Genomic DNA, 60,948 nt, shown 5'->3' on the forward strand with positions numbered 1-60,948 from the left:
TTCGGTTGGTGACAAATCTCTTTAATGATCTCATATGGGCCTCTGAAGCCTCTTGTACACACTCTTCATCATCCCCTTCAGTTAACTGTCTCCAGACTGAGGTTTAGAAGTAAAAATACGATCTTGCTTCCTGCCCTGCAAAGTTCATGTTTGGGTAATTATAGATTAGATGCAAGAAGGTTTTGGGGTTTGTTTTTTTTTTTAGATCAAAATGAAGCTCTAAAATGGCAACCAGGAGCTGAAACCTCACCCAAGCTCCCCGACTGCAGGACAGGGCACTTCCATCAGCCGAACTGTCGGAGTCTCAGGCGGAGACATTCTCCCACCAACTGTATCTGAGAGGAAGACCTATTTCACACTGTCCCACATAAATCCCCTTCAGACTGACCGCAGCCAATGTGCCATTTTGTTTTTATTACAAACGAATGATTCAAAGATATATTGTAATACATTATGAAACATCTCAAACTCTGTTCAAATTATTACGAAATTTTAATCCGGCCTGAGTCTGGGTGGGGGCCCGCTATGTTTATCTCTCTGGGAACAAAGTCTTTGTAGAACTTAATCATCTACAAACAGCTGAGGCTCTAATGAAAGAACTTTTACGGTCTTTTCTTTGTTTGGAAGGTGTCTGGTTCCTACCAAATGCTGCACTGGCATGACCCCAAGCTCCTTTGGCCAAGATTAAGCTAGAAAGTTCTAGAGATAAGAAACCAAAATGTGGAGGTGCAGACAGTTTTGAACTCACCAGGTGGTGGACTTGGCCTGGGGCAGGGGCAGCCGGGCACATTGGGAGGATAAAACAGAAGAAGAACTGTGGGGTTCAGCTTGCTTCTCCTTGTCGTTGTCTCAAGATAGTGTCTGCTCCCAAAACTGGGGCAACGCAGATCTCTGGTCCAGATGGTCACACGAGGAACTTCAGGGAGGTCCAGACACTCTGAGGCTGGAGGAGCTGAGAAAGATAGCGGGGGCTGATGAGCCTCAGCCAGTAGCTTGCACGTGTTCCCCGGGGCTGGGGAATGCAGTCTAAGGGTGCCTCCCCATGGGAGTAGTAGGTGATGCCCTGAGCTCAGGTGGGGTCTTGTGAGGCACCAGGGTGACCGTTTTCTGGTGCCAGGCTCTCGTTCACAAGGTTCATCCACCCCCATGCCTTCAGCCCCCTGGGGCTGAGGTAGAGTTGGGCCTTCCTCCCCGTGCTGGGCTGGTGCCCCCCCAGGATAGGAACTGCGGGACAAAAAGGGAAAAGTGTTGGCCACACTCCCTGCATGACTTGTAGGCATACTCTCTGAACCATCTGGCCCAGAGCCCCTCCCAGGAAGAGCCCAGAGGACAGTGAAGCCCTCATGCTGTAGGGAACTGGCCTGTGACTCCACACCCAGCACCTGCGGCCCATGCGCAGAGCCCCATGTCCTCCACTGCTCCCTCAGAAGGACGGTCCTTAATCGCCTGCCACCCCAGCTGCTGTGCTCTGTCGTCTCCCTGTGGCCAACGGCAGTGATCACGGAGGTGACCCAGAGATTGCAATAATTCCATGAAACGGGGGACAAAGGGAAATAAACACTAGTCATTTTAAAACATTCTACAAACCAGGATGTTTATTTATTTACTAAGTATAACAAGTCTGAATTTCTGCGTTTCACATCATAAAATAAAAAAATCAAAGATCCAAGTGATTTTATCTTAGCCTGATTTTGTCCTGAACTTTTTTTTTCTTTATCTGTTAAGTCAGATAAGTTCGCCTTTTCTGTCAGTGTGGGGGGTGGGGGGATAGTTGGCAAAAGATTAAAAGTGCACATAGCTTTTGTAAGCTCTCCCTCCAAAAAATAATTAAATCACGATAATTAAAGTTGGCTTTCTTGTGTGTGTGTGTGTGTGTGTGTGTGTTTTAATCCTCCAGAACAATTTCATTGGCTCCAAAAATAGCTCTTCTTGGGATAAAAAATAATAAATAAATTCTAGCATATAAAGAGGCCTTGTATCTTACAAATATTTTGTAAACATTTGCCAGTGTATTTGTTTTACTTAAGTACTTTTTAATGATTGTTTGTTTGTGTGGAAAGTCCTGAGCCACGAGTATATCGTGTCCTGAGACTGCGAGACGGACGACTTCTCTCCTCCAATCATGTTGTTCTCCACAAGCTGGCGTATCTGCCTGTGGAAACTCAACTCCCTGGCACGCGGGCAGCTGTCCTGCAGCTGGCTCTGCATCCGGGCAGAGCTGTAAGGGTCGTGCTCACAGCCAGGCTCTGCCATCTGGCCCGACACTGCCACCACCCACAGGTTTCTGCCTGAGACCACCCTCAATCAAGGGCAAGCAACAGGCGAGCCTTGCTTGGGTTTGCAGTAGTCAGGGAAGGGCCGACTCCTAGCAGCCCTTCCTCTTCAAGCCACTGAATTCAGTTATTCGGCAAAAACATTTTGAGCATCAGTGATGGGTCCCCTGGAAAGTGAAACAGGAAGCTGGGTTTCCTCCACTTACCAGCCTCAGAGGGCGGTTCACGCACAGGGCATCATGGCAGTGGCACTGAGTTTCCAGTTCCCATCTGTGTCCCACTGTGACTGCCAGCTCCCTGCCCTCCCTTTCCTCCTCAGGGTTCCCTTCCATGGGCATCAGAGTTCTTGCATAAGGAAACCCCCCAAAAACAGGCTAACAGGTGAGCACATGCACCCCAGTAACCCTCAGCCCTGGACGCTCACGATTTATGATTAAGATCCCAGTAGTTCTGGAAGCCCAACCAGAAATCACAAAGTCCCCTTGGATATTTTTTCCTGGGGACCTGGAGGCTGTTCCACTAAAAATGCTCTCAGCGACCCCCCTACCACCCCGCTGGGGTGCCTGTCACTGCAGGTAAGATGTAATCTCTATCACCAAATAGCTGACAATCAAGCAAGAAAAAAATAATGTATATTTAAAGGATATTGCTATGTATGCATTAATTAAAGTAGTAAAAATAGCAGCCGGTATTTTTGAGTACTCAGTATACTCTGAATGCTTTGGCTATATTAATTAATTTACATGTATAGACTTAATACTTATACGGTAAACGGAGGCAGTCTAGCTCCCCCGCACAGATGCCTGGGGAACTAAGATAAGCGGTGTTCTCACAGCCTTGAGACTGGGTCCGATAAACTGTATTAGCATAACACGGAGTGGGCCCGCATGCGCAGAATCACTCTGTGTCACACAGTATTTTGGCTCCCTGCAGACTTTGTTTGCACATAGTATAAAAAGAAGTTGGGACTTCCTGCTGTGTGATATGCGGTGACACGCAAGAACATGCTGGGGCACACATGGCTTGCAGCATGCGTGGCTCACCCCATCCCAGAATAAAGGCATGTCAAGCATCCCGACGGCTCCGTGACATTTCTTCCGTCTGTCCAAATCCCGTGTGAACCTCTCTGGCCTTGAACGGTGGCAACACAGTACTCAAAAACTCTGAGTTGTTACCAAGATCTGGCACGTTTTACAGATGGGAAGGTTAGCTGGCCCTTTGTATAGCTAATGAGAGCAGATGCAGGAATTTGTAGCAGGAAATCTGCATCCAGAACCTGCTCCCATAACAACTGGAACACACCGCCCTCCTGAAGCTGCACCGTGACACAGAGAGAGAAGACTGCTGTGAGTACAGTAACAAGTAGTGGGATCCATAAATGGTGGCCATGTGCTTCAGGAGCAAAAAAGTGGGAGTGATCCCCTCCAGCTGAGATAATCAGCAGATTATAAGATGCAGCGTCAGTTGTACCAAGCCGGGTGTGACAGATGGAAGTGGAAGAATCATTTCCACCCAACAGGGTAATATACAGAGGGACGGAGACAGCAATGTTCTCACCCGGGGCACCTGCAGCTTCCTGCTCCTGCCCTCCAGTGCAGGGAGCATGGAGTCTACAGGCATGATGCTGGCCTCCTCCTTCCCTTCTCTCGGGAGAACAGGTGCACCCAGTGGCGGGTGATGGAGGCAGTGAGAAGCTTGGGTTGTATAGTGAGACGCGGCTCCTTTCTTGCATCTGACGAGGTTCCCACATACTTCCTGCATTAAATAAGTGACTGAGGATGGGAGTCAAGGCCAGTCCACTTTCCCCAGTGCAGCCATAGACACAGAGAAATTTTAGAAAATGCGGTCATTAGCCATAACTGGTTTTCTAAAATGCTCTGTAAACACTGAGCAGGGAGCACAATTCAGAGTGTGGGGGGTTGCCCTTCTTTGCTGTGGGACACGCATCCATGATGCCTGTGAGTTCCAGCAATGAAATTTATCCTCTGCTTCCACCCCATCTTACCTGTCACTTTCAGCCCCATTGCGTCCACCTCCAGGACAGGAGGATTGGGAATGAGGGGCGGTAATGCCAGTTCCTGCTGCCCGGGACAAACTCCATCTGTCGGTTTTTTAGGTAGTGCAGCAGTGGCTACATATATCTTTAAAACCACACAGCTTAATTAAATCTGAATGCAGTGATCATGATTCATTGTTCACATTGCATCAAAACCAAACAGATTTCCTGTGGGCCCGTTTCCTGTACAATATTCCTCCTGAGTGCCTAGACCAGCATTTCAAAGTTCTGATGAAATAAATCCAAATTAAGACTGTTTGCTAAAAATTAGAGATAAATACAAGAATCTTCCTAGCAACTTTAAAATACCCCTAAAGTAGAAACAACTCAAGTGTACATCCAGAGAAAGGATAAACCTATTCTGGTTATATTCACATAATGGAATGTGAAATAGTATCTTAGGTTGGGCTGCTATGATGGAATTGCACAGACTGTGTGGCCTAAACATTTATTTCTCACAGTTCCTGAGGCTTGAAGTTCAAGATGAAGGCTCCAGCAGCTGCACTGTCTGGTGAGGACCCACTTCCAGGTTTGCAGATGGCTGGCTGACTTCTCACGTGTCCTGACAGGGAAGAGAATGAGGAAAGCTCAGGTCCCTTCATCCCTTCACCAGGGCACAAATCCCATTCATGGGGGCTCCACCCTCATGACCCACTGCACTTTGCCATTTATAATGCACAGATTTTTGCCCAAACTTCTGAGGAAAAATAAGGATGCACATTATACATGGGTAGTACTAATTCCATACCTATATAAATGTTTTTAATTCTTTTATTTGTGCCTATGTATTAAAAGTATAACTCTAGAAAGCAATAATGATATCTGTATGAAAAATAATACCCTGGAATATGATCATCAGTTTTGTTTCTAAATATAAATAAATTAAAAATTGAATTACAAAATTAAAATGAAAGATGTTTTTTCCCTGAAAGTTTGGGCCAAAAACATGAATGTGTATCATACACAGGAGTGCATGACACACAGCAAAATATGGTGATCACCTTCCACAGGCCCCACCTCCTGACACCATCACATTGGAGATTTAGGGTTCAACATATGAATGTTAGGGGACCCAAACACTCAGTCCACAGCACCCAGTGATGAAAAAGAATGCACTGCTGATGTCTGTACAAACACAAATAAATTTCAAAGTCATGGTAAGTTAAAGGAGCCATAAAGGAAAAAAAAAAAGGTCCTGTGTGATGCCACTTGGGTCAAGTTCAAGACCAAGCAAAGCCAATCTATGGTAATAAAGGTCGAAATAGATGTTATTCTTGGAGAATAGGAGTAGTGACCTAAAGGAAATATAGCAGTTCCTCAAATAACATCATTTTTTGTTCAATGTCATTTTGTTTTAACACTGATGAGATGCCATAGGAACTTAACTCTGGTTTATGTCAATTAGCGTAGGCGAAAGTTGGTTTCATTATCTGTTGATTCACTACAGTTCCAAGAACCATCTATGATGCTGAGGACTTACCGTACAAGGAGGAATTTCAGAGACCTGACAAAGCTCTGTGTCTTGTTCTGGCTAAGTGGTTAGTAACAGGGATGTGTTCAGTGTGTGAAAATTCATGGGGCTGCATGATGATCAGGAAAACAAGAAGCGATGTATAAATGAGCTCAGCAGGAATTCAGAAATCTCCCTGTTGGCATATTGGTGGATGCAGGTATAACACAACCAAAATCAAAATGCCATTTAGGGCAGCTTTTGTGGCCTCAAGCACTGTTAAGCATCCCACAACATTCATAAGACATTGAGACTAGCAGATCGAGGAGATCTTAGAAACCAAACTCCTTGGTTTATAGACTCAAGAAGTGAAGAGCTCCTTGGTTTATGGACTCAAGAACTGAAGGCTCCAAGGCTTCTGCAGGACAAACGTTACCTGGGAAAGTAATGTCTTCAATCAGTGGATCTCAGCCCTGGCTGCACAGCAAAAATGCCAAGAGAGTTTTAAAACACTGGCATCTAGGCTGGACCCTAACTCAACTAAATCCTGATCTCTGGGAATGGGGCCAAGCAGCAATGGTTGAGGAGTGTCTCATGTGAGTGTAAAGAAAGCCAGGGTGGGGCACTGACCCCTTGGCTTTCTCCCAGGGCTTACACCTTAACTGAAATTCATCTGGATCAATCTGCCGACTCATTGCAGAGGGACAAATGGGGCGGATGGGGATGCGGGAATAGGGCCCTGCCTCAAAAGATGCGGCGGTGGGGGGAGGGGGACCCCACTTGCTCCCCACCTTGCTGCAGCTGCAGATACCAGCTGTCCTGGCACAGGAAGAAAGCTCTTCCGTCCTGTGCACAAGATCTCCTGTCACTGCCTTCACCTCACACCCAGTGCGGCGCAGTTACATAACCCAAGGAGATGTGTTCTTAAAGGTCAAAGTCGAGATGGATCTGGCACAGCAGGAAATTCAGGATAAATTTAGTTAAGATCACAGCTCTCCCGGCAAAGGCACGACTCTGACCTGCTGGTGCTGTGCATCCGAACACACAGATTCCAGGACTGTAGGTTCACACCCAAATATCCTACTGCAGCCAAAAACAAATTAGGCAGCGTCTGAGCCATTTCCACTGCTCCTAGAAAGGGAAGGGCTAGAGTTGTCACCACACACCGTCTTTGGGTTTTCTCTGCTTCTAGAGATCCCCAGGGCTGGGGCAGCTCCTTGGGAGGGGCCAGCAGGCTGGACAAGGGGCATCTCTCAGCAGCTTCAGCGTTCTCACCCAGATGGCGTTGGGGACTCTGCTATGGTACCCCTGCAGTCTGGTCTCTGGGCTGGGCCAAAGACCCCTTGCGACCCTCCCCTCCACACACACACGCACAAAGCCTCCCTGCCTCTAGGGTCCTGAGAGCACCCTTTCTGGTCCAGGGAATTCAGGACTGGCAGGGGGCCCAACATTCTCACAAGGCTCTTCAGCAGGGACAGGAGGGAGCAGAGCCTGAAGGAGCTGCCCAGCACCATCCTGCTCCTCTTCGGTCCCTGGGAGCCCAGGGTAGAGTGGGAGGATGGGGCAGCATGTCACTGAAACCATACCCTATAGTGTTCTCTCTCCCTCTTTCTCTCTCTCTCTCTTGATTTTTTAGTGTTTTTCAGGAGATGACACCAGACTTCCTCACAACACTCAAGAGACCACCAGATCAAGCTGGGTCCAGAGGCTTGCGAGGGCCCAATTACAGCCACTTGACTCAAAAGTGACCTAGAGAGCACAGTGGAATCAAGACTCATGGAACTAAAGTAACAGAGGCGACTCTGCTTCCCATCCAGAGCCCATTAAGAAGACAGAGCCCTGTCAGAGGGGAAGATCCGGTGCCCAGCCCCACGTGGACACACACAGGCCTGACCCATCTGACTCCGCCACACTGGAACTCCTTCGTTCCCGCCTGGCATCCCCCCCAGTCCTTACCTTAGGTGGCTAAGTTCCAAAGCTACCCAGTCAGACCCCCTGCATTAGAATTAGTCATCATGTGTAGCCCCTCCTCAGCTTATTCTTTAAATTTGCTTCAAGTCTTTATTGGAGAGACTCATTTGAGCTCCCTCTCTGGCCTCCTCATCTGGTTGCCTTATGAATAAAACCAGTTTTTCTCTGAAGAAAAAAATATACCTGTTGCCTCAACATTCTCTGTATGTGACGGACAAAGGACCCACCAACTTTGGCTGGAGACACAGCCAGCCCCCTGCAGACCTGCCTTTTTGACGGCATCGGGAAAGGACGGTGCTGGGTGGTTCTATGAGCTCTCTCCTTGCACCCGTTCCTCAGCCCGCATGGCTGCCTTCCCCACTGCCCCAGGCCATGCGGCAGAACCCTGACTGCCCGCTGGCATGGCTTCTACCTCACAAACCAGCCCTCAGAGTGGACTGCTTCACTACCAACTGCATAGTGGCTTGCTGCTTCCCCTCTCAGACCTCAAGGCCACATCCCCTGACCTCGTGGCTCCTTCTTCATGGCTGCCCTCCTCACGGCTTCCTGCTTTTCGCTCAGCTCGCCCTCATTTTGAACGCTGACCTGGAGCTCCCTGGTACCTCATATCCAGCCCCTCCTACCATGTGCTACTTTTGCCAGTTCCCCTATATCTTTACCTTCTTCAAGCTGCCATTCTTAGTCACGGCAGGAGTCCCCATGACACACAGACATCCTGGCTGGGCCACCTCCCCTGGCTATGTCACGAGTCACTGAATACTTTGAAAGTCACTGAATGCTCTGAAAGTCACATAGACCTTTTGCCTGGGACAGCAGCACAGCTATCAACTAGCTATCAACTTGCCATAGTTATGCAAAATATCTTAAACACCGTATCATTCTCTTCCCCCATCCCCCAACCATGGGTGGTGGGGATTTCTCCTATATTCTGCGGACCCCCATTTTGCAATCCATTTCAATTATGCTTGCTCCCTGGGACAACAACAGTTTCGCCTCTTCCACTCTGTCCTCATCACAGGTTAAGTGTACAGGAATGTTACCCTCGGTGTCTTGAATGTTTGTGGATGCTTTGTACTACAGAAGGATATGAATCATCTTTAGGTTACCCTGGGCTGCTGCCCAGTGCATTGCTATAGCCTCATAATGGTCCTTAGCATCTGGATGAGCCCTGCCTTCCAGTAACACAACAGTGATCTTGTGCCTGTTTTTGGAACCTGTATAATGTAGGGGACTACAGCCATTTTGACTGACAGCATTCACCTGAGCACCTCTCCCCAGAAGGGCTTTCACAATCTCATCCGGGCCAGCAGCAGCAGCAATCTGAAGAGACCAAACCAGCACCATTTCTGTCATTCGCTGGCACTCCAAGTTGCAGCAAGAATTCCAGTTTCTCTATGTCCACTTGAGCAAGCCCAGTGCAGCGCAGTTCTGCTGCCCTGGTCAGTTCTAGTAGCCAGGGATTTTTCAGCCACAATCTCCTCCTTTCACTCATGCAGCTTTCTGCTGTAGGCCAGACTGCAGATCACTGGGTTAGACACACACCGCTCCATTGCACTTTCCCAGGATCTCCGTGCAGCAGGACCCTTACCCACTTACTTTATGCACCAGAATGAATGGGGGAGACGTAAGGGAAGGTTATATGAAATCCTTTGGTGATAAATTAGGGAGGTGGGAGAAAGCAAAGCAGGGAAATCTCTGGCATTAGGTAAAAAGTAAAATGGAGAGACATGTAACTTCTTTTACATTGGTGAGCAGAGGAGAGTAATCAACATTTACAGCACACAGAGATGATATACCCGGAACAGGATAACAATGAGGGGTTCTCTGTTCTCCGCTCTGGTGGGAGATTGTGCCCTGAGGGGTGTGGAAAATGAGTACTCTGACGTTCCAAAGATGGTGTTATCATAGATGCAAAAAGACAACAGGCAGGCTATTAAGGTAAAGAGTGACTTTTGTCAAGGTAGATACTGCCCTAGGACATAACTACCTGTCATGATTCACCTTTAGTTAGGTAATTTCAGACCATCCTATGTGGCTACTTTCAGTCTCTGAGTTTGTAAGACCTGCCATACAGGCCTCCCCTGAGCTGGTCAGGTTCAGTATGTGGCCCCTTTTTCATCCATACCCAGCAAACTCCATCCTATGTGGGGGTCAATGAGAAAAATTGGAGCCTACTGAGTGACTGCATAAAAAACAGGAAAAGTGAACTCACTGGTGAAATAACATGTGGCCATCTTCTCAGGGTCTTCTTCAGAATCTCTCCCATCTCCCACCCATCACCGTGTCCCTTCCCCCTCCCCCATTCCATCTCACCTGCCCCTCCCCATCTCCCATCTCCCACAAGGCTCTTTCCACAAGTAGAGGCATCTGACCCCTCACATACACCCCTCTTCCCTCAGAGTCACCCCTGGGACCACTGTACCTGGCTGGGTGGGGTTGAGCATGATTAATAAGAAAACGACTATTCCTGTAACACCCAATCTAAGAAAACTGACGGGATAGTTAAAAAGCACACAGCTGCCTGACCAGGTGATCCTAAATCACAAGATATCTGAAATATTGGCAGCCAGTTCTAGTTCAGTGTGGATGGGAAACTGTTTCATTACGTTCTAAATTAAGTTCTTTTCTATGCCTTTTAAAAAGTAAGCATTTACTACCTAAACTTTAAGATGCTTAATATATGCATCTCTTCAAGCCAGTTGACATGCTAAAATGCAGCAGATTCACACAAAATTGGGTTGCAGTTATTGGCTTTGTAAAATGATTCAGATGATAATTTCTCTCCCTAGGGTTTGTGACTCGTTATGGCAATTAAAAATATAGATTTTGTTTATATGCACAGTGAGGCAACATAACACATACATAAATTTATGGACAATACCATATTAAAATTTCTTACACACATGGAGCAACATCTTTATTCAAAAAGATCTATAAACCACAGACAAGATTTTACTTGGATCTATATTAAAATAACGGGAAAAAAGGGCTTTCCACTAACGAATTTTGCACATGTGTACAAAATTTTCAGGGCACTTTTTATTCCAGGAAACACCTATTATCTTCCTGAGCACAGCCAGCCTCCCCACCCAGCACCCCCACCACCATTTCCCCACCCATTCGCCCTCTGCCCACCCCTTTCTGAGCTGTGTTCTCTGCCTGGGCATGTGGGATTACACAACTCACTAACCACCTGCCAACTTTCCAATCCAGTGGCCCCTTCACAGTCCTCAGCTTGGTCACCTTCTCTGCAGCATCTGTCACTGCTAGTGAAACTCTCTTCCCAGGGATGTGGGACCCTCCTATTTTTTCTCCCTAGTCCTCCCCTTCCCACACAAGAACAGCTCATCACATCATGTTCCCCACAGCCCATCTCTGGCCTTTCCTTTCTCTCTGAACTTTAGTCATTACTCATGCCCATATCTTGCAAGTTTACCAAGACCCTCCTCCATCAAGACCACCCTCCTCACCACCAGCTCTCTCCCAGCTACCTCACACTCAGCATGGCCAAACTAAGCTCCTCAGGTCACCAGAAACTTTGGAACTGGTTCTTCTTAGCATCCCCTTGCTAAGACACACTGAACAGGTCTGCCATAGGCATGCACGCTCATGGGCACGCACGTGCACACACACACACATATACATACACACACACACTCACACTCGCACAATAAAAACTGCCCCCAAACCAGCTTTCCACACTGTTTGCATATATAAAGGAGCAAATAGTAAATATCTTAAGCTTTGCAAGCCTTGAAGTATCTGTCCTGACTCAACTCTACCACTGAAGCTGAAGAATGGCCCTAGATGATATTTAAACAAATCAATGTGGACACGTTCTAGCAGAACTTCACAGAACTCATAAAACCAGGTGGCAGGCCAGATTTGACCAAGGGGCCATCATTTACTGAGCCATGCCCCAAAACACAGCAATAGGTCACAGTGGTTATCTATGCCTGTGGAACTCTGGTGGTTCTGATGCTCTTCACATTGTTCTATATTTCCCAAGTGTGCTAATATGAGCATGCACACCCTATTCTCGATCAGAACATGGATTTAAGCCAACGTCAGTCATTAGTGGCTGATGCCTTGAATGGATCTGCTGGTTGAGGTTTATCCCCAGTCTTGAGAAAGACCCTTGTGGAACCAAGCACTGTTTACAAGGAGCCTGGAATCACATGGCGATTACTGGGCTTGTTTGAGGCTCCAACAGAAAGATCTTCATGCACTTTACTTCTTGTCCTTAATCTGTGCAGGCTCCTGGGTGTGTGCTCACACACGCAGTGATTTCCTTCAGGGTATGGGTGGAATTCTCTTTTCCAGTACATTTTCCTCATATGACCTCCTCATCTCATTGGCAGTGTAGAAGTCAAAGAAAATATTTTTATTTCTTACACTAGGAACTCAATAGGAATGAAAAAATGAGGCAAACTGAAATATGCCTTCTCCTCTCCATGTCTGCTCCAGTGCACACAGTACTGGTTAAAGCACTGGTTTATTTAATGCCCCTAAGGCCCCAGGAGAGGGACTCTGGCATGATCAGTAGTGGTGGGTGAGCACAGGTCATGGCAGATGGGCAGGAACTCCCCAAGACCCCCACCAGCAGGGCAATGTGGGGTCCCAACCCAGGCCTGCCTCCATGGGACCTTCTGAAATGCCCTGTTCCTTCAGCACAGCACTGCTGGCAGGAGAGGGGCACTGCCCGCCCAAGCTGGCAGTCCATCAGCTTGAAGACGGAGCCAGCAGATGGCCCAGATGAACAAGGCCATCTCACTGTGGCTGTGCTAGTGTCCCAGGGTCACCCTAACAAAGCACCACATACACGCCAAGTGTTCAGGGCGGGGCCTGGCACACAATGAGTCGGCATAAAGACTCACCTGGCCCTAACAGTGGTCATGAGGAGGCCGAGTCAGCACTGTCCCTCCGGAGCCAAGAATAAGGCTGTGCTTTTGGCTGAATACCTCTTCCCAGAGGCCTGAGCCCCCAAATACAGAGCATCTTTCAGCTGCCAAGAAGGGCTAAACTCCCCTAAATTCTCCAAAGCTGTGCCTCTAATCTCCTCAAATCATAACAGTCAAGAACCCTCATTTCTTTGCTCATGTCAGAAGAGAAAGGTTAAGTCAGGATGAAAAGGGTAAGTTGGAAGGATTAAACGTGTTTCTGTCATTTTCTAGGTCTGATGCGTTTCACTTGGTACCTTGCCAAACAGAAATTTAACTGAAAAATTGTTTCAGGGGAAAATGTAATTATAAGTAGGTAAAATCAACAAGCCCTATCACAACGCCCCGAGGGGGGTTGTTTGACAGCTTGAGTCTAACCACGTGTTCTCTTCTGTGTGCACGTAAATAAATGCACAGGTGACGAGCAGCTCCCAGAAGCAGAGACTTGTCCGGGGCGTCAGAGCCAGGCAGCTAGAAAGGGGGCCACAGGGAAGGGAGAGGGTTAGAGAAGGATGCGAAGGTCAGGAATCCTGCATCCAGATGGCCTTGGGTCAGAGGAGAAGGTCTCTGTGAGTGAGCTTTGCAGAGCAGCTGCAGTTTACAAAGTGCTTTTGCACAGAAGTGGACACGTGGGTGAGGGGCTGAGACTGATAGTCACTTGCCTTGCTCACAATGAGGGAGAGATGGGACAGGACAGAGTCCTCAGCCCACAAGCAGCTCCTGTCCCCTTCCCACCCTGAGTGAGTCCTTCCTTCAAAGAAGGGCATCCTGGAGACAGGTCCTGCAGGTCCCTGGGACACAGCCTCTCTAAACATCAAGCTCAGGTTCCCTCCCAGCACATGGGGACCCTGGTGACAGAGTCTGACCTGCAGATTCTGTAAGTAGAATTTCAGCAACACCTGGAACAACAGTAGTGGCCCGGACCCCCACCTTGCAGCCTCACCCTCATTGTCACCATGGGGATTTGACAGATCTTACTTTTTGTCAGTAGAAGGAAAAAGTGCAGCCTCGTTTTCTTGTGTTACGTTTTAAACCTGAGCACAAGGTTTTTCAAATACTAACTTAGTTCGCAGCCAACCTTAAGGGGCTAGCCATCCTCTCACGAGGAAGGCACCCTCCTTCCCCTAAGTGACGCCTAAGCCTTCGACCCCTGCGGGAGGGAGGGATCTACACGTGTTGGAGGTTCTCAGAGCAAGAGAATCTGTTTGTAAGGCAAGAGCGCCCCCTGTCTTCTCTCGGTGAGACTCCAAGCAGCCTGCACTTCCCGCAGGGCCAGCAGAGGAGGGCGGGACAAGGAGGGAGGGAGCCCTTAGCGCCAAAGCAGACCCCGGATCGGAGCGCAGAGATCTCCTGCGCAGTCAGCAGCAGGAACTGGCGGGGGCCTGGTGCACCTGGGAACTTGAAATGAAGCAAAATGAAACAAAGCAAAAAAAACAAAGCAAAATGTTGGCAATCATCAGGCTTCCTTGTGGCTCCGACTTTTCTTCCTCCCATGCTCATTGACTAGCCTGCACTCTGTCAAAAAACAGCAAACAAAACCCTCCAGTGTGGGGGACATCCGAATGGGCTTCATTTCAGCTACAAGAAGGACAAAACACTTTTAAGTTTTTTAGCACATATCTAGATCCCAATATTCCTAAAAAATGAACCTGGAGTCTTGACTCCATTTCCTGCTGCTTTTCTCCATGTAATTTTTTTTTAACTCACTGAAGCTTTGCAGTTTATTTGCTCCAGACTTTACCTGGCGTGGGATGCCAGCAGCAAGGGAAGCAGGATGCCTCCCATAAACCCGTTGTGTCCAGCAACTTCTGGGTGTCCAGCACGGTGCTGAGCTGGTGAGGGACCCACGCACGTACAAACATACACGCATGCACACATACACACACGCCTCGGAAAACTCAGTCTATCCAATAAAGACGGTAAATATGAAAAGTTAAATAACACAGAATAAATATTACTTTCTTACAGCGATACATTGAAAATAGATGATTATTTGGCCACTGAAGATTCTGGGCCCAATACCAAAAAAGGGGAAAACCACCATCTAGTCCCCTCCAGATGGCTCTGAGGGGAGGAGGGACTGCACAGACATGGGCAAAGGAGCTGGCCCAAGGAAGGTGGACAGGAAAAAGAGGGGTTATCCCCCATACCTGCCAACCCTCACCCTGTGCCCAGAGGGAGACATGGGTCACACAGGTGGAGACTCCCACACTGAGGCAGACCCCCTTCCCTGCACCAGACCTACCCCGGGGCTTCCCAACCCCGGGGTAGGGGTTGGAGATGGAGAGAGCAGACCAACCACAAACATGTCCAGCTAGCTGCCCTTTGCTCTGCGCCCAGGACGGAGTGCAGCGACATTTAGACCTGACCACACAGTACCACCTCCAACCAGTGAGATGCTTCTCATGAAAGGGCCACATTGGGCACCCCACCCCTCAGAGTGGGTCTCTTGGCAAGAAGCAGAGGATGATGGCCAGGCTGGAGACCCCGAAGGGAGGAGGCAGGCTCTGTCCATCTCTAATGTCTCTCTGAGGCAACTCCCCCCCAGCCCCATCCCCTCTCATCAGCATTTGGTGGTGGTTGTTGCTGCATGAGATGGAAGAGAACAGAATAGGCACCATATGTAAGAGTGGCACAGTTTTATATGTGCACATGGTGGCAAATAAAATATACCACTTTGATGAGGCATCAGAGAAATATGAAAAACGGTGCTTTAGAGCGACAGCTCTCAGACCTGGCCACCCGGGTCTCAGAATCACAGGGGCTTAGTTTCCCAGGTGCAGATCTGTCCACACTGAGGACTTCACATCTCTGGGGGTGGGGGCCCAGCAGCCATGCCTCCTAGGAGACACGCACACAGGTCTTAGCCTGGACTCCCACTGGCCACCCACAGAGAGGAATCGGCACAAATGGTATGGTGGTTAGGGGCCGTCCTGGGGCCATGAGGTCCACTGGCCATTAGTTCCAAGGCCACAGAAGGAGAGCTCTCAGGGAGGGCAGGCCTGGGGAGGCCTGGGGAGTATGTAGGAGCTGCTGTCCAGAGCATGGGGTCAGGTGGGCCCCAGAAACCCAGCCATGGCCACCCAGGAACGTGGGCACTGACCAGAATCACAGAGACCTGCAACTCTTGATAACGTGGCTCTGTCCAACCCAGTGGCCTTTTATTTTGTGTATCTCATTTTCTTTGTTTCACTTTCATTTTATTGTATTGTACACAACAAATTGGTACCTGACCAACGGGGTATTGAAAAATAAACAAGTCTTTCAGTGCAGACCATTTGAGAGGTGAGCGTTCAGAGGCCAAGGGAAACCATGGCCTTCTCCTCAGGACCCGTGGCCCACCTGCAGGAGCCGTGGCTAGTCTCCACCACCTGGCCACAGCTGTGCAGGGGCTGAAGATGCAGAGGGCTGTGATGAAGGCTGCACCCCCTCACCCCAGCCAGCGCTGCCCTGAGGTGAGGACAGAAGGTTGCTTGGGTGGTTGTGTGGTGTCTTGGAGAGAGGTGAGAAGGGTTGGCTGGGACGAGCCCAGGGCTATGTGGATGGAGGATGGTTTGGCCTCATTCATGAGGGGTTCGGAGATCTAGGCCTGATGGAGGAAGCAGGTGGGGGAGCTTCCTTCCTAACAAGGGAGGCAAGGTCAATGGCCAAGAGGGAGTGAGGGGGACAGGGGATGGGAAAGGAGTTTGGACTAAGTGGGGGTTAGAAGCCATCACTGGGAAAGGGCAAGGAGCGCCCGAGTGCTGAGGGCATGGGGAGACATGTCTCATCTCCACTGCGACACTTACTAAAGAGCCTTGACCCAGTTACTCAACGCCCCCGTGCCTCAGTTACTCACCTAGAAATGGGAACCATACCTGTGCCACAGGGCAGGCACCCACTAAGCACTTACCAGTATCAGGCTCACCTCAGTGGCGCCACCTACAGGGTCTTGGCTAAAGCCCCCAGTACTCCTTACCCGGCACACAGGGCCAGCAAGGGTGAGAGCGAAGGACTGGGGTCTTGCCAGAAGCAAGTGAGGGAGTGCATGAGGGGCTGCAGGTGTGTGAAGCACGGACCATGCAGCTGGAGGAGGAGGCGGCAGCAGGGGGCAGGGAGGCCAGAACAGGAGGCCCAACAGCCTTAAGTGGGGTAAGGGAGAAAGGAGCTAAAATGACCGGATGTGGAGGGTAGTGCATGTTTAAAACAATCCCAGCACACTTCGAGACCCGTCTAGATGAGGGCCAGCGTCTCCCAAACACCGACGGCGAAAACCCAGTCCAGCAGGAAATCGTCCCATTTCCTGGGCCAAGCAGTCAGTATCCCCATAACTGTTTAAACACACCAGCACAGGTCACTCTGCATCCGGCCACTGCACTTTCTCAGGAGCAAGATTTCTGGCAACCTCGTGGAACGCAGTGCTGTGAGGGGGGCCTCCCTGGTCTCCAGCAGCACCTGTGCGGAGGACCCTCGGAAACCTGTTGTGGAAAAGGGCTGGCCAAGTGTGTGGTAGTGCCCACGACACCTGCCTTCACCATGTTGTCAACTGTTCTGAAACACACACTCTAAGGGGCCGCAGCCCGAGACGTGTTCTGTGCCTCAGTCACTGGTTTCTAAGAATTTTTATAAACTTCCTTTTAAAGACTACACATAAGTTACATTTCAAGATACATGATGATTATTCGATAGCTTAAAATGTGTCTTTTTAAAGTGGTATCAGTATAAATGTGGACCTAAGAGGGATACAGAGGAAACACGTCTGGCTGGGAAGTACATACCATCCTAGTGTCAGTTTGTAGACAACCGCAGACATAGCATCATTTAAATGGTTTTATCGAAACCTCATCAGCACCACAACAGAGCAAATACTATGTTTCAATTCCCATTCTCTCCTACACAACCTGGAGGCTCCAGTAGGTTGTGAGTTTACTGAACCAAGGGATGAAATCACTTTTCAATGCCCTAATTTAGAAAACTCAAGAATGCTGAACTATAGAAGCCGCCCTTCCCCTTGAAAGGAAAGATCACACTCAAACACTTCTTGGTTTCCAAAGTTTATTAAAAATCAAAGAATAGAAAAACTTTACATAAAAATATGTCAATTTAGCTTCCACATTGTTGTCCACACACAAAAAAAATCGAAACATGATTTCTTCTCGTTAAACCTGTAGCGCGTGACCACAGTGGTAGCCAGGCCAATTCATTCCGCTCACCATGACGCGGGTGGGGCGCGGCGCCTGTGCCTGCAAATCGAGCTTGGAAACGGGCACCCGCGGGACACTCGCCGCCGTCCCCGCAGTGGTGTCCTTGATGTAGTGTAACAGTCAATATTGCTAATGCGTAAAGATTAGTACAGGCCTACATATCAATTTTTATAAATATTTCTTTATCAATAGGTTCACAATTTAAATATCTTTAAATATTTTTGATAGCTTTCAGTCATTAAGAACTGCAGACAAAATGTGCTACTCTATTCTGGAATGCCTCCTAGAGAACCTGCAGTCGCAGCTGGCAGCTCTCAATGATAATGTGGGCCAGTCCTGCTAAAAAAAATAAAACAAAATAAAAAATAAACAGACCATAGACAGTTTAAAGCTTGCCCTTGCTGGGTGTCCATCACATTCAGATATCCTCTACACATCTATCTAGTGTCATGGTAACGAGTGTCTCCTCTCGGCGTTCTCCACTAGTGGACTTCGAAGGCCGACCTCCCTGTAGTGCTCAGCAGGGCCGACGCCCCATCTTACAAATGGGAAGTCAGATGACCTGTGAGGTGCAGTTCACTCCCAGGACAACTGTAGTGCTCCAAAAACTCAGGGTTAGACAGGATGGATATATTCTCGTCAAAAAAAGGTAACAAAGACAGTGGTTGTCATGGCAGAATACACTTGCATAGTATACCTGTATGCTTCTCAGGCTGGACGCCAGCAGCTCCCTGGCCCCAGCGCTGGGCTGTGCTCTCCTGCAATACATTAGGAATACTCCCTACGGCGCACCGAGCAGCTCGAGTACTTCTCGTGTATTTGCTCTTAACAGAACGAATGCATACTGCTACAGAGATTCCTCAATGGAATCAACATAATTCCTTTCTCCACATTCCTAAAACTGGGCACCATTGTCCGCAATGATATTCACCAGACCCATCATTACAGGCTATGTTACTAAAACTGACTGAAGCATGTAGAAGTTCACATTTTTTTTTTAAGATTTTATAATGTGACAACCTCCTCTCCCCTTAGAAAGTTAGACTTCTGGCACTTTAAATGCTGGATTTGTTGTCTAGTTTAAAAGAACCAAAAACCAAAACATTAAAACTCCATGGTCAGAGCGAGACGACAGACAGGCCGGACGGCGGAGTCGGCAGGCAGCTGGTCAGAAGACTTGGGGGCCACGCCCCTTCAGAAAACTGTGGGGGCAACCTGGCTCCTTCACGCACTGAGGGGCTCCCCTCCCACCCAAGAGCAAACATGAAAATGAACCCGAGCCCCTCACTCGCGGCGTTGGCAGCAGTGCTCGTCAGACAACCGGCCGACTCGATGAACCCAACTTAGAAAATGCAACTTGGGAAAGGACCTAAGCTTGTTTAAAAAAATTCCCTCCTCCCTTAAATATAACTTACATGAAAATATGAAATTAAATAAAAAATATTTGAGTTATTGCACAAATCATAAGTTTTCAATATTTACATAGAAAAACAGTTCTGAAGTCTGAAACAAAATGTGAGGGCAGTAAAACAATGGCGACCTCCCATCCTGTCCACCAAGGAAGAACCGAGTACGGGGTTGATCTCTGTGGCTCTGACAAACGCAAAATGAAAACACCCAACCTCAAAGGAACAGACACGGCTACTGAGAAACAAACGCCAAAGCCGACTTCACCCCCTGCAGCTCCAGGTCCAGACCAGCCTCTGGAAGGATCCTGGGAAGGCAGAAAACAGCGTCCACGTTGAATAAGGCTTCACAGATGAGCACAAGGAGCTGTTCTTTAAGATGGACGTGACCACCACACAAGGAACATGCAGAGTGATCAGCGGCGGGCGTTCGAGGGGCCCGGCTGATGTGCTAGATGCTGGTCTCAGTTCCTGCCGGGCGGGCGCCGAGGCCACCCGGATCAGTCTCGGAAGGGTGGGGGCCAGGAGGTGCCGCCAGGAGCTATTATCTGCTGAGACTGACGGGCAGGCTGTCCCTCGTGTGAGTGTGTTTTTTCCTCCTCCAGCCGGTACGGTTATACTGGTGGTGTCCCCGGTTGCCCACAGGGGGCCGCACACCTCCACTGCCCACGGAGCTGTAGCTGCCACCTTGGCTGTGGTTGTGAGAGCCCTTCATGGCCAGCTTCATGCCACTGTGCTGCTAAAGAGATAAAGAGAGACAGCAATGATGGACAGTGTTATTTCAGAGGGTGTCCAAAATAATTTTCAGAGTTACATGTATAAATGTAACTACTCCTTAACTGTTAAGGAGTTGAAATTACATTCAGCCCTTTGAAGGCAACCACAAGGCTAATGTGGCCCGGGTGAAAATGAATTTGACGCCCCTGCCTAATGTGTGGGATCTGGGCTTAGATTAGCCACAAGAAAATGGGAAAACACATTTGCAGGCACCCCAGGACCTAGAAAGCACACGAACTTCAGGCCCTGCCAGCCCACCGGGCCCTCTGCAGGGAGCCCGGGCAAAGCCCCAGGGAGGGAGTGAGACTGTGGGGATGCAAACACTGCAAGGGGCCGCACCAAAATTTTTCCTGATTGTTTGCTTCTTGAAAACCAAAGTTGTTAGCACATAAATTAAGAGGTAAACAGAAAAATAAAATAATCATTACTCCAAACCTTATTGCAAACTTCAGTATTATGCTAACAAGTTCAACAAAGAAATTAAGAGGAATATATAATGAGAGGAATTAAACTGTATCAAATTTTGAAATAATTTCTTACCTCTTTTAAAGTTTTGCAAGGGAAAGCATGAAGCTGAACCACCAGAAAACAAATTCCATTTTTGAAAGCCCGTGGAAGGCTCTCTTTGGAGAAGAAAGCACTGCCGATCACGAACCTGCTTTGGTAGGTGCCGGGGACCTAAGCTGGACGGGGGACCTACCTTATGATAGAGGTGAGGGCTGGAGAGCGGGTTGGGAGACGCGGACGGAATCGCCGGGGAAGACATGTGGTGCACAGCCTTCAGTGCTGGGGTTCCTTCAACACCAACTTGTCTACAAGGAACAGGGGCCACCCCCAGGGTCGGCGGAGGTATAGTAAACCTGGTCTGGGGACAGAACACCAGAGACGTCCATAAGGTACATATCCAGCACAGGCCAACCACCCCACTTCCAGGGCTGAGCGCCAGAAGGCTGCCATTTGCAAAAAGGCTCATGAATCCGGTCTGTGTTTCACCAGAGCCTCCCAAGATTTTGTTACAAATCAGAAACATTTTATGTTCTAAAACAGCAATCACAATAGGAACCAAAGTCAGAAAGTTTCAATATTGATTAAGGCCAAACAAGACCAAACAATTAAAAACAAAAACTGAAGTCATCAGAGTAACTGTCCCTTGAATATCTGGACAGAGCCCACAGCAGTGACAGCCTGCAGATGGACACCGAGGCAAGGCGGTCCCTGCCTCCCCCGCAGTTTGCCTGCACACCATCCCGACACAGCACAGGACATGGGGTGAACCCCCTCTTCAGACCTTCGGAAACCACACTGTTCACACCTGCAGCCCTTTGCCCCACAGACCTCTGGAGAGCAATGGTGGCCCTCCTTGCACATCATCTACGTTGTTTTACAAATTGTAACCATGTTGTAGAGACTGGCTTTCCTTTTAAAATGAATTAATGTGATGGTTTTATACATATACATGAGGTCTGTCTAGAAGAAGTCCAGCCATTGATAATACAATGAGAATGTTTTGCACCACATCAATGTAACCTGGCAGCAAAGAGAGTGGAGTGGAGAGTACGCATGTGTGAACAATGATGACTTCACTGCACTAATCAGTGGGGGCAGTAGATGCCATTGAGTGAGCATGTGTGCTGTGTGGCAATAGTATTAAAAATGAATGAATGAGTAGAACAATATATCTGCATTAAATTCTGCATTAAGCTTGAACATTCCTCTGTGGAAACAATTCTTATGGTTCAGAAGGCCACAGCTATGGGCAATTGGTGATTGGCAGCTTCATCATGACAATGTGCCCACTCATGCATCACATCTCATGCAGAATTTTTTGGCAAAACATCAAATTATCCAGGTGACTCAGCCCCACAGCCCAGATTTGGTGCCCTGTGACTTTTGGCTTTTCCCAGAACTAAAATCACCTTTGAAAAGGCAGAGGTTTCAGACTGCCAATGAGACTCAGCAAAATACGATGGGGCAGCTGATAGAGACTGGGAGAACTGTGTGAGGTCCCAAGGTGCCTACTTTGAAGGGGACTGAGGCTTCATTGTTCTGTGTACACTGTTTCTTGTATCTTCATTTCTATTTTTCGTAGTGTGTGGCTGGATACTTTCTGGACAGGCCTTTTATATTCAATTGATATATAATTGGGAAGTAGGTACAAAATTTATTATTTTTGAAATGGTCTTTTAGACTTACAGTTTTGTCTAAATTTTTTTTAAAAAGTAGGCATTCTAATGGAAAAAGCCCTATAAATATTGCCTATGTGAAATAATATAATCAACTTGAAAAATCAAAGTTTATATTAGACCACACAAGCAGGTAAACACTGTGATTTGGAGGAGAAACAGGAACACAAGCCCACTTCAGCCGGGGGACAGCATCACAACCCCTCTCTCCAACACAGCCCCAGGATGACGGTCTCACACTGTGTAGCAGTGTGATCTGCAGAATGACAGTCAATCGGACCTTCTCGAAAGCCACTGCAGCGTTTAAGAACCGAGTCTCCTCACTGGCAGCACTGCACGTGGTGGACCTGGACAACACTGTCTTTTAAAGAATGACAGGAATTACCCACTACCATATCCACAAAAGATGAGAATTTCCTAAAAGACAGAAATGTATCTTCCGAAGGCTTTTCATGCTCTTTTCCTACATCAAAGGTGTCAGCCACTCCTACACGGTTCCTGACGGCCCTTCACAGGATGGGCACCAGCGGCCACGTACCTGAGTGTTAGTTGTCATGACCAATGTTCTGGAAGTAGTGGACTGAGGTTTGCCACTCGGGATGGGCAAGGCGGTGGGCAAGCTGGCCAGCAGAGGAGTGGGCGCTTGCAGACTGAACTGGTAAACGCTGGGTGTCGTGCAGGGTGGCGTGTCGGAATCCTGCGAGAGGGAGGAACAGGGAGGGCTGTACGAGGAGATGCGTGGCTTCTTAAAGTCAGGAAAGAAAGGCCTGCAGCACACTCACTGTGCAAAGCTGCTAGAATCCATCCACCACTGCTGCTCAACTACAGGCAGCCCAAAGCTGCTCATACATCCTTCATTTCAAACGGAAGAAAAACATAAAGGAAGCACAGAAGGGACACCTAGACTTAAATGTTTTATTCCAAATAAGTTTTTTAGAAACTATTCAAGAGGTACTGCAATTTTATTGTCAGTGACATCAGTGTCCACAAGAGGCCACGTGGGCCACTGAGACTGGCACTCACAGCAGAGTGGGGGCCATGTGCACACTTGGGTGGCGTCACACACACACAGAGAGTGAGGAAAAGTCCCTGCTGTGGACGTTTTCCACAAACACAGACACACTCACAATGTCACTTCCAGAAAGCGAAGACACGGAAGACGCAGAGGAGCCCGAGGAGAGAAGCTGGGGGCTGGGCAGAGACAAGGTCAGGCGCTGGCTGTAGGGCGGCTCCGGGTCTCGGCACTGCGGCTGCTCCCCGTCACATGTGCTTATTCGCTCTTTTATCTTAATTCTGTTGTCTGCGGAGAGAAAAACACAGCCCAGGTGAGTCCCCTTCAAGGAGCGCAGATGTAAGGGTCCTCTGAGACAGCCACCAGCCCCAGGTATGACTGAGCCTTGAAATGATGTTAATGAGACAGACAAATTGAATTTTTAATTTTATTTAATTTTAAAAATTATTTTGTTTCAGCTATTGGAAAACATTTAAATATATTTGAAACAACTTGTGTATGTAAATAGTTTTCAACTGCACATCTTATGAAATCTAATTTACAGATCAAGTGTTTCTGGTGGAAATTTATCATCCTAACTGCAATGTGCTGCAAGTATAAATACACACTGGATTTCAGATCTCATACAAATGGCAGCTGCAAAATATGACACCTGTCCAGAAAGTATCCAGCCACCCGATATGAAAAAAGAGAGACATTTATTGAAGATGACACAGGAAACACTGGACTTATAGGACTATGACACCTCGGTCCCCTTCAAAGTAGGCACCTTGGGACCTCACACAGTTCTCCCAGTTGCTATCAGCTGCCCTATCGTATTCTGCTAAGTCTCATTGACAGTCTGAAACCTCTGCTTTTTCAAAGGTGATTTTAGTTCTGGGAAAAGCCAAAAGTTACAGAGTACCAAGTCTGGGATATAGGGGGGCTGAGTCACCTGGGTGATTTGATGTTTTACCAAAAACTCTGCATGAGATGTGATGCATGAGTGGGTGCATTGTTGTGATGAAGCGGCCAATCACCAGTTGCCCCTAGCTGTGGCCTTCTGAACCATAAGAATCGTTTCCACGGAGGAATGTTCAAGCTAAATGCAGATATATTGCTCTGCTCAGTCATTCTGAATGTGACACCACACAGCACACATGCTCACTCAATGGCATCTACGGCCCCCACTGACTAGTACAGTGAGGTCGTTACTGTTCACACATGTGCATTCCCATCCACTCTCCTTGGCTGCCAGGTCATATGAATGTCGAGTAAACCATTCTCATTACATTAACAATGGCTGGACTTTTTCTGGACAGACCTCATATCTCAATGACTTTTTACACTGATTACATCTTAAAATGTTAATATTTTGTACACTAAATTGAATAAATCATATTATCAAAATTAATTTCACCTGTTTATTTTCACATTTTTAAGGCGGTTACTAGAAACTTTAAAATTCCATGAAGCACACTTTATATTTCTACTAGATAGTGATGGCCTAAGTCTCATAGAAATACTAGAAATTTCTCTTAATTTAAACAATTTTCCATGAAGGGACAAAGAGATACTCCTGTGTGAGTGGTCAGGAGGTGAAGGATAACGCAAGGGAATAATCTCTCACCAAGGTCGGGTGCTGGGTGGACCTTGCTGCCCCACTTCTCCTTGATCCACCGCCGGTAGTCAATCACTTCCTGAGTTACTTTGACGATTCTTCCTAAAGTACTATAAAAGGACGAGGAGGGAAATCAACACAGTACAGCAGGACTGTGAAGCCCATAAACCCTCCCCAGTAGCTACTTTGTACTTTTAACAATATATTGTTTGCTAAGTGAAATACAGGAAAAAGTTAAAATAATTTTACAAAACATGTATGACTTCTGATGTTCAAACCCAAATGTACTTTGAGATTGCAGTATAGTAAAAGCAGATTCTTATGCAGAAGTCCTTGAACCTAAACTGATCTACAAAAACTGTTTAAATCAAGTGCCTACGTAGAGAAGTCCACCCTCCCAACCAACATGATCATGGAGATCTGACATTCCCACTTCCCACTGCACATCAGGGACAGAGAGACAGAGCACCTACTGTGGGGCCCACAGTGCTGCCTGCAAACAGTGAGTGGATGGAGGCTGCAAAGCCATGGCAGCTCCACCGCCACCCTGCCGGGCCTCCTAACCAACCTACTTGTTCTGCATCCTGCCCAGGAGCAGAGACGACAGCACTGTTTCGAGCACCACTCACGGCGATCGCACCATTCTTCAGCCACTCTGCCCTCGCCGCCTCTCTCCGTCCCTTAGTCCCACCACTTCCACCGCAACTGCATGAAGGCAGTCACTAGAAACTCTGAAATTCCATTTGGCACACACTATATTTCTTTTGGATAGCACTGGCCTAACTCACAATTTTAAATTAAACTCTAATGGAAAAACTAGGTATTTTTCTTAGTTTGAATAATTTCCCATGAAGGAGCAAAGAGATACTCTTGCATGAGTGGTCAGGATAATGCAAGTGAAGGAACCTCTCACTAAAGTCAGGCACCAGGTAGACTGTGCCACCCCATTTCTGGGGTTAGAAATAAATACTTCTCACTAGCAAGGAAAGTGTACACTGTAAGTGTCCCAGGACGCAGAATGATGGACCGCTGTGCCTAAGAGAAAAGGGATGGGGCCTGCAGACTCGAACACACATCCACGTAGAGCTGACTATTCACATGTTGAAGACTGCCTTAAGAAAAAGCGTCCCATTCCAAAGTTTTATATTTATTTTTTCATCCTCACCCAAGGATATTTTTTCATTGCTTTTAGAGAGAGAGGAAGGGAGAGAGGAAGTGGGGAGAGGGAGAGAAAGAGAGAAACACTGATGTGAGAGAGAAACATCAATTGGTTGCCTCCTGTACGCATCCCAACCAGGGATCAAAGCCGCAACCTACGTATGTGCCCTGACCGGGGAACAAACCCTCAACCTTTTGGCGTCCGGGATGACGCTGCAACCACCTCAGCCACACTGGTCAGGGCACGCTCCGTAAAGTTTTAAAAGCCAGGAATCACCTCCCTTAAACAAAATATTCTGAAAAAAGAAATGCTAACTCCTCAAATAAGAAATTCTCAACTCTTAACCTTGGAATATATCAAATACGGTCATCCTGAATTCCTAAAAGGTCTTCCTTTACTGATATTTTCAAGTTTTACTAAAATCTGATGGCCCATCCATTAAACTTCATGACAGCCAATGACAGAGGCAAAGGGTGCCAGCTTTGCAGAGGTTAATGAGGGTACAAGTACCATGCCTCTGGAGCCCAGCAGAGGTGTTGATTGACTTCTGTTACCTTTCAGAATCTCTGTTTGGATAGGACCTCGCAAGTGGTGACACGGCATGACTCAGAACAATGTAGGCGTAGTCAAAAACCTGCTTCACCTGCATGGCCCCGTAGGAGCTTCGGCCAACATCGTTTCCTGAAACAGAAAGGCAGCTGTAAAACTCTACCGAACATCTAACCATCAAATGTTTCTGATCTTCTCGTGTAAGTTATTCTGAAGTGGGCCCTCACCACTCAAACATGTCCAGACCCCAGCAGCAAAGCCGAATCGGGCACCTGCAAACACATCTTAGCTAATCGTCACACGCCTCTTACAGTATTCACAGGCCAAGGGCCCTGATCTGCATCACCAGACCAGGGTCCACCCCCATGAAGAGAGATGTCATTCACCGAGATGGAGTGAGTTTCCGAGACTCAAGTAACTCCCCAGGTGGCAAAAAAAACTCAAGGAAGTCAAGGCAGCACCCTGATCAGGCTGCCATGGTGCTGACTGGGAGCTCACTGCCACAGGCGGTGAACCTGAGCACACCACAGTTCAGTCAGCACCCATGGGACCTGCAGAGCAAACCCTCTACCCAGAACATTCCAGGTCTGAGCTCCAGGTTTGGGTAGCAAATCAAATGAAGCCGCCACTGAAGTCACAAACCAAGCCACAGTTAAGGAGCTTAACTTTAATTTTAATTTACATGAAACTTCACAAGTTAAATTTTTTTTAGAAGCTGTGTTCTAAGTACTGGAATGTTCTTTTCCAGATTTATTTATAATATAACCTAGTGATAGGGTGGGGTTTTGTTTATCAAGTACATTCCAGCAAACACTGAAGACAACAGAAATGCCCCCAATTTAGCTTATTACCACAGACGACAGATGATGAAAACCTGTCATACTATGCTGCTGGGAAAACTGCTGCTGGAAAGGCATGGTATAAATCATGTCACTTACAAACAACAACAGAAAACAAGAGTCAGTATGTTGTCTTTGGGACAAAAATTAAGAAATATAGTTCATACCCCAAAAGCCATAAAACAAAAATCATTAAATGAGGATATTAAATATAGAAAGAAGTAAAAATCCAGATGCAAATGACACACTGAGGAGAAAAGTAGTACAGTACGTACAACACAAAAGGTTTCCCTGACACACACAGGTGTCACAGCACAGCAGACGAATGGACAAAGTACATGACCCAGACAAAAAGAAACGCAAAGGGGCAGTGTACCTGGAGCTGATATCTCCACCACCTTTTCTGTCACCTGTCTGTCACTGACTTTATCACCAACAGTTAAGAACAGTGTCTCACCTAATAGATGCTCAATAAACATTTGTGGAATTGACAACAATGTGTTTAACCTCACTATCATTAAAGAAATGTAAATTATGCAAATTAAATTAAATTTATATTGCATGGTTTTATCAGCTTGGTAAAGACTTAAAAGACTGTCACCAAAGGTTGGGAATATGAGCACCCTGAAGTAGGCTAAAAGGAGTAAAACCGGAAAACTGGAGACCTGCCCGGGGCTCTTCAGGGTGGCAATCCTGTTACGGAGCAGGCCCTACACACATAAAACAGTGGTCTCAGATATACTTTTAAGTAAAAAACAAGCTGCCAATCTGTTTATTATCTGATGCCACTTATGAATTAATAAGGCTACAATAATGAATGTTAACTTAATACTGATTTAGAAAAAAATGGGAGAATACACACCAAAATGGGAGGGGATTATGGCATACTTCACTTTTCTGTTACATACTCCTGGAAGTTAAATGGTTTATGATGCATATGTAATAGTTTTATAATTAAAAAGTAAACTTTTTTCCTTTATTCTTACCATCTCCATTTTTCTGAGTGACTATAGAATATAAACAAAATTGCAACTCTGCAATAAGTAATTAGAAGCATTAAATAAGGAATTGCCAACTGTCACTATTAACTGTTGGGACAGCAGGAATCTGCATCAGATCCAATGAACTGCCTTGGCTCACAGGGCCCAAGGACACACCACCACCACCACACCAGCACACCAGGGAAGGGATGCTCCCGCATCGCTCAGGGCAAGTGCAGGGTGAGGTGCCCTTACCAGGCAGCAGGGGGTCCTCAATGCACAGCATCGATGGTCTGTACCCGCTGGTCATGGCTTTCATGATCTCTTCTTTGGCAATATAGGCACCTCCTTCTTTTATTCTAATACCAGTTTTCAAGTAATTAAAATTTCTTCCATAGAGTTCAAAAAATTCTACAAGAAGCATTCCAAGGTTTTCATCAGCTCTCCGCGCATCAATTCTTGGATGCAACTGTAAAAGCAATGGACTGAAGTCATTTCTAAAGAAGACTGCGTGCGATGAAGTCTACTATCCAGCAGTCTCCTCCAGCACTCACTCATGCCCCGTCACACAACGCTCAGAGCAGCTTCGGGGAGGCACTACCAGAGCTTGGCGAGTCGTACTCAACAAAGAGAGTTCAAAAGAAATAAACCTTTTATCTGAATGTTTGTACTACACTTCAGTTCTCTGAAATTTGTAATCCATACAGCAACTTCCAATAAAGAGACATCTGCTTAACCACAAGTTCTCAACTACTGATAAGAAAGTGTGCCATCACCCAACTATTTAGTAAGGGGCACTGACCTCTTTTCCTTAGAATGTCAAAAAAATGACAACAGCCAACACAACAGTAGCCATCTGGTGTGAATGAATCAAAATTATACCTTTTTTTTTTTTGTAAAATTGACCAAAACTATATTTCCTGCAGTGCTGCAGAGTTTTAGGAATTAGTTAATATTTGCCAAGAGATGGGAAAGCCTGAAAATCTTTGATCTAGATGGCAGAAGTAATTTTAAAGATTCTAATCTTAATTCCATTGTTCCAAAATACAATCAATAGGGGGCAGTATTAGATTGACAATATCACAGAAAACCAGAATGTGAAAGGATTTTAACCATGTATAAGAAATTAGTACTGTATCATCATATTTATAGCAAACTGACATCCCTGCTTGTCACAGAGATTGGCATCAGCCTCACAGAGACTGGTATCAGCCTGACTTGAGCATCACAATTTCTTTAAGTAGGCAATGGACTTCTTCCAAACCTAAATGTCTGTCTACTGATACCCTCCTGAGTCGCTGATTTAAGAGGCTCATATGTGAGCAACGCAGACCTGTGCTGCCCGTGAGGATAGCCATGAGTCACATGTGGTTATATATTTTTAATAAATTAAGACAATTAATTAAAAACTCTGTCAGTCTTGCTAGCCACATTACAAGGGCTCAACAGGCATCTGTGGCCCTCTGGCCCATGGCTACCTTGCTGGACTGGACAGAGAACAGTGCCAGCTGCACTGAGTTACACCGGGCAGCACATGGAGGTCAAAGTCCTGATAGAAGTACAATTTACAGCGCAGAGCTCCATAAGGAAGTCCTAGAAGTATTTTTAGGGCTCAGGGCTTTGACTTCTAGGGATTTGCATGTTCCAAAAGCACAAATGTAGCATTCTTAGTTTTGTTTTATCTTACTCCCTTCCTTATTCCTTGCCTTTTAGACAAAATCAAACACCTGAGAAATACCCAGGGCAAGGTTGGGTCTTATCTCAATTAGCCATGAAGTGAACTCAGGTGCTACAACAGTCACAGCTCTGAGGCAGAAGGGGCAAAGCACGAAGGGATGTGGACATGACGACGGCAATCCCACCCCTGCTAGGCAAGGCTCCGGGGGTGACGGGGCGCTGCGAGGATCCCATGGGGAAGTAGTTCAGCAGGAGGCACTTAGCCCAGAGCAGTAACAGTGAATGGTAAATAGTTCACATCAGGAGTGAGTGAGGAAGTAAGTGAAGAGAAGGTTGTGTTCAATTCAAAATCATGTCCAAAAACCAGGGAAGAAGGGCTATAAGGGCAGCATCATGGAGGGGAGAGTAGAAAACAAGGCAACAAGATTAAAATGGAAACAAAAGGCATGGAAGGCCATCTTCACCATTCTTAAAGCATCTCTGCAAAGGCAGGCCAAGGAAGTCAAAATACTGAAAGCAGTGTACCAGGAGTTATGCTGGCTACTAACAGTATTCCTGATAAAGAGAAAATGACCAAATTCTGGACATAAAACCCTGACTAAGCCCAATCCCAAACACAAAATTAATAATAAACCTGGAGGGAAAGTGTTGTGCAGCTAAAATATAGAGGGAAGATCTTGTAAAGAACAGAACCCTTCATTCAAAATAATATAAATAATATTTCAATTTACTTAAAGACTTTTATATTATGAGTATAGTTTATCAGTGTATCACAGTATTTAACTTAAGTAGGTTTTCTATTGACAAATTTTTCCCTGGTAATCAACAAAATAAGGGCAATATATAATTCAAGACAAAATACTGAAGTTCCGTCAATCTGGAAAAAAAAAGGCTCTTTTAAGGACTTTTTACCATATATGGTCTCAAACTTTTCTCTCTTTTTTTTAGATTTTATTTATTTTTAGAGGGAAAGGGAGGGAGAAAGAGAGGGGGAGAGACATCAATGTTTTCAAGAAATGTATCAATCAATTGCTTCTCACATGCCCCCAAATGGGGACCTGGCCCACAACCTAGGCATGTTCCCTGACTGGGAATCGAACTGGTGACCTTTCAGTTCACAGGCTGGCACCCAATCCACTGCACCACACTATCCAGGGCTCAGACTTTTTTCTGAGACAGATGTTTCAGTATAGTTAAGCACCAAGAAAAATGGTTTCTTACTGTCTATTGAGGTATGAAGGGTTTGTCTCTCAAGATATTAAAGTTTAGATTAATTAAGAGCTAGAAATCAATCTCTCCTAAACCAAAACAGAATAGTGAAGGGAGAGGAGGACTGCCAGGATCCACACAGCAACTGGTCAGAACACTGAGGAAGAAGCTACTCCTACATGAGTCTCACTGGAAGTGTTTTGGAGAGAAAGCACACTCACCTGTAGAAAGCTAATGGCCATTAAAATTAGGCTGTATGAGCTAATTCCACCAGTAAAAACTTCATTCAGGTCCCTCTGCAGGAGGAACTGTTTCAGTACTAAAATCAAGTAAGGCAGCAATGAATACTTCTGTAAATTCCAAAAGAAAAACATTTACTGGTTAGTTCATGTACCTTTGAAAACTTCTTACAGAGCAATTTTACATGGTAGAAAAGAAAGTCTCCATCCTCCTGCCCCTTAGAAACCTCTAGGCTAATCATCCTCAAACCAAAGGGCCTAAGAGTACGTTATATGAGGGACTCATTAAGATCCAACTGGGGAGCCCCTCCCTGGGTTATGAGGTGGGCTACTGTGCATGAAGAGAAACTCAGAGAATGAATGAACACATTCCTTCACACACATTCCCACAGCCTGCTGCATGCCAGGTGGAGGTCCCTGCAGGCGAAGGGGTCGGGGGTGGTGGTGCAGCAGTGAGTGAAGGGAGGTACCAGGACTAGCACAAAAACCTTCAGCACTCAGAGGCACTCAGAGAAAAGCAAGAAGGGGTAGAGGGGGGACAGCTCACGAGGTAGGGGACAATAGTAGGGTGAGTGGCCAGTCCTCCTGTAGGGAGAGCAGGGTGAGGATAACAAGGAAATGCAGACACTGGAGAAGGGGTGGGGGACAGCGGAAACGTCTGTTGTTTTCAAGTCTGCTGAAGTAGAAATGAGCCTTCAAACAGGACATGATGCAGAAAAAAGGGAAATGAAAGGAGCAATGTCCCTGAAACTGTGGGAAGAGGCAGTACCCAGACTACAGGTGCTGGGTGGCCTCTATCAAGGATGTCACCATTTCCACTGTAACAGGAGGAAAGACCATCTGTTTAACTGGTCAGTGTCCAAAATCGGTCCCCTCAATAAACAAGTCTGCTCTGCCATCCTCAGGCTCAAGACTAGGTAAGTAAATCTAAAGTGTGTCATGATGCATTCACCGTCCAGTGGGCCCTGGACTCCCTTGCAAATCGGGCATGTGGAGCTGCAAGGACGGTCATTGTGTAATAACCAGAAAGAACAATTCACAGAGCTCTCTAAAAGAACACTCAACTTTATGAAATGGTTAGCCAAGGAAAGTAAATCAGAAGAACAGCTAAGTAGTTTCAAAGTTATCATTCAATATTCTTTCCCTAGAATAATATTGTAGGATAAGTAATTCAACTGCACAGTCTCTATTCTAATCGACAGTTTAAAGTTTTTAACATTTATAGGAGAAACAATACCCAACATTAACATCTTAAGTCCCTGTTTTTTTTTTGTGCTAACTTGCTGAGAGCAGCACCTTCATATAATTCTTGATGAACTCCGCTGCCCGGACCCCAGTCTCCATGTTGAAGCTGATGTCGACTTTAACCTCAGTCTCCTGGTCTGTGAGTTTTATTATTGGTACCTGCAAAAATTTAATTTGAAAAATCATGCTTCAATACGCAGCAGTCTCCATGGTCAGGCATCAAAATGTTTCCAAAGTTGTACAGAGATGCTTTTGAAATATTATTCACACAGTGGGCTTGGGGATTAAAGAAAAGGGACTCTGCCAGGGTTAACCTCGTTAGTCCCTGGAACCCAAGGCTTCCACCCTTAGTCCCACCCACAGCTCTGCCTAGCCTTGCTGGCATGACTCAGCACCTTGCCAGTGACCAAGCATCAATCACAGACACCATATGCGTCTGCCAAGGGGGTGGGGGCAAAGGGGAACAGGTGCCTGGGAGAAGGAGGAAGAGGGGTGAAGGCCCAGACTGCACACGCCTGCCTACCACGAGAAGAGGCCAGCTAAGTCCTGGCTCCACCACAAGCGCCTGGTGGTGGGGAAGAACTTCTGGGCCCCAAAATGTGCTTGCTAGAATTTCTGAAAACATCCAAACTAACTTCAAAGCTATTTTTAAAATTATAATCTGTACTGATGTTGCTTCTCTAAACAATTTTACTTTGGGTTTCAATCTCTAAAACTAAAAAAAAAAAAATTTCCCTAAAAATCAGAGAATGAAAGGCCATTTTGGAAATACTCATCAACTGAAATTATCAACAAAAGGCACTCAAAGCTGGCCTCATCAAAATGCCCAAGCAACTATTCAGATCTCCTCCCCCACCAAAAATTGTGTTTTTCCAGAAGAAAAGTTAATGTCTTATTCATTCAGCCTCTAAGGAATAAAAAGGAAGTTCCCTTCACCAAAACAATCGGGGTCTAGTTAAACGTTTAAAATGTCTAGAAGTCAGTACAGAAACACTTCTCAGCACACAGTCTGATCTAAAATGCTCACCTGGGACCCACCGCCCAGGACACCCCAGTGAGAGTGGACCTCTGGCTACACAGGAAAAGATATGGCTGTTGAACCCACCCTGGGCTAATTACCTAACCTCTCTGTGCCTCAGTTTCCTCACCTGTAAAGTGAATGGTAATAGTTTCTGCCAATCAGACTAGCTTGGAGGATTAGCTGCGATAATACCTGTGAGTGGTTTTAAAACCGACTAAAACTAATCCATGGTGCGAGAAGGCAGGGGAGCAAACGGCTCCACTACACGAACAAAAGAAAGCTCCCATCTTAATTTCTGACAATCTTCTTACAACTAAAAAAAGTTACTCTGGCTTCATATAGGTTGAAACAAAACTTAAAAACCAAATGTTAACCTGCAGTACAGGTGAGCTAACAACTATCACACAACAGGCAAGTAACCTACAGTTCCTGCACTGTCTCTAATCTTGGACTAAAGGAACCTTGACCAGTACACTGCAAAACCAGTCTCATTTTCCAACCTCTCCCCAATAAGATGTTTTTCATAAATCTATATTTTTGGAACAGTGAAAGGAACAGGTAAGTTTTTCTTTCTGAAGTCTAAGTTGGCAAATAGGAATCTTTTCCAAGGCCATAAAAGCCATGCTTTAGTCATTCAGTTACAGACTCCAGAAAGGGCAGCAACTGCACATGTCTCGTTTCAGCTACTCACATCCCTTCCTTACACACCCTAACAGGCCCACAGCAATGCTCCGGTGCCGAGAGCGGCGGGATGCTCTCCCAACTTGCAGTTCAGACTGTCATCGAACATGGTGATCCCAACTACGGGAAAACAACGCCAAAGCACATTTATACCAGAAACAGAGAAGTCTCCAGAAACGTAACCACGACCTGAGGCAGACAACCTCAGTGAATCATACAGGCATCAGGGCAGGCCCACACTTACTGTAGCTTTGTCCAGGACTTTGATGGAGCCCGGCTCGGCCACGTTGTGCTTCCTCAGGGCTTGCTCCAACAGCTGCAGAGGAGGACGCTCCCATTTTCCAAAGACCACTAAGTCAATGTCACTGGACAAAAGAAAAGTGGCTGTGAGCTGCTCACCTCGCTACTCAGGAACACAGGCATCTGGGGTGGGCTGGTGCCAGGGTGCACATGATCCCACCTCCTTTAAGGGCCACAGGTAACCTCATTACACATATCCCTCTCAGGGAGAGGAAACACAGCTTGCGAAGTATTTATAACATAAAGACTGGAAGCAAAAAGGCTGACAGTCTCCCAACATTACTATGTGATAAGGGACTGAAATAAAGCGCCTGCCCCTCCTGAGGTTTCTGTGTCCTTACTTCTGTGCTGTCTACACTGGATCACTCTGCTGACCCGGGAATCCTGGACACCTCGAACCTGTTCAGTTCCACACCGGCCCTGCCAACGCCAACCCTGAGATTGTAGCCTGAGATTATAGCCTTTTTAGTCTCCAAATGCTAATGATGAATTAACAACAAAAAAAGTAGACTTTTAATGAAACAATGTACATAAAATTGATTTGGATATTAAAAGAGTCCTTGATAGGGGAAACACTAGAGAATGACTTTAGAATGCAAACTTGTTTGACATTTCTCTATCAAATAAAAATCCTAACAAAGTACTGTTTAATTACAATTTTGCTTGAATCTTCATTAAAATAAAAGATCAATTTTTCAAAACGTATCCAAAAATACCAGCAGAATGTTTTCTACAGCATTTTCCCCTCAGGCCTCTTACTCATCTTCTTTATGCCTCTCGTGTCCAGCACTTTTGTACCCCATCAAATTAAGTACAAGAGGGAAAATACAAAGCAAAGCAATCAATTATCATAATAGTAAATTAAATTTTATTTCCTGCAATTTCCCCTCCGTGTTCCATAGTCTTTTCCTTCAGCTCATACTTCTAGCCTTAGATTTGAATACTGGGAACCTACTCTGAGCCCTGAATACAGATAGAGACACCACCATCCCCCGTCCCCATAAACACAAATACAACAGGCACTCACCTCGTTGGAAGATAGAGACCAGTACTAAAGCTGCCAAATATCTGGACCTGAAAGAGAATGGCTGTCGTAAAACAGGTGGCAATCCAGTCATCCTGCCACCGCTTCTCACTGCAAGGAAGGCCTCCCTCCCACTCCTGGGGAAAGTTAAAACTGCCCTGCACATCAGGGGACACAAAACAACCCAACGAGATCTCCTTCACCTTTAAATTGTAGACCTGTCCTGAGAAGGTATTTTTAAAAACTCAAAATTAAGAGGCAAAACAATTATTGGCCTCACTCACACCTGCCCAAGCCAAGGGCTTTTTGGAACTTGGTTCAAACCTTCCAACAATTTTCAAACCCGAAGCTAGGACACAGAGGCGGGGGACTCTCCCAGGGCACTGGAGTTTAAAGCCTAGGATGTAAGTCACTTTAAAAGAGGAGGGGAACTGAGTTGCCGCCTGGCTCACTGGGGGCACATGTGCCCTTCAGCAGCTCAGCTCATCCCCATCACTGGTAGGTCAGCAGTGACAGTCACTGGTCACCACCAGGGCAGGCTGGCTGATTAGGACAGGAGACTGTGGGCGGGCCGTCCTATCTCAGTCAAAGGACGTGTTCAGTGCCTGCACCAAGCATAGAAATGCCAGTGGCCCTCACCTCAATGGGCACTCGTTCACTTACTGTACAGGTGGTGTATGAGGAAATACTTTGTTTTCACAGAAATTAACTTACACTAAGATGAGTGGTGGGTGGAGGGGAAAAATTTCTAACCTTAAGGTAAATTTAAAAGAAAAATAATCACACTACTCCAAAAACCCTTCCACGAAACCCATGGTCCTTCCTCACACTTGCAAGTGTCAGGAGGGTGAGTCAGACACAGACCCCCGCCCCACCCCAAGGGGTCTGACTCAGCAGGCGCATTGTCAGCCAACTCCCAGCGGAAGTGCTGCTGCTTGGCCCAGGACCACACCTGGAGTATCCCCGCCTTGGGCCAATGAGGAGACACAGGTCTGCACAGACATGACAGACACGTTACAATCTCAGGTGCTCATGTACGTGCAAGCGCAAAGACTGTACTCACATCAGCCGTTGGCCAAAGATCTTTAACCACAGTTTCAATCCGCTTCACCACCTCTCTCCTCATGGCTGCTTCTTCAGGACAAGGGGACATGAAGTTATAAAAGTCAATGATTTCCTCATGAAGTCTAGTGGACAAAAGAGAAAACACATTAGAGTTACAATGGAACTTAACCACACTTTTCACCCTTTCATTAAATCAGCATGGCACTACAGTATATTTCTGGCCACTCACAACCCACTTTCTCTTCTCTTCTGAAAGTACATAATGAACACTCTGTGATGGACCAATTAATTACACAGTTGTTTGGCACCACAGATTAACACAAGTGAACTCTGTTAAGACCACCTACCAAAACTTTTGATTGGCATTTTAAGAATTATCCAAAAGAATCCTTTCAGTGACCTTACATTGAGAAACGGAGAATTTCACCCATGAAAAGTAGAAGACAATTCCAGCTGATGTGTCACAGTAAAGCACGTCACCCCAGGCATGTCACCCCAACTCTTATGTGCTCTGAGCCATGGGCACCTCTGGGGCCCGCGCTAAGCATGGATGGTCTGAGACTGGCGAGGCAGGGACATGTGAGACAAGAAACACAGGCGTGCGCCTGAGAGTTGAGTCTCAGCAGTCTGGCTCTGCCCTCCCACCCACTGACAACCTGCTGGATCTGGTGCCCAGTGCCTCCCAGCCTTGTTACACAGAGACCCTGTCCCTGGAGGTAGAGAAGCCCCATGTAACTCAGCACTCGGGTGTTCTCTCCTTACACTCAGACACAAGAATGTCAACAACCAAACACACGTGGGCAGGTATGGCCCCTCCCTCCCTTCCCTAACAGAAGTTTTCAGCACAGAGGAGTGAGCTCCAAAAAGCCACGTTACAACACCTCACCTCTGCCTCAAAAGTCACTCTGTCACTCTCAGCCCCATGGGCACAAAGCCAGTCCTGTGGGGGTGGCAATGACTTGTGGAGTTAAGTTTCAGGGCCAATGACCTGCTCCACAGAGTCCTTCTCGGGGGAGGAAAGACAGTCATCCTCCATTTCTTTCAGAGATTAATTAAAGGGAGGGGAATGAGCCAATCCTAGAAGTTGTGACAAATCAAATTCACCGGCTTCCAACTTTGTTTAGAAAAGCAAATAAAAGACGAAACAAAAGTAGCTCAATAATAATATTATAATAATAATGTTAGCTCAATAGTTAGCAAAATAGTCTACATAACAGCAGGCAACACTTCTTAACAATATTTCTTTAATATCAAGTTAAGAAGGTAAGGAGCATCATGCTATTTTATATATTATATGGGGCTCTTGTTCAAGTCTGACTTCAATTTTCTTACCTGATATACTGCCTCCCCCACCCCCAAAATTCACTTCCAGTGACCATTCCTGACATTATCAGCAGGTCTGAAGGCTACTCAAGGCCACTGAAAGCACAGAGGGGACTCCAGCAGGAAATCAATCCTCAACACTCTGTTTATGGTGTATCTGCAGTCACAGGCCATCACTGGAACCTAATTTTGTTCACCGTGTTTAACAAAAAAACAAAAACAAAAAACAAACAAACAAAAAAAGCCCTCACCCAAGCATGCTGCCAATTTAGCCAGCAAGAATCCAGTTTTTTAATAAATCCAGAAAAGTAGAAAGTCATTCAACACTAAAATGCAATATGTTTTCCAAAACATCTAACTCCAAGATATTGAGGATAAACCCTCTATTATTTCCACAGTGACTGAACACCAACTACACACCAAGCATTTAACCATCTCTCTTCCAGCAGCTCAGCAGACATGTTCAAGTAGGAGGTGTCACCTAAAATTCCCAACATTTGGAAATGTCGTTAGTAGGTCTAGATGTATCTGGTTAGGAGGTTCACGCCCACACCAGTGAAGAGCCACAAGTGACTCCTCCCCTGTTGGCAGGACCTGGCTGTAGAGAGCAGTCTGGGCGAGGGGGGGTGCACTGGGCTCCCTGTGAGAACAGTCTGTGCTACGGACCCAGCTGTCACCCTGGGTGAAAAGTTAGCACACCTGAAGCACTAAGGGCACACGCTCTCCTGCACCTCTTAGTTCTGTCTGATAACAGGAGTACATAAATATAGAGACAAAAATTAAGACATGGGTCTAGAATAATTAAGATATGGGCCCAAAGTAATGGAAGAAGAACACTAAGGCCAGTGTGCTAAAATTCTCTCCATGTCCCACAAATGTAATACATTAAATCATCTTGCCAATGGGGCACTCCAATTTGCCAAATGTCACTGCAGATCTGCACTTGCAGAGTAGAACATCCTGTGAATGTTCTCTCAAGTTGTACACTTCTGCAATAACAATGTAAGACAGGCCCTCCTCAGCTTCCCGGGACCCTGGATGTACAGGACAGGGAAGGCGCAAAGGGAGCCAGTCTGCACTCTGCACAGACACGGCCCGATCTGAGCAGCACTGTCGGTTTTCTGGCTTCTGTTGACGGGCTCATGACATAAGAGGAGTCATCTAACACCACCCCCAATATTTTAGGAGAAATTAGTGATGGGGTCTCAGCATGCTCACATTCCCAGAGCAGGAAGGTGCCGAGTGGGACACACAGGCCTCCTGATGTCAGTGGCGTGTCCCACCAGTAATACACACTGACAATACACCCATCTGAAATATGTACTAATGTGGATCTCAAAGCTAGCAACTGCTCCAACAAACACTACATGTAAGAGTATTTGGGCTCTGCCTTCTGGGAATAGAAGACACACTGCCCGGTAACTGGCTGGACCTGTAGGCTCTCACTAGCCAAACCCGGCTGGCCCTACCTTGAGGCAAACTGGGGCCTTGAAGGCATTGCATGACTCCTGGAACCACCAAAGGACTGTGTGGCTCTGGACAGTGATGACACCTTTGGTACAGAAAGACAAAGGCAGGCCTAACAGCCACATGACCTCTGGGCAGACTCGGGAGGCAGACAGCTGCCTCCTCCTGCTGGGGCTCTGGGCGGAACCCTCAAAGGAAAAAGGACCCACCACGGGTGAGAGGCAGGGGGATCAGGCAGTGAGGGAGGACTGCAGTGGGGCCCCAGAACTGTGGAAGCAGAGCAATCAACAGAAGCCACAGGACAGGGGACGCAGTGCCCTCTTCCTGGCTAAGCCCAGCACTCCCTCTTCCCCCACCTCACTGCATTCTTCAGGGCCAAGTAAGTGGTGATGGACTGGAGTCTGTCTCCACCCAGGTAGGCAACCTACCAAGCCCTGGAGAAAACGGGCTCACCCGCCCACTGCCTGGTCTCCAGCACCGGAACAGTGTTTGCTTGTGGCAAGCATTCAATAAATATGTGTGGAATGAATCAAATCAAGTTTTGATAAATATTTTGCTATGACCCTGTCATTTAAAATCTACATTCACTACAAAATGACATCAGAAATTAACATTCCAAGAAATAGTATTTTACGCCTATAGTGGCTAACTTGATTTGTTAGGAGAACCTATTTAAATGGCCAACTGTCCTTTTAGAGATATGAACAGTGCTAAATAAAACACTTTGGATTACTTTATTCAATACTAACATTACAAGTAGTTTTCATCACTTTAAAAAACTGCATATTTGGGCAAGAACAATACACTTTCACAATTGGGTGCTACCAGCCATGTGTCCAGCCACCAGCATCAGATACAACGCCGGTCATTTTATTAATCTATTACTTCCCATATTGAATATACCCATACACTCAATTTCCCAGTTTCACAGAATTACAACCATAAAAAGTTTTGATAATTTCTTCTCAAAAACAAAAATAAGGAAACTTATCCTTCTCACATGTCAAAATCTCAAAAGAATCTCACAGCTGACAAGATACCTCCATAAACACTACACTAAGTCACCTTACCCACAGACAATTTAGTCACCATTATCTCTGACAGCCCAGTATCAGTCCACGAGCATTCAGTCTGCCAATCTCCCAAGAGGCTTTCTAGGCTGTGACCACCAAAGAAAAACCTCTAAAAGGAATCACAGAGATGGCATCTCAAAACCAGCACGAAACTATGACCATCTCTCAGGAGGCCCTGGGACACTGTTCCAACCCTACTCCAAGGGCAGAGTCTGCTGACTGACTACCTGGTGTGCTAAGAGGGCACAGGGACCATCCTCTCCAGCAGCTCCAGGCAGAAGCTACCAGGAGACTTTCTCAGATGGTTTCTTAAGGATGTAGTCCCCACAGCCCTTTTGCCTTCCCCTTCCTCAGGCCCGAGCGCTGACCTGTGGCTGGCCTCCAGAACCACAATCCCCATGTGGCTCTGCGAACAGCGGTCAGGTGTGCGGCCAGCAGGCAGGCCAAATCCCAATGGGACTGCATCACCATTACTCCATTACTTCTGTTCTTCGTAGCCAAAACTAACCCTCATGGAGTAGCCTAAAAACAACAAAGTGAGATTCCCACACCTTGTTCTACATTTGAAAATGTTACAGACACATAGTTAAAATTTTTACTTGCAGAAAATCAAAAAGAAGAAGAAAATAACCACAGGGAACCTTTAGCTACCTCCAACTTGAAGGAGGACTTTCCCAACTGCAATTGAAAAACAACATTCACAATGCAAAAACTGATAAGACTCCAATAGTTACAAAGAAATTCTATCAAAAAACATGTTGAGTGTAAACAAATTGAAAAGCAAACGACAACTACACACGACAAAAACGGTGTGGATCTGACTCTGCAGCAAGCACAGTCCTCTCACGAAGTGCATGGAGACTGGGACCTGGTCCACTCTAGGAGAAGCTGGCCATTTATCCACCTCTGAGCCCCATGCCATTCCACTTCTGGAAACCGGTGCTAACAAAACACTGAAACATACACAAGAATCTGTAAGGCATGCTCACTGCAGGGCTGTTGGTTATAAGGGCATTCCCATATGAGGAGACGCTGCCCACTCATTAACAGGAAAGATGCATGCACTGATATGGAACAATCTCATGATAGACCCTGTGTAAAGACAAAAGAGAGACATGGTCCCATTTACAGATGAATGTTCAGCCGCATATGCATGTGAACACACCAGAGGTCTACAAGACCACATGCCAATAGGGCTTCCTCCCCAGGAGACTGGGATGAGCTGGGTGAGAGAACACACACTTTCTACTCCAGATACCTTTGTACTGCTTGAGTTGTCTTTACAAGAATGTACTCAACATATACATAAATTTAAAAATGAAAAGGAAAAAAGATAATTATACTTTTTAGAAGAAAAACAATAATGGCATACACAAAAGTTCACCCATGAGAATATTCACTGCATCACTGCTTATATTTAACATTTGGAAGTAGCAAAATGTTAAATACAACATAAAACAAGTCAACTATATTTCTACATCACAAAATTACTTGTGATTTTGATATCCTTTTTGCTATATGCATTTTCTAATTTTAACAATGAATATACATTCCTTAATTAAAAAAAAAAGGAAAAGAGTATCAAGTCAGTCAGGCTTCTAACCCCGGATGCCCTTTCCCACTCCAGCTCATAAAAAGCAGCGCACTGACAGAGTGCGATCATTCCACCTGGGTGTGGATCATGGAGGCCAGGCCCTAGCAAAAACATGAGCAGCAACACACAGGCGAGCGGGGCTGCCACAGGGAAAGGACAGACAAATCCATGTGAACCTAGCAGGGTGCTGTGAAGAGGATATCCTGAATGGAGCACTTGGGATGTGGCAACTGAGGACCTCGATTTTTAATTTTCTTATCTGAACAGTCATATGTGGCCAGTGGCTACCATCTGGGATAGCCCAGTTCTGGCTGTTTCTTCCTTAACTCGACCCGAGACAGCTGAGTAACACTGGACTCAAAAGAAGGCTGACGTGGACAGCCCTACTAGAACACACTTGTTGAGGGTTTCCAAACTGTATGAACGGCTTCCAACTCCTCTCCCAGATCCTCATTCCTTCCTTTCATCCTTGGAGCCAGAGAAGCCAAGAAAATAGGAAGTAGCTCCACACAGAGAACGGCAGGCCTGACTTGAGCACCCCTCACCACCTGCTCACACCCTCCAGGAGACCAAATCAAGTGATAAAACACTTTCTAGTGGGTCCAGAGACTCTCTCTCCAAGCTTTCTCTAAAATAAACATTTTAAAATCTTAGACCTAAATGTGGACAGGCAAGAGTCATGTGAGTCAAAATTAAGCATTACAGTTTTGATATAACTTAAACACAATACTTACTGCTACAATTTTGAAACTATGGTTTAATAGCTTAACTAGATGTTAGTAACAATGGTGCCCAATTAGGACACTTTCCAAAGTAACTGATAGAATTGAGCAAAGTGCAGACTACTCTTCCATTATCACTAAAATGCACTTTTTTCTTAACATTTAAACATGCCATGTATGATTTCAGTTACATGCATAAGAAAAATGAATGGCTGAGCATCAGATCAGTTTAAAATTAAATGTTTTTCTTTCTTCATGGTACATTTCACAAATGTGCATCTTTTAACATCAGTTGATCTACAGGAAGTTGTCTCTGTGAAACTTTTATTTCTGACCCACAAAAAAAAATTTCAAATAGATCAACTTTTTGTGAGCACTTCAGATCCAACAAAATATGGGAATTAAATGTTGACCACAAGGCATTTTGGGGAAGCAACAAGAAAAACAGCGAGGACCCACTGGGGCGTGAGGCCTGCCCTGCCACTCTCCAGCTATGGGGCCATGAACAAACTCCACAAACCTCACTGAAGGCTGAAAGGCCAGCGTACAGACTGCCGTGGGGCCGAAACAGACAATGCCAGGGGAGCAGAGCTTCCAAATGCTCTGCAGTGGTGGCTTCAGCCTCATCTTAGGTTATCAGTGTGGACATGCACGGGGGAAAGAAGGTTTGCTGTCATGTGTACGAAGGAGCACCACAAGCATCAAGATCTGTGAGCACAGCTCACCTCTGGTGGCCTGCCTCAGAAGGGGAATTCTGAGACTCTAGTGATGACCACCTGCCCTTCTAGATCAGGTATGACTTTGAGATTCAATTTGGAAGTATCTCAGGTTGACATGTCATAATGGAAACAGGTTTGAATGATTAATTTTCTGGTTATTTAAACCAGAGTTTTCAGTGAATTTGTTTTAATCACAAAACTTCTGGAGAATAGACTTCTGAAGCATTATTTTCTAGGGTCCTTTTAAACTAGACATTCTCATCTACAATGGCTCACTTGTAAGAATACAGACCCATTCAAAAGGTAATGACCAACTCTTCCATTTTTAGTATGATATATTTCCTAAATTAATTTCTGCTTTTAGTAGCAATACAAGATCAGCAATGTTTTAGTATCTATCCTAGGACGTATCTGGTATATGGTTGCAGTAAATATTTATAAAAGCCGCCTGAGAGCGGTTTTAAAGAGCGCAAGATGGATTACTCGGTTAGAGAACCAAACTATCTAATTGCATAGCTAATGAAGCTACTGATGAAAACGGATGACCATTTCAGGGGATCACTTTTGATTTTAGAAGCTCAGCTGGCAGGGTTCATGGTTCCCAACAGTGTCTAACTTTGAATCAAAGCCAGGTAGGTCTGGCTGGCTCTGAGGGGCACGAGGAGGGGAAGCATCCCTGTCCCTCCCTGTTTCTGTGACTCCCCCACCGGGAAGACTTGGTGTCCAGCCCCAGGCAGAGTTGGCTCCCCCATGCCAACCTCCTAGCTCCCACCTCTAATCTGTAAGCTGTTTAAAGGTGACCTCTTTGTACTTGACCAAGGAGGACAACACCATGTGTTTATAATAAAACTGTGGGAACAAAAGGGGCAAAGGAAACACTCCAATTGGTTAGGAATGCTGGTCTGCTCTGTTCAGCGACAGGGAAGCAGAGGCGGGTCTGCTTGCTCGTCTGGACTGTAAGTCCCATGGCTGCGTCTGAGCAAAGCTATGGTCAGAGTTCAGATTTTATTCATCGTTTTGTTTAAGGAAAGAGAGAAACCAGCTGAATGAACCTCCTCTGGTGTGCTTACAAGAAGTTTCGGCACCTGAACCCACTAAATAGGAGCTGTGTTCTAAAGTGTTAACACATCCAACACCTTTCCACCTCACTGAACTCCAGAACTCACCACACTGGCCCCCACAGTCCCTGTCCCCACTCTTAATCATGTGTCATCCTGTTAACCAGGTGAGGTGGTCTACATTTAACATCCTCCACGAACCTGGTCAATTCCAAAGGCTTGGGGGAAAACAGGCTTTTCCATTATGACGTAAAAGGTAACAGAAAATACTAGAAATTGTCTTCAACTGTGACTCTCCCTCTCCCCTCCCTCCAACTACTCTTAAAAACTTCAAAAGCTTTAAAAAGCCAGTGATTTCTTAGAAATTGGTGCTCCCTTCCCTCAGGCTCCACAAAGTTCATTGTCTTTTTTGCAAAACCATGCCTTAGTTATAATATTTGGAGTTACCTACTGAAGTTGTATAGCTTTCAAAGCACAATCCGATGCACTTACAGTGAGAGGGCAGACTAAGAGTCCAGTCTACCACATAGATACGGTCTGAGTCAGAACCCCCTTCACTAACTAGAAAGAATGGGCTGCTAAGCAAACAAGGGAATGAGTGGCTAAATCACTTCTATTTTCAGGGGTAGGCCATCCTCTTCCAAGTACCTATTTATTAATACAGTTAATGAGCTAATTATAAATCACTTTTACTTATTTTTAATCTATTAATATCTGCTCCAATTATTTAGAAAACCTTGCATTACGCCTTCAAGTTTTTTTTTTTAATCTACGCTCAAAAGCAGAAGGAAACTAACTGAAACAGCAAATTAGAGACCTTATGTGTTTCCAGAGCATCCTAGTATGTTGAGTGTGCTAGATGCCAAGCCAGGGCTCCCAAGAGCCTGCTCTCAGTCTGCTTCAGCTCTCATCACTCCTCACAGACACATACCTGTGCACCTCTTTCTTCAGAAGGGCTTTAAACAAAGCCACAAGTGTGCATGGTTTTAAAATGTTAATGGAAGAATGAGGTCCTTGGAAGAAGCTGCTGCAAAGGGAGGGCCTGAAAACTAAGCAACAGACAGGAGGAGGGTGCACCTCCTAGGAGGAGAAGCTGGCAGGAGTTGAGCTGGGAGGGCACTGCTGGTGTCAGGCAGGGCAAGACTAACCCCAAGGTTGGAAAGGCTAAGACCAACTAGCATTCACAAAACAGACAGGACAGAAGGGCTCTGCAGCTTTGGAATCATCAATGTAGTAACCATGATCCATGCAATTCGGCCCCCAGCAGAAGTGAGCTTACTCCCCTTCCCTTCAAGACCTTTCCTGGGATCACATTGACTCCTGGTGCAGGGAGATGTCCAAGAGCCTTTCAGAACCTAATGTGACAGGAGCGAAGGAAATGACACCCTTCTGCCCTAGCACAGCAAACCCAAGCACACTGTAAATGCCAGCCAAAGGCACAGTGGGTCCACTTGGAGACCAAAAACAATCTCTTCCCCTCAGAACAGAACAGAAAGAACTCAGATACCTGAAGCATATGATTAAGCCATGGCAGAGTATTTAATTGAGTGCATTTCTTCTGAACCCAGCGCTAGAGAAGATGTACTGACACATTTCTTCAGAGAGAACTCTGGGGAGGCACCTGGGAGCTTCCCATAGACCAGGATGAAGCCCACTCTAGCACCTCACAAACTGAGTGAGCAAATGTTGAAGGATGGGGTTACAACTGCTCAGAATCATTACTATGCCATTTTGCATTATAATCCCAAGGACCACCCCATGCCACAGGCACCCACCAGAGCAAGCATCTGCAGAAGCATCCCACTTGCTTAGCACGTCCTCAATCCACCACAGGGCAAAAATTACTGAAGGGCCTAAGTCTCCTGACAGTGGTACCCCAACTACTTGGAACCCATAATGCAGTGCAGAGGATTACAGCCGGGCAGGCTGCTGGGTCACACGGAAGGCACCAAGTAGGCACTTTGCTGAACCCTGTGTACTGGCTTCCCCCTGTATTGGCTCAGGCCACCTGCCACCCAGCCTTGCATGCTATTACCAGCACAATTACAAACCACTGCAGGCCATCTCTGGGGTGCTCAGAGGGAACCACACGGCTACATCCGAAAACCAGGGTCCCCAAGCCTTGCTTACTACCTCAAGTAGCTGAATTGGTTTTGAAATGAAAATAGTTCTATTTTCTGTCATCTTTACCAAGATCCTTACCCTAGATGGGAAGGTGAACTGGGATAATCTTTTGAGAAAGCAAGATGTAATAAGAGTCTGATAAAATTAATATTCTGAGATATTACTACATTACTATTCACATTACCAGCATTTTCACTAAAGCCACCCAAATAGTCTTTGAAGCAAATACTACTGTCTCCAACTTACAAACTAAGTATTCATTAGACAGATGGTAACTGGCCCAGGATCCCATGGCCAGGACTCAAACCCAGAGCTGTATAGCTCTCCAACTCGAAAGTTCAGCCACAGAGCTGGGAAGCCACAGATAGGTGACCCAACATATGGAAACATGTGCAAAAGCTCACTGTAGTCCCTTTATAAGAGTAAAAAGTCATAAATATAACCTCCTAATTACTCATAATAAATAATGTGCATCCATACAATATTTAAAAAATCGTAAGAGCTTTTCAATGACAGGAGAAACTACTTATCTAGAATTAGATTTAAACAACAACAAAAAACCCCACAAAATCATATCTTTGCAACATATTTAAAGAAGCATTAAAAATAACAACAAAATATGCCCAAGGGCTAGCAGGAAAATTATTAGTTTCTTTTCTGTATTTTCCAGATTTCTTCAGTAAGTACATTATTACTTTTATAATCACAACCAAAACAAAGTGTTATCATTTCAGCTTTACTAACACTGACCCTACCTTCCAAATTGAAAGGGCAGACATGGCAGTGCTTACCTTAAGTCTTCTTTAAGAATCCGGCCAGTGTGACTCGGCTGGGGCACTGTCCAGGAACTGAAAGGCTGTGGGTCTGATCCCTGGTCTGGGTGTGTGTGGGAGACAACCAATCGAAGTTCTCTCTCCCTTCCTCTCCCCCTTCCTTAGTCACTAGTTTAGTAAGCTATCCCTCACAACAGCATACACCACCTCCACCACCACCCCAAAAGACAGCTCTTAAAGAAGCTACCTCACAATCCCAGAAAAACCTCTGCAGATGGGGAAGACGGAACCCAGTGGAGACGAGAGTGAGCGAGGTGCAGGGGGTTCTCTTCAGTGCCCCATCTCTCTGGCCATGCCACACCAGCTACAACAAACAGGCTTTTCCCTCCTTTCCAGCTCCCATCAAAGGCACTGCTGCCAGAGGGCTCTGCTGAGCATAATTCTGAGACTCCAGTCAGACTTAGTACAAGAAAACTTAAAATTTATTAGTGATTCTATCATCAATATTCTTATTATTAGCTGAGAATTACCACCTGTCCAGGCACTTCTTGATACATTTCACCGAGTACGAGCTGATAGCCACCATTATCACCCATTTACAGACAGCTCAGAGATTGAACGTCCTGCCTCAGCAGCGTGTCTGGAGCGGGACAGCACTCTACAGCACGTGTCTCTCTGCTACTGAAAGCACACCATGGACTCTCCTGGTCTGCGTCCTGCAGAACTCTGGGATCTCCGAACCCTGCTCTACCTCCGCCACATTAAGCTGCTCCTTCCCTACCATCTACTTGCCTGGCCCTGACCATTTAATAGCAACATGAGATAGGCACAGCCTCTCACCAGTGCCAGTGCTGCTCTCCTGATGGGACAAGTCCTCCCAAAGCCCCTGGAAAGGAAAGCCCATGGAACGCCCCTGGTGGAGGTGCTGACAATCACCTTCCACATCACCAAAACTGGAACAGCACTCAATAAAACCCATGTGAAGTGCTAGGCGCCTGTGAATATGCACACAGTGGACATTCCCAAAATGGGAATCAAACTTGCTTCAGATTTCTCCACAACATTCAAAGCCAGAGACACCAGGGGACACACAGAAGCTCTGAGGCAGAGAAACCTGTCACTCAGGCACACAGCAGACTTCAGGGAATATGGCACCAATTAGCTCCTCTTTAGAAAATTGGCCAATTAACACACAAAACAAAAAGATACTGACAAGTGGAAGGGCTGAAGCTGGATGGGTGCCCAGGCCCCAGGCAACTTGGAGGGTCTCAGTGTAAGGACCATGGCACCTGGTCAAAGTGAAGCATGGCGCAGGGTCAGAGCCAGAGGAGCACTGCCTGCTGAGTGCAAAGAAGGCACAAGACCCTGCAAAGCTGACACAGCACACAAAGCAACAAAGAAAGAAAAGGCAACACAGACAGCACCACACCTAGGAGCCCTGCCAGGCAAGGCCCACCCTCAGTGAAGCCCTGCAGGAACGGGGACCACACAAAACACTCTGCGATCTGAAGGAGTCCCCATAAAAGTCCTGGTGGGGATCATGAAGTCTATGTAAACACAAAACCAAGCCTAATCAGTAAAGCACTGGAACTCAGTGTAATTAAGTGTATTCTTCTTACTGATCTCTTTGCTCCACCAGTCCAGTGGTTAGAAAGGTGGGCTGCACCTACCAGCAACATTTGAGCCTAGGCAGGCCATTTCGCCAAGCCTCCCTTCACTTTCTGCCTCCCTTCACTTTCACTTTCTAGGTAAAAAAAAAAAAAAAAGAAGCTTCTCCCTGTCCTGGGAGGGCTGCAGGAGACACTGCATGGTCACAGGGGTATCCAACCTTGTAGCGTCTCTGGGCCACAATGGAAGAGGAGATGTCTTGGACCACACATTAAATACATTACAACATATAATCTCTCTCTAATACACACACGCACACATACACACACACACATAGATCTAATAATGTTTTAAGTAAATTTACAATTTTGTGTTGGGCTGTATTCACAGGCATCCTGGACTGCATGTGGCCCACGGGCCTGCATGCAGACACCCCTGGTGGAAGGTGAGGGCTTGGTCGGGCCAGTGACGATTGTGACTGTGACAGGTGCTGAACTCCCTCGCTTGATGAGAGCAAAGGGAAAGCTGAAGCACCCACCAGATAAGGAAGGCTCTGAGCGCAAGGAGCCCTTCTTCCTCACCCACAGGCCTTTTACTTCCTCTGGCCTTACTCTAAAACTCACCTGAAAAGGCCCTCTGTATTTGTAACATTTTGCAAGCTTCAGTTCATTCTAAGCCTTACTCTGTGACAATCCTCACAGGTTCCCATTCTTTGGAATTTGGTCTCAGTTCTATATTCTTATTCCTATCCTTTAGGCTTGTACTGAGGTTTGTACATCAGCCTCTTGTGAATCAGTCTTTTATAAAGCCACAAACTCTTTAGACAAGAGTCATCTTCTGCATTTTTCCATGAGATACTTTATAATAATACTTCTGAATTCTTTACTCTCACAGTCCATGCAAGGTTGTTCGCTTTTATATTTTTAGCCGTCACTTCAGACTTGTCCTTCAATTCTTAAAAACCTGTTTGATTAAATTTAGAGAAGATGACCAGAACAGAAATACTCTTTAGAGCATTGCACCATGGCTCCACTCCCACATTTGCCAATTCACCAGGTTCTTGCTTCTCCGTCTTAACCAAGTGCACTAATTCCTTCCTTGAGGAGGCAATAATGAAGTGCCTGGGCTTTTTCATCAAGCAGGCCTCCATTCCTTCTAGCCCAGTTCTTTTCAATATTTTCTGGTTGTACCTCAAGCAAGACCCTTAGATCTACTGAGGCTTAATTTGTCTCTCTTTAAAAAGAGTTGTTGTCAAGAAGAATAAGGATGCAGGTTGCGCACCAGTGCAGCACCTCACACCAAGAAGGCATCTGGCAAATGCTCACTGGTCCTGCTCTAGGTCTCTCAATTGTCTTCAGATAAAACAGCAACTCAGCAAATGCTCCTTTTTTGGTAGAATACAATTTCTAAGAATAATCTAGATGGTAGGGATCCTGCTCCCTCTACCCCAACTTCCTTCCAGGCCAGTTCTGGAATGCCTTGGAAAGCAGGGGGTTCCAGTGTACTACAGTGCAGGACTGGCTTCCTGATCCCAGAATCTTCCTGCCGTCCATCCCCCTCCACCCCCACCGGTCTTCTTCATTTTGCACTTGACAGAGTCCTTCCAAGAGGAGGTAGCCCCCGCCCCCCTTGAATCTGGTCTCTACAGACACATTTAAACCAGGTTTGCAGGTCGCATTAGTTGCTAGCTTCCATCCCCCACACCTTGAGGATGTCTTCTTCACTTAACAGTGCTTGGAGCTCCCCAGCATCAGCACTGGACTGACATATCCTAGTGCAGTACCTTGCCAAATCACATTAGCCTGTCTAGGCTTTGGTTTTCTGTCTACAGACAGAGCTCACATTGCCGATTTCATGAGTCTGCTCTGCAAACTCAGGGAGGACACTCTGGCAGAACCGAGCCCCACAGAGCTCCGTGCACTGTGAACTGCTGCTGCTGCTGCTGCTGCGTAACTGAGGACCAGGTAGGCACTGTTGGATGGTGTCAGTAACCTAGAGTGTAAAAGTGCTAAGACCTATCACCCGCATCCCTGGACTAGGCACTCCAAACCATAAAAGTTGTGCGCGGCCGCACTCTGCTATGAACCTATTTTTATGCTTCGAGTGTTACTGAAGAGCAAGCCCTTTGAAAGGATTTACACTAGTAACTCAGAAACAATTTCTCGAGCTTTCTAGTGGTGACTTGCTGGTTAGCAGAGCTTTTGCTGTTCTTTGAATTCATTTAGACAATAGTTACTGAATCAAACACTGTGTTTTGAATACTGCCTAAAGTTACTCCAGTTCATGCTGTTCAAACATAAGGCTATTTCAATTTTAATTCAAATTAAACATAGTTAAAATCCAGAGCCTCAGTTTCACTGGTCACATTGCGAGTGCTCAGTGGCTACTGTATTGGACCGCACAAAACTAGAAACCCCATCGTCACAGACCATCTACCAGACACTGCTGCTGTAGCTCTAACTTTCCCTTTCTCTTGCTTTCGTTTTCTCCACTGTACACATAACATGTTAGAAGCTGCAAAGAGCTCATAGAAAGAACACAACTCGCACTTCTATCACGTGCACAGAACAAAAAAAAAACAAAAAAAAAAAAACTCCCGAACAACTTTAAACAAGTTACACACAGCAACACACACATACCTGATAAAATACTTCAGGAGTAGCCCTAAAGCTCTGGGGAGGTACAATTCTTATTAAAAAAAAACAAAAACAAAAACAAAAAAAAAAACTAGAGAATACATTACTTAGGCACTGTTTATGTTTTTAAAAATAGAAAAGTATATCTGGATTCAAAGGGAGAAAGCATTTCCAAAGTTTCATGTTGGTCTCCAGCTGTGTCCACAGCTTTCTCAGAAGACTCAGAACTTTAATCTTTAATAGTTTCTCCAAGAGAAACTTTCGGTCTGAGAGGGAAAGTTGTTCATACTTTCAAAAACCAAGCAAAAGACTTTTTCTATCCAGCTGGCAACAGGAGCAACCTAATTTTTGGTTTCATTTTCCTCAGAGAGGAGAAAAGGGAAGCAGAAGCTTTTCTAATCCCTCACGTGACAAGCCACGCAGCACTTCCAAGTCTCTTAAATTTAATATGCCCTTCAAGGAGCGCGTCCAAGGCCCCGCTTCACAGATGGGGAAACTGAGGATAAAGCCAGACAAAACGAGACCTGTCAACCACACTATGAGAGTGCACGATGCAGGCTATGTGCAAGCAAGCTCAAGGGAATGTGCTTGCTTCCCAGTGCTGGGAATGCCAGCCAAAGGATTCAAAGCAAAAAATAGAAGTAATTTGATTTTTCACTGCTCTTCAGTCCCTGTATCCTAACCATTCTTTCAGATCCCCAAGATCCCAAAAACATTATAGTCTGAAATCTTTCAAACATGGAAAGATACAAAGTACCTATACTCACATGTTATCGCTTAGGAAACTAACTCCAATTTAACTCACAGAAAAGCCTAAGTAATTGTGCAGAGCAGCTGATTTGATAATTAAAGAGAGTGGAAACCCACAATAAAAAGGCATGTTGCTCCTAATCAAAGACATTCCCTGCCAAAGGGAACTCGGTGCCACCCCCCGCCTTGTCCACATGTCAGTAGGAGATGGATAAATCTCTGCATAAAGACCCACCTGGCCCACCACCAAGTTCAGGCCCTGCCTCCTCCTCCTCAACGTCAGCAAAAGGAACACAAATCTCTAAAACCCAGGACACGCAGGCATTGGTCACAGGACACTTAACCAGGTGGCCAAGTTTTTTAACTTTTCATGCTAGGTACCACTTTTATAATAAGAAGAGAGAGCAATTAAAACTAAATGGGGGTGCCTTTCAAATACAGTATAGTTTTTCTTCCATATTTTGATTTGCATTTGATATTGCAAGGGTTAAAAATGCCTTAACCACACTCTTCAGTAAAACAGGCAAATAAACTGCAATAGCTCTAAATATTCTGCATTCAAATAATTTCACAATCAAATCTCTAGAAATTGTAAGACAAATAACAATTTGGTTTATTTAAACTACGCAAAACTGCCACCTCTCACTTGCTCATCTAAGCTGACAGATCCTTTCTTCTTTTTCATGCATCTATCCAACTCTTATTCAGGGGTAGCGGCCAACATGTGCTTGGCTGTGGAAACGCAGTACACACACCTCCCCCTTCCCTGAGGGAAGGCAGGGGAGCAGTGGTCAGTTTCATAAGAGTGGCAGTAACTCCAGAGGACGGGACCATGGGAGAACCATGTGGGAGTCTTCTTTCTTCTCCTCCTGAAGGAAGCACAGGGCACTGAAGGGGGCTCTGCAAAAGCCCCCACTCCCACAATCCTGGGCTACCAAACACGTGGTTCCAACCACTCCCAACCACCCTTGCTCCCAGCAGAGGAATGACACCTTTCCTAGTCTGGTCACTGCAGAATACCTCATGAACGGGACTTTTCAATCACTGTAATTTTCATGTATTTACTCACATGACTTTCATGCCAACTTTCCTTAGGTGACAAACTTTAAGAACAGTCCCCATAAGAAAAGCACAGGAAAGAACTCATAGCAATGGCCATTCTGGCTGCTTGAGCACAATGGTGACAACCAAGCCAGAGGTCAAAACCAGTAATCAATAAGAGACATCCTGATGGGTTGGACTCAAGGGACAGAAGTGTTGGAAAAGAAAACAGCACCTCCTCATCAGCCGTTTCACCATGGCAGGAGAAGTCTAGCTACAGGAAAATGCCTGCATGTGGCCCAAAGCCCCAGAAAATTCTATACCTTCATCCCTAGAACCTGTGACTATGATGAGATCATCATCACTAATATGACATGCCTTTAAGATAGAGGGTACCTAGGTAGGCCTGACCCAACTACATGAGCCCTTAAAGCAGAGGGCTTCCTCCAGCTGCCGAAGAGATGGTCAAAGGGTTTTAGGGAGCTACTGACAGTTTGAAAATGGAGGGCCCACAAGCCAAGGAATGCAAGTGGCCTGAAGTAGCTGAGAGGTCCCCCAGCTGACAGCCAGCAAGGAATGAAGAGGGATCTCAGCCAACAACTGCAAGGAACTGGTTTCTGCCAATAATAGGAATGAGATTGCAAAACGACCCTGAGGTCCAACAGAGAACACAGGAGCCAAAACCTTCTCCTTGACCCAGTCATCCCTATCTCCTGACCTGCAGAAACTGTGAGACAATAAACAAGTGTTGTTTTAAGGGGCTGAATTTCCGGCCACTTGTTACACAGCCACAGAAAACTAGCGCAGCATGGAAATCTTAGAGTAAGACACTTAGTTTGTAGTACAAATCCCAAACTGCTGGGGAAGATGCACCCTGACCACCTCACTTGTGAGGTACACTGGCATTGGCAGGGGTCTTGAGCACCTGTTTCCACCACCATGATGACACACCTGCCCCTCACCCAGGTGTCACACTGGCTCGGCAGCCTTCTGAGAGGAGACACCACTGACAAGCTAACCAGAGCCTTCTAGATAGGCTTCTCCAGTCACACTGGCCAGTGGCGATTTCTAGATGATACTGTGGCCTGCACAATCTCCAGTGATCTGGTTAGCGTGATTCAGTCGCCCCTCTCCAGTTAGCCTGATTCTGATAGCATCATCAAAATCAAGTTTCTGAATTTGAACATTAACAAAGTTTTTGGGTTTTGAGGAGTTTTTTGTTTTGTTTTGACTACAGTCCTTTTTAACTTCACTAAAAAAATCCAGATCCTAAACTGTAAGGACCTAACCAAGGCACAGAAGGTCCCCATTTTCCAGGATAACTGTTATCTCTCCTCCCATAGGCCACTTATAAAAATCCATTTAAAATGGGGACCAAAATTTCCTATTAGTGAACAAAAGAAGATCTGAAGCTTTATCTTGAAATTAAAATTATGAAAAACTAACTTTTTATTTAAAATATTTACTTAAAAAATTACTAACAAAATCATTAAGCCACAATCATGCATTCTTTCCAGGAAGCAAATGAGGTGGCAGCAAGATGGGCCCCACACCCCCACACCTCTGATTTCTAGGGCCTAAGCATTAAGAAAGCAGAAATACTCAAAGCCTCCATTTTTCCCCAAGGACGCTCCCAGCCTGTTTGAAATTCCAATCTTGTCCCAGAGCATCTGTCCTGCCCTCACCTGCCTCTTTCTCATCAGCAGCCCCCTCCCGGAGCGTCAGCTATCCTAACTTCACCCAGTCTCCTTTATCAGGTGAACAGGCATAGCGTTCCCCAATTTTGTCACACCCTGCCTCGTGCACTCGATTTTCGATTTCACTCTGCAGAGGGACTGGCGGTAGCACAATGGGCAGGAGCGAGTGGTGCTATAATTAGGTAGGGAGGAGTGTTTGAGCTCATTTCATAAATGGTTAGTGCAAAGTGTGATTATTCCCACTTCCCTCTACAACCTTATATTTCCAGGGTCTCAGATAACGAACACTCAGAAAATAAGGCCCACATGTGCCACCACCACCTTTTGAGGCAGATTTCGCAATAACTCCTCCCTGCATCCGTGATGTTTCTGGGACGAGACTGGAGTTAGAGAAAGGAAACTAGAGTGATGATGGCTGGGGGCTGTGCCCGGCCCTGCTGGGCTCTCCCTCACCTGTGCCCTCCCACTTGGTCCCCCTCAGGATGTGCTGGGGGAGGTCACACTGGCTCTACGTTAGGTAGTGCCAAGTCAGGCTGGAGTCACACAGACAGGAGGGATCCCAGCTGCTCCTCCAGGCCCTGACTCCCTCAGGAGAACAGAGGAAAGAGAACACCGTGGAATTAGAAAGAATCCATGCCCGGGACCCTGAGTGTATGTGGCTGGCTATGTCCTATGAATGGCATCTATCGGTTTCTCACAAACTTCACACAAAGAACAGAATTTCTTTTGGAGGAATAAAAGGTGTCAAAAATTAAGCCCTGTCAGAACATGCAGAGAATACTACTTATGATTGCTGTACACTGCAAGCATGCCTGAGAGGACAACCTTCAAAAGGTCAAGTCCCCAACTGAAGCCTGGTCAGAGCCCAAGACTGAAGGGGTCTGCCAAGGGGCTGGGGGACTTCCCTTGTTTCATTGTGCCCTTCCTGGGGCTTTGCAGGATACCAGTAAGGATGTGGCAAAGTACCTGAGGTCAACGCTCTCACCCTCCCTTGTATGGGACTTGTCTTTCTCTTTACACCGATGAGGTGCGAAGTAACAAAGCACTGCTGGGTCAGAAGGTGAGGGGTCATGTGAAAGTGGCAGCAACCAGAGGTCAGGATGCACAGGCCCACAAGCCTGTCCATACACCTGCCCACATCTCTATGTCAGAAGCCCAGGTATAAAGTACATCTCACATTGTTCCCCAAAATGTGAGAGTTCAACCAAAAGATGAAATAAGAACCAGAGCCAATGGCAGCTCCAGAACACACATTTCACCTTGACTACTCTGAAGATTCCTGCACTAATCCCTATCCTCTCACCTACTTTCACTTTATCTCACTCAAGGATGAAAGCAGAATGGCAAGCCCACAAAGCCAGATCACCAGGCAAGATTTCCAAGAGCAGAAACCTTCTCTCCAAAAAAGAATAAACAGTGCAGGTTGCTACATGGACCACCAGGCAAAGGCCCAGTTGAGTTCAGTCGATGCTACTGAAACTCCCACCACACTGAGCAGCTGCTTTTCCTCTCTCAAGGGCTGCAGACATCTTTCCAGAAATGTCTGTCCTAGGACAACACAGTAAGTCTGACCAGCTTCTCACCAAGAAGGTCCTTTCCTACTGGACAGGTGAGGGGCTCTCTTAGCTCTTTCCCTCTGTAAGGCACAAGTAAAGAATTTTTGGTGGCTTTCCCATCACTCTGGGTAAGGTAGCAGCCAGAGGCAAATTCCAGACAGAGCTATTTCCTGATATTAAAAGGATAGTTCCCTTAAGCCCACATTAATGTGGGAGGCCCACATTAATGATGATCAATCACCTTCCTCCTTTAATCACAGGCACAGCTCAACCAATCACTACTCTGGTTTACTATTCCTCCTTCTTGTCCCCTCTAAAAGGGCAGTCTGATAGAAGGACGGGGAATAGCAAACCAAGCAGAGGGCACCCTGCGCTTCCATGCATATGGCAGGCAATCCTAGCAGGCTCTCCTTTAGGCAGAGATAGCTGGAAGTAGATACAATGACGTCAGTACCGGGGGCATGTACCACATCCCACCCTACCACGCAAAAGGGCAGCTAGCAAAAGACAAAAAAAAAAAAAACCAAAAACACAAAACATTAACTTGAGCATTACTGCAGAAGCCCCTATTTGATGGGTTTAAACAAGAACTCCTGGCTGCTTCAAGGCCCACTCTTAGCTCTATATCACATGGCCTCTGAGCTGAAATCTAACAAGAAGACAGAGGATGGCAGGGTGAGATGCTAGCAGAGAGCGGGAGCAGACCAGGGCAGGGTCCAGAGCAGCAGTGCTGAGGGTTTTGGGTTTTAGTCTTTAACCAAAGGGCAATGGGTGCTATCATAGGGTTCCAAGGAGGTGGGACCTGATCAAGCCTGCTCCCAGATCACTGCATTGGTAGTGCTGGGGAAAGCCCAGAGGAGCAAGACTGCATGCAAGATGACCACCTGGGGCTACTTGAGCAATCTCTACTAGAGGTAACAACAGTCTGCATAAAGATGAGGAGGATGACATACAGAAAGATTAAACAGGAGAGCAATGAAACACTGGACACAAGAGACAGAATAATGGGCATGAGAGCTGCATACTGGACAGACAGTGTTCATGTGCATTAGGCAGGGGCACTCTCAGAGGAGGACTAGGTTTGGGGATCAGGATCATAAGACAGTGTCTCTCATGCCAACCCCTGCCCCAGATTCTAGCAAAGCACCTGGCATGCAGTGGGCTTATTCGTTAAGCAAAGCAACAGCAAGGTATGTACTGAGGCTTACCGGGTAGAAACCTACAGAAAGGAAAGGGCATCCAGAGCCCCAGTGATTTGCAAAAGGGCATGATGCTGCCACTGCTAGAAGCTCACAAATGGAAGAAGTGGGACTCAGAAGTGGGACTCTCAACTGTCTGGGACCAAAAATGCTTTACAGTGAAGATCGCATATCTTTCTATTTCCTAGTACTAAGTCACAGAGCCAATCCCGATTACAGACAGGCTTGGAAACCTGCAAGTCCCCCAAAGAACTCTTAGGTATAATGTCATACACCAAGAAACATCTCCTGCCACCTCTTCTCAACAAGTTCTACACGTAAGAACTGGAAGAAGTGAGGAAGAGGAGACTGAGCTCCTACTTGGGTCTGAAGTACATGCTCATGCTTCAGGGAATTAAGAAAGTAATGCTTCTGAACCAAATCAGGTGAAACAAGTTGCAGAACATGCAGCTTTACTGTGTGTATCACACATGCTTTAAAGTAGGATCGATTGGTTTTCCAGCATATTTCCAATGAAAATAAACAGACCCATAAAAAGGAGAGTTCCTTTAAAAAGTAACCCCAATACCTAAAACAGTGAAACGGTAGGGCTCTAATGCTCGTGACAACCCTAACACCCTGGGAAATCCTTATGCGCCTTTTAAAAGAGCATGCAATTGTGCAAGGAAAGTTTATGATGTAAGTCTTAATATACAGAAATAAAACCTATGTACAAATACTTTATTTCCAGATGCTGAGAAAAGCACAGAAAGACATAAAGAGACTGGGTAATTAATATTTGCACCCGAGCAGCCTCACCTGGGACAGCTCCACCCAACCACACACGTTTTTACCGGTCGTGGTCATCTGTAATTGCACTAAACTGAAGTAGAACTTCTAAGTCCCTTTAGTCTGGTATGGAAACATTTTTTTAAAAGGTGGCTTATTCCAGAGAACAAGTATGTGCAACAAACGTTTTTATTTTATTTGAACACTATTCTTAAAAAATAAAAACTGCGGTTGATGATTTTTGTTAATTTCTGCACAAAATTAAATCATAACATGCAAGCTCCCTCCCAAAAAAAGTCACTTCTAAATCCAGTTAGTTAAATTGTATCACTACCAAAAAAAAGAGTCTTCTTTTAAAAAACCTTTGCCCAAAAGAAAAAAATGTTAACAATATTTACCTTTAACTTGATTCAAGTTCCTGGCAATACTGAATCATGCGCAACTTACATAAAACGCAACACCTTTCTTCACCCTACACTGACCAACGGTCCCTAGTGTGTCTTGGGGGGAGGAAAAGGAGGTAAGTATCCGATCTCCCTTTCTAATCTCAAGACGCAGATAAGGCAAACATCTGCACGAGTCAAGTTTTTTTTATAAATAAGTAATGAAGATTTATTCAAACGTCTTAGGACTTGCAAATATGGTAACACAACTAGGCAATACCAAGTGTCTGAAAATTAATATTTAAAAAATAAATAAAAGCCTTATGGCAAAGAACCTTAGCCTCCAACTTACATCTCTAGAATAAAACGGAAACCCAGAAGGGATGTCCGAGCGTCTGCAGCACCCACCGAAGGATCACGCACCCTCCAGGCCAGGGTCCCCACCTCTCCGCCCCTCCGGTGCCCTGCCTCTCCTTTCCCCCTCCCAGAGTCCCCGCGCCACCGCCCGCACGCACTCACCCCTGGATGCCTGGGCTGTAGGCCCGGCTCTTCCACGGAGTACCGGGCCGTGGAGCCTGGGATCCCGGGCCGCCCCCTCCGCTCAGCGCGGCCGCGCGGCTGCCTGACAGCAGGTAGTTGAGGCCGTACGTGCTGGCCTTGTTCTCGCGTTTCCGGCGGCCTGGGTGGAACTGGTGCTGCGATGGAGAGCCGGCGGGCGCGGGGCCGCGCGGCCCGGTGTGCCCGTTGGCCACGCCAGGAGTGCTGGGCGAGCCGTCGGCGAAGTGGAAGAAGGCACCGCCGCGGCCGCCGCCCGCTCGTCCGAGCGAGGCGCTGCTGGAGGACGACGAGGAGCAGCCAGGGCTCTCGGTGCCCGACTCCGCGTTGGACGAAGACGAGGACGACGACGACAGCGACGGCGACTTGTGTAGGCGCCGAGCACCCTCTGCCGCGGGCCCAAGCGCCGTCAGCAGCGCTGGGGGCAGCGCGGCGGGGCCAGGCGCGGGTGGCGGGGGCGACGCGGCGGGCAACACGGGCCCGGCCAGGCCGCCGCCGCCGCCCAGCCCGGCAGCCCCCGCCGCGGCCGCCGTGTCCAGCGCGGGCGAGTTGAGACAGAAGTAGGACGCGAAGCCCGAGCCGCCGCGGCCCACGCCCTGCGAGGTCTCCCAGATCTGCATCCACAGGGCATTGGCCGGTCCCTTCTGCTCCGGCTGGATCCAGGCCACGCGCGGATCCATCCACGCGCCGCCCCGCGGGCCCGCGCGCCCGCCCGCCCCGCCGCGGCCCCGCCCCCGCCGCGCCCCGAGCCCGGCCGCGCCGTGCACGGACCGACGGACGGGCTGCGGGTGGACAGACGGGCGGGCAGACGGGCCTGCCTTGCGGTTACGGCCGGCTCGCAGTAGCGGTTCGCGGGTTCCGGAGCGGCGCAGATCGGTCCGAGCAGGCCGTGGGTTGTCTCGGGCCTGTCGGGCTCCTTCAGGCGGTGCGGGGCGGGCGCGGGGGCCGCGGCGGCGGCGTTCCACAAGGGCCGCGGGGAGAGGCCATGGGAGAGGGGCGGGCAGCCGGGCCGAGGGGGCGGGCCCAGGCGCCGCGCGACCCGGGACCGGGATCGGAGGGAGGG

At 46.6% G+C, this 60,948-nt stretch overlaps 1 protein-coding gene and 1 pseudogene across 2 annotated transcripts; both read right to left on the minus strand.

The window, feature by feature from the left end:
- Positions 1-8,750: 8,750 nt before the first annotated feature.
- Positions 8,751-9,300, minus strand: LOC114515188 (annotated as a pseudogene).
- An 8,407-nt stretch (positions 9,301-17,707) lies between these two features.
- On the minus strand, positions 17,708-60,594 carry TENT4A (terminal nucleotidyltransferase 4A). Of its 2 annotated transcripts, none has more exons than XM_028515456.2 (13): positions 59,850-60,594; positions 36,838-36,961; positions 35,778-35,824; positions 34,695-34,815; positions 32,800-32,907; positions 31,486-31,614; positions 28,634-28,847; positions 26,565-26,691; positions 24,861-24,961; positions 23,367-23,539; positions 22,778-22,936; positions 20,757-20,921; positions 17,708-20,015 (listed from the first exon to the last, which is right to left on the minus strand). In XM_028515456.2, the coding sequence occupies exons 1-13, from the start codon at positions 60,563-60,565 to the stop codon at positions 19,824-19,826; spliced, it is 2,376 nt and encodes a 791-aa protein (XP_028371257.1). In that variant the 5' UTR covers positions 60,566-60,594; the 3' UTR covers positions 17,708-19,823. The 2 variants fall into 2 exon arrangements, with proteins under 2 accessions (XP_028371257.1, XP_028371246.1); XM_028515445.2 differs by having other exon boundaries at positions 17,708-20,018.
- Between the last annotated feature and the right edge of the window lie 354 nt (positions 60,595-60,948).

This window comes from Phyllostomus discolor, chromosome 3, assembly GCF_004126475.2.
Source record: "Phyllostomus discolor isolate MPI-MPIP mPhyDis1 chromosome 3, mPhyDis1.pri.v3, whole genome shotgun sequence".
NCBI classification, from domain to species: Eukaryota; Metazoa; Chordata; class Mammalia; order Chiroptera; family Phyllostomidae; genus Phyllostomus; species Phyllostomus discolor.

What these genes read in the sequence shown, in the direction of transcription:
- TENT4A (XM_028515445.2), bottom strand. Translation starts at nt 60,565, where the DNA reads ATGGATCCGCGCGTGGCCTGGATCCAGCCGGAGCAGAAGGGACCGGCC. An exon ending in GGTCTCTATCTTCCAACGAG is followed by an intron (nt 34,816 to 35,777) that starts GTGAGTGCCTGT and finishes TCTTTTGTCCAG; the next exon opens with TGACATTGACTTAGTGGTCT. An exon ending in GCCCTCACCTCTATCATAAG is followed by an intron (nt 20,019 to 20,756) that starts GTAGGTCCCCCG and finishes TTATCTCTTTAG; the next exon opens with CAGCACAGTGGCATGAAGCT.